The following is a 72089-nucleotide window of genomic DNA, read 5'->3' as shown; positions in this document are numbered from 1 at the left end:
GGGAGGGGCCAAGATTAGTTCTTTTTAAAGGGAGGCGTAGTAACATAAAGTTTGGAAACCACTGGTCTACACAGACCTGATATACGTAATATTTTTTTAATGTGTAACGCATCTCTTTATAAGTACCTAATAATAGTAAAGGTTAATTTATTAATACAATTAATTCGGAATCTGTATTATGAGGATAACCTTCGCTCGTTTTGTGACCGAAAATAAGTTGATGAAAGGGTCTAATTGACCTTTGTGCACTTGTAAATCTTTATAGAACAAAAGGCTGATTAATTAGCTCCGTTTTCACGCCACCGGAGATTGCTAAGCAATTTATTTCGCTGTAGTCTAAAAGAAATTAATTATATTTTGATAACATCTTTAGGTAATTTATTTTAACATTGATTCGTTTTACCAGATTTTTATGGGTCTAATAGTATTTACTATACAGTGAACTTATACCGTGGATTTATGTCTTAAGCGTAGGGTTTTCAACTAATGTGTGCTGCCCGTGCTCACGTATGGCTGCGAGACGTAGACCTTCAACACAAGAGATGTCCAAAGGCTAAGAGTCGCACAGCGAGGCATGGAAAGGTGTGTATGTTGGACATCACGCGAAAGAACAGTAAGAGAAACGAATGGGTTAGGAAGCAGACAGGAGTACGCGATGTAGGGGTAAAAGACGTTGCCAAACAGCTGAAATGGAGATGGGCGGGGCTCATTGCTCGTCGAAAGGACGGCCGCTGGACAAAAGCCGTCATCCAGTGGTACCCAAGGGGCACGAATCGGCCACAGGGTCGCCCTAAAGGCCGCTGGATTGACGAACTGATAAAGTTCGGCGGAAATATGTGGCAGCGAACGACACAGGACTGATAGAGTTGGAGAAAACTTGGGGAGGCCTTCATCTAGCAGTGTATTGACCGCGGCTGATGATGATACCGTGGATTAGTGATTAGTTCTTCACCTAAAATGATGGAGATGAAACTAAATTCTTCTCAATCGTTGATGCATTGATGACGATTGTCATCTTCGGAAGTAGCATCGGTTCTGCTAATAATAATTTTCATCCAATTATCTCTGGAATTGTCGACTCCAATGAAGATCCTGTCGCATTCTTGCAAACCAATACTTACCTACATTCTCAATATTTTTATATATTTTATCATAGCCTTTTTGCCGGCTGGAAAAAAGGTGTAAAATGTTGCAAGGTAAAAGTAAACAACTATACAGCAGTGGGGAAGGATGGAAGTGAGCTGTTAAGATCCGCCATAAATAGTGCACACTAAACTTTGTCAGTCATACGTATTTGTTTTCATTGAACCAAGACTACAATTTACAAATCGTGTTGGTTACTTTTTAAAATTCAATTAAAGCCTGCGGAGATCAAACTAAAGAACATAAATCATACATCATTTTGAATATTTTATAGATAGAATAATAGTTTTTATCTATTATAGTTTGGCTTAGGCAGGGCTTAATAGATTTTTAAAAAATAACCAACAACATGTACCTATTTCTAATTCAAACAATAAGTATGAATGAAAAAGTTTGCACAATTTTGTCGTATCGCCCAAAGTAGGTATACCACAACTATTATGGTTTGATTTAGGCAGGGTTTAATTGATTTTTAAAAACTAACCAACACCATCTGTAAATTATTGTAGGCTTAGTTCAATAAAAATAAACAAAGTTCATTGTCCTCAACCTATATCAGATCTTAACAGCCTACCTTCACCCTTCCTCATTGTAGTGACGTCCTTAGGCAAATTGCCACCCTTAATCAAGCTTCTTTCATGTTTAGTTTCAAATTGTCTGAAAATTCGTTAAGTTACTTAAGTATTTATAGATATTTATTTTCGAACTTCTTAAATAAACACACCAAAAATCTTTAAGTTAATAATTTACATCACCGTCTACTGAGATTTAGAGCACTTTCACGAAACCTACACACAAATAGTGGTGGTTTAGAGTAAGTGGAGGTCGTGGCGCTGACAGATTTCGAGCCACAACTGGTCTCAAAAGTTGTCATGTTCGCATTCGTCTCTTTATAATGTGCCGCCCCCATGCAACACCTGATCTGCCTACCCCATCGGGACATCAATTACAGTATATTATTATTATTAGATATTATTATGCTTGGTGTCAAACATCAGTATTTTTTAAATATATTTCCTCGAATATACGTTAGATTTTTAGAATTCAATCAACTATTCTCGAGTTCACAAGAATCAAATTATTGTAACTCTCGAGAATCGAAGAAAGTCGAGCTCGGTCACAAGTTGTATTCTGAACTAAACAACGGAAAGAAAAAAATGACGATACTTTACATGTGTTGATATTGAAGAATGAAAGAGTGAATTAAGTGTGTTCTGATTACTACTATACTGTAGGCACAATTTGATTATGCGTACCGAATCGGAAGGCCTGATTAGACCGGCAGACACCCAGACAAAGCCAGATTCAACGATCTTCTTGAGAAATCTTAGACTTTAAATAGCAATTAGGTAGGTACATGGAACGATTCAGCTACCAACTTAATCGTGTCGACGCTTGATCTTATTGGTTTGTAATACACGCTCAGATGCCAGTGTGAACAATTATAATTAAAGCAACAAATTAATACAATTTAGACAAGTAACGAATTGGTGATTGTATTTAGTAGGACATTATATTATTTGCTTTGTAATATTATTTATTGTATGTTAAAATTGTTGTTATGTCAAATGCAAGACTGTAGATGTTTATTCATTTAAGGGATCGCCATTTGTAGTTGCTCAATTACTAAGTTTAATTTTTGATATGTGCATACATAATTCATTGACAGACAGAACTGTTGGCTTATTGTATGCACTCACTATATTAAATTTTAAGGATGTAAGTATATATTAAGATAATTTTATTATGTTATCAATGTTAATTTAGTATTTAATAGTTTCATGTATGTAAGATTAAGACAAATAATAGACTATGCAGGGAATGACTAGTTAATTGAGATGTTAATTATAAACTGCTTGATTAGATGGTTTTGATATCGACTGAATGATTCGAGTGACGAGTAGATACTTAATTATAGTCTGAGATCGTTAGTTATACTTTCTGTTGGTAGAAGTTACAATGAGACAGGGCACGCCACATGCGGTTACACCTGGAAGCTCAAAGTTAATTCGAATATTTTCGCACCTTCTCGGTAATCTTCGGCACGATCGTGCTAAAAAATTTGAATTGTTCCAATTCGGCCTCGACTCAATGGAACGACTCAAAAGTGATCTTTCACGATCGGGCCAAACGGTTGACCTGATAATCTGCAAATGTAATTTGAACTTTAGTTGACATCATGGCCCCCACAAGGGGGGGCTGACAGGGCTCTAGCCTGGGGGCCCGGCGTGACAGACCGACCATACCGAGATAAACACAGATCACAAATTTGCTCTAATGGTAAAAAAAGTCGCCTACGGCGCTATTTTCCTTTGATAAAATTAATAATTTAGACTATTTGGTTGTACGATGCATTTTATTACTTTGTGCCGATACTTAACAACGCCATAATTCAAATGGATGTAAGTACGAGTACATATAAAAAATATTAAAAAATGCTAAAAATACATCATTAAATTTGGATAACGCTACTGCAGCGCGTCACACTGACTTTACCCTTATCGATAGGTAGGGGGGCCCGCCAAACATCCTAGCCTAGGGGGCCGCTTCAGGATGTGGGAGCCATGGTTGACATAGTTATATTAAGTACTGAATATAAACCAAACTAATTTTCATACATTATAAAACAAACCAGAAAATAAGGTTCACAGTATAATAAGAGCCAGAATTAAAACCATAAATCACAGCAACATTGTTAAGAGGCAGTATCGCTTTATTTTCTTTTTCTTTTCTTTTTAATACCTGCTAAAGAGGGCATCATCCATCAAAAGCTCTTTGCTCCAAGTGGTTTGATAAGAAATAAAAAATCACTCGGCGCATAATTTATGATAACGCTTTAATAAAAACAGTGCAGCATAAACGATACACTGTCTGGGGTGCACGATGCACTTCAGGGGTAATAAACATTTAATTCAAAACTATCCTTGTAATTATTAACTCATTTGTATTTTATAGTTAACTCTTGCGACTTTTTTAAAATTTATAGAAGCATGTCTTCAGCAGCGTTGCCCACTTAATATTTTTCTTGCCAGATCCAGTATTTTTTAATAGATATATATTTTGCATAATACATATATGGCGTGTGGTGTTAAATCTGGTTACATGCAAGTTGAACGTATGTAGTTCATCGTGGGACACTTATTCGTGCGCCGCAGTACGTGAAACACGAGTTCGTATAACATTTTATCAAATGATGAGTTCTACGTTGAACATTTCACCGTGGAAAACATTTGTACGTATCTTACAAAATGCGGTGATAGTTTGTAAATAGTACTGTTCCAATTAGATTAACCCTAACCTAACCTAGTAAAGACATCTACGCATGTTATAGCATACGTACAAATATAGGTACTACACGGTGAAATGTTCAACGAAGAACTTGTCATTTGATTAAATGTTACACGAATTCATGTTTCAAGTACTGCGGCGCACGAATAAGTGTCCTGCGGTGAACTGTTTACGTACAAATTTCCAGATATGGTTAAATCTAGCGTTTTTAAACAATGCAAATAACTTAAAATTTCTCATAAAAGCTAGAATATTAGGTACCTACACGAAATTTATTGAAAATCAATATGCTGGCATTTTCTACTTTGTAATATTTTACCAATAAATAAAATCTAAACTAAAATATTTAAATGATGACCAAATGTTGTACCTGAATATTTTTTGGTTGGTCGTATGAATGACATTTTTTGTTCTCACATTTATCAGTTAGCTTATTTTCTGATTCTATCTGGCATATTTTTTTTCAATGGCAGTTGATAATATACTGGTTTTCAGTTTTGACAGTGATGCCGAATCATTCTGTGATATTATCACTACATCTGACACAGCGTTCGGTATTCTAATGTACGGATTTGATTATAGTGATGGTCTTAGGAAGGATTTTGTACATATCCAGTATATGTCAGAGGAAAGGACGATTGAAGATTGTAAAAAACCTTCGCATCTCATCTAACCTCTTCACAAAGCAGCAAACCAATAAACTATTTAGCTCGTGCCTCTGCTGGAGAAGACTGAAACGTTGTGGATTTGTTCTGCACATGGCGTCCAGGTATGAAGATCGTGTCCGGAAATTTGTACGTTTGCAGTTCGCCGTATCATGAAATAATTTTTTGAAAATAGCCAATATACTGGATTATTTGTTAGGTTAGGTTAGGTTTTCATTCTTGAAGGAACGTTATTGTCTGCAATGCTCCATGAACAACGTATATTTTTTTCATCTCGGTGCTATATAAGAAAGACAAGAAAAAATTCCAGCTCACGGCGAACTGTGCTACAGTAAAATGTAGTACGTACAATTTACATGTAACCATGAAATCAGCCTGGTCTAGAGAACGTGTGCTAAAATCTCTCCAGCATCATCAGTAATTATTGCATACTGTGAACATGGACAGCGCTCCCTACTCGCTACTTTTCGACTTGTGAATGATGTATTGTGTTAAAAACGAAAATTTATAATATTTTAGCTAGTGTCATTTTCCTAAAGAAGGTTCAAATGGTAACCATGAAATCAGCCTGGTCCAGAGAACGTGTGCTAAAACCTCTCCAGTATCATCGGTAATTATTGCATACTGCGAACATCGAGAGCACTCCCTACTCGCTACTCGCTACTTTTCGACTTGTGAATGATATACTTATTGTGTTAAAAACGAAAATTTGTAATATTTTAACTTGTGTTATTTTCCTAAAGAAGTTTCAAATGGTAACAATGTTGACGACTTTGCAATGTTTGACGCTTCTGCCTTGTATAAAGCACCCACTGTGTTCACGCAATAATAAAAATCCGCCCGGTCAAGCCTAATGGCGAACAGCCATTATTTTATTTTATATCACCCGGCAGCTTGCACTAAGCTTGGTGACAAAGTATTATAATGTTAAAGTGAAAAATTTACACAAGGTAAGATATTGAGAATCTAGATGGAAAAAGGTATGGCTGTATTAAGATTTTATAGGCTTCTGGGCTACATACTCGTACAATGTGGTCATTGATCCCTTCCTTAATAATATCTTCAAAGGGGGAAAAATTCAAACGTTTCCTTTGCTTTAGTTTTTGCAAAGAAATTTGTACAAAGTGTCGGTGAATAATAAATTGTGAGTTTTCAAGTACATAATTATTAATAGCTATAAAGCCACAGATAATTTGTCATTATTATCAGAGACGGCTTTACCTTAAGGGTTTGTATGGATCATCCCCACATCGTTATCATGTCAAAAATACACGTCCGATATTTTTATCACTGTCATAATATACCTAAGTACTTAATTACATGATTAAAAATGAACTATTTAATTTATTTTATCCATCTAAGCCCGTCGCAATTTTATAGAGTTATTTATTAATATTATTATACAAATAAATAAAGCTATGATTGTAAATTATGTAATAATATAATGATGATTACGCCGTATGTACGTAATTAATCAAATTAAATACGCCCTATTTCACGGTGACACTTATGTACAAATAAAAAGCTATGGCGTCTATTTTTCGATGACCGGAGTGGCGTTACTCAGTCCCATCCCGTCGCCGCAGTACAAATCTCGTTCTACAAAGTATGTGATTGCATTAGCGTTGGTACACGCACACTGGGGAACGAATTAAATAACCCCATAGTGAGTAAAAATGCTCGCATGATGTCGTTGTTCACAACTGATAATGTTAAGTCTATAATAGTTATTATTATTAATTGTTAATATTTTAAACACGCTTTTTAGATGTGATTAAGTCACGACTCAAATGACCATATTATTTGTTGTGAAATTTTCTCATTTCCTCATTAATAAAATCATATTATTATAAGTAGCTTGGTACATAATGTATAATATGAGAAAGTAAGTAGCTATTTATATTTAATAATTAATGGCTCACATAAAACCGCACCACCTAGAAAGTCGTCGAGCCGCCACTGGTTCTTATGCTATTGTCGATCTGTGTAGGTACAGTGTTTAGAATATTTTAAATCTTGGAGAAACTCCTAGTTTTGGTAACATTAACATACCATTTACTTCTTCATTACTATTTCAATAATGAGGAGTAAATTATTTACCATAAGACTGATATAACAAGTAACAACCACTGGCATATATTTTATTGGTTATGCCCAAATTCAACAAATTGGACAACACAGCTGTTAAGCAAAACCTTATAAAAATATTACCGAGGCCCTCCAGCTGGCGGAGGCTCCCGAGTTGTAGTTTCTAATGCCATGTCATCAAACACCATTTAGGTTTGATAACTATACATTGTGTTGACTATGGCCCATATATCCTGAAGCGGGCCCCCAGTCTAGGATCTTTGGCGGGCCCCACTACCTATCGCTAAGGTTAAAGGTAGTGTGATCTCTACAGAAGCGTTTCCTAAACGATGATTCTTTTTAGCAATTTTTGGTATGTTTCAATACTTGTATCAACTTAAATTATGGAGTTGTCGAGTATTGAAAATAATAATATAATAATCAAAAAATTGCATCATATAACAACATATTATTAAATGATTATAGGCTTGAAAGGAAGCGACTTTTTTACTATTAGAGCAAATTTGTGATATGTGTTTATTTCACTTATCTGGTCAACCCACCACTACGAGCCCCATGCTATAGCCCTGTCAATCCCCCTGTATGGGGGCCATGGTGTTGACACACTGACGAGTCCTTTATAATATATATTAAGTATATAATATCAAAATATTTTTCTCAAAACTATAATTTAGCCCTGACGCCTAAATTCTATCCATATTCTCAACTAATCAGCAATAAATTGAATAAATTTAAAACTTCATTACAATAGTATTATTTAAAAAAGGTTTTGTTAATAATTCTACATTTTTTATTAGTTTAAAACGTTTTTCTTAGCTCGTATTCTTATTTGTCCAGTGGTTGTTTGTCCGGTACAAATCTTCCAATCAATTTTTAATTAACTTCCCGACTAGCTAGACATTTGAAACGTTTAGAATATACCAGAACACGATGCCAATGCATTTTTTAAATACTTTTAGCCATTTTTAAGTAGAATTAAATTTATTTTCAGTTAATTCTGTTTTGTATGAGAAGTTATTTCGGAAGAAATCCGTAATCCAATCCACTATTATCGGTTGCTAGGGTCCTAACAACTAAATTATTAATATATACGTGCGTTACTATGGTAATCAATATGAGTGTCAAAATGAAATTTCAGTATTATTTCTGCTAGTCAAGTCAAGTTTATATGATTCAACAGAAAATTTAAAAACATTGTATGTAAAAAGTTCTTTTTATCTTGTACTTATTATATCTTTCATTCACCTGCATAAATCTTTCTAACATCGGATTTTTTATTGCCTTTTAACTCCACTCAATAAATAATTAATAATGATAAGTCTGAGTAATAAATAAATAATTATTTCAATGATATTCTCTCTCAGCCGGCCGATTACAGTTACGGATTCACTAATGCGTAGTACCTAGTGCGCAACAGGATGTGCGCGGGGCAGAGCAAAGTGCGCGTTGTGCGCAGTGACGCAGGTCTACGCCACTTCCGGCCCGGCGTCACGCATCGCGCCATTTACAGGTAGCGCTGCATAATTATCTTCGATCGCTTTTCAAAATACCTGTCTGTCTGCCGCCGTATCGCAGGTGTCACACCAAAGCGATGCCATGCACTACGGTCAAAATTGAATTCGTGATGTAATGTCACGATAAAACGCCGATGACGGGCGATTGTTTATCGTACGAGTTGATCAACGTTCAAGCTTACAATTCTCCATAATCACTTCATCAATGTTGCGTATGGGAAAATGAATTTGAGATCTTTAACTTTAACTGTGGACATTTTGGTCATTCTTAATAATATAATAATAATTACGATGAATGTCTTCACTGAACTCTTAAAACCTCCGATCTGACAAAATTGAAACTTTAAAACTATTTCTTTTAATAGTGTTAAAACTTCTTCTTCGATGGCGCTACAGCTCAAGTCGAGCCCTGGCCTCCTCCACTGCCGTCCTCCAGCCGGAACGGTCCTCCGCACGTCTTTTCCAGTTCCTGATTTTTAGCAGCTAGTTGGCATCTTTTGTAATGTTATCACCCCATCGTGTGCGTGGCTTTCCCACTGGCCATTCCCCCCTGGGTTTCCGTCGAGGATCTTCTTCGGTATCCGTGACTCAGGCATGCGCTGGACATGTTGCCCAGTTTAGCCTCTGGAGTTTTATGAAGGTGGAGAGTTTTGAATCTTGGTATAAGCGGTATAGTTCCGTGTTGTACCTAATTCTCCACTCCCCACCATCACTCATGGGTCCGTTGGGATCTTTCTCTCAAAGCAGTCCACCATTTCAGCTGGTTTCATATTTAGCGTCCATGACTCGCACCCGTATGCAACGACTGTGCGTATGACGGTTTTATAGAGCCGGGTCTTAGTTTTTCTGTGGACATTTCTGGATTTGAATATGAGCAGCAATGAGAAGTACGATTTAATTGCAGTGTATATAGTGTTAATTATTGTCAATAATTCTTGGGTGAAAGACATCGTATTAATTTAAAAAAAATGCAGTATTATGTACTTATTAAGTATTTATTCCAGTGAATTATGAATTAATAATTTCAAAGGAGAGACAAAAAAGTGGTAAGAACAAAAATTACGGTTGACTTTTACATAAGCCTAATGTTTAGGGATATGGAGGCCCGACATACCGACAGATAATTTAAAGCCACCCCACAATAAAAAATAAATAAAAATTATTAACCACATCCTTTATCTAAAATAATAATTTTTGATGACGCATAATGATTAGCAAGTACTTGTTTGAGTGGTTATCATAAAACAGATTAATAAATAGAATTCCGATAGGCTACACCCCAAAACACTACATTTTGACACACGGTATTGAATGTGTGAGTTTCCTACGAAGATGAACCACACATTATATACGTGCAATAGTGTGTGTTGCAAATTTCAAATATACCAATATTGAATGAGCGTCAGTGCATAAACCGAGAGCAGTAGTTGTCAAAACAATGGAAAAGCTTAGAATGACGTATTATTTACACGTGTTTAAGTTTATCCCACATTCTTGCAAACTCGAGATCGGTAGCCTGTTACTCCATACTCGTTAAGTATTTCAGTTCCCATTAATTCTGTGTTCCCTGGTGGTTATATTAGGCCAGTAAGGTGTTTCCTTGATGATTTTTGCAGGGATTTTGTAATGATTTGGGTAATATTTTTTTACAAAATTTGTGAGAGATACGCATATTATTTTAAGTTTTGCTATATTATTTTAATTGTTTAATCATACATACTACGTCCATTCATTATCAGAAAAAAAATGTAGATTTTTAAGGATATTTCCACAAGACTTCCTGATTACGTTGGATGTGGGTTCTTTATCTTTATATGTATGTTTCTGATATTGTTCCAAATTGTGCAAGTATATTCGTCCGTGTTGATTTAATGGGCAATAGTTACTCTCAGTTTAATGTACTCGTAGTTAATTTTTTTACTAGTCGGTCGGTGTCTTTATTAGTCTCACAAACTTGATTTTTTATACATGCACATTGTGTATTATTCAAGAAATAGCTTTATATATAGATTTTTGGCTTGAATAAAACAATGCTTATGTGATTAGATGGATATAATGCCGGGTCCACACTGGCAACATGTCGCCGGCAACCTCGTTAAATTTTACGATACGTATGATAATTATCGTAAAATTTAATGAGGTTGCCGGCGACATGTTGCCAGTGTGGACCCGGCATAATGTAGGATACAAGGAACATTGTCCGTTGAAATATCACCGCATTGACGGCCATAGTAAATTTATCTGTCATCTAATATGGGAGTGACGAGGATTATAAAGAATTGCCCCATTTAATCTATGTCAAACATTTATTTGTCCAATGGTATTTGACATTCATAAACTATTTGGTGATATCATTATAAATATTAGCGGTCACCTCTGCATAATTATAAATGATAGTCAAACCACAAAACCAATATCAGACATTTAGTTTAAATAACATGTTGTAATTGGTCAGATTTTAAGTGCATATACGTTATGCGTTCCTGATAGAAAATCCGCTTCTAAAACCGTGGGTAATGGGTTAAAATTTACTAGACTGCTATGTAAAATCTTTTATACGCCCGTCATAGTTAATATGCACCTTTTTAACAACATTATAGTACCACGGATGGACAATGCAACTAAAAAGAGATACATACAATCAGTGATGTCTCCAGACAAAATGCCGCCCCTAGGCAGCGAAAGAAGTCATCCCCATTTTTTATACACTATTTTTCATTATCGTTTCATGACTAAAATATCTAAGAAATGTGTTTTATATATAAATTACCGACAAAATACATACTACTAAATCTAATTGAAATGCTATCCCTGCTTCAATAGAAATATTGTGAGTCCTAAGTTTCAGATACATTTAAAAATACACCTGGCAAATTCCAAAATTCATGACTGACAAAAATATTTGGAAAAATTTAAAATTAGGCAAGTATATACCTACCTATAATTAAAAAATCTGCACGTGTCATTGCTGGTCATCAAGGATGTGACCTCCAAGGACAACGGAAGTACACTAAACATCGCGAACCCGACAAAAAATACAGTCTTGTTAAACCTTGTAGGTATGTTAATTACTTAATACATTTTGTTTCCAACCAGTGAGCTGATTTTTAAATGGAAAGATATTTCCGTTTTTACTTAATAAGTTTAGGCAGCTATTTATTTATATATACCTAATGATTCTCCTCCATTTACCGCCCTTCAAGTAACTGCCGCCCCCAAGCGACGCTTAATCTGTCTACCCCCACGGGACGTCACTGCATATAATATAATTTGAAATCACTTACTGGAAAAAATCTTTGAAAAAATACGACGCTCAGGACTCAAACCATTGAATTTCAGCGAGTATGCTTTTCCAATTGAGTTTAATTCCGATGAAATGATCTAGTAGAATTTATACGTCTGAAGCGTTTCACGAATTTTATGATACGGTAATTGGTTTTTATGATTTGAATTAAGGGTACTGTTCAGATATCAGGAATACAGCGGAAAACACATTTTGAAAATAGCCGATAAACTGGATTATTTGTTGGGTTAACCTAACCAAACCCAACATAACCTAACCTAAACTAACCCAAACTAACAAATAATCCAGTATATCGGGTATTTTCAAAATGTGTTTTCCGCTGTATTCCTGATAACCGAACAGTACCAAATTAAGTTATCACTAATAGGTAGGTACCAGTGACGAAGGGTGGAGATAGACTGCTAAGATTCGACATAAACAATGTACACTGAATTTTGTCAGTCATAGGTACTTATTTGCTTTCATTAAACTATGTAAGAATACAATTTATATTTAATAATATAATTTTAATTATTAGAAAAATTATAAACAGTAAAATCAATCCCAATTACGAACGAGAAACCAATGACAACGATTTTGTTAAAACGTGGAACTATATTTTGATCGCGATTCGCAGGTTTGCGAGTAAATTTAGACGATTACCAGATATTGTATTGATTGTCAAAAGATAACTAAATCAAAGTTTACACAAGTATGTCATTTTCCACTAAGTCTTGGGATTATAAATTTAATCTCCATTCCGTGGAGGCCCACATGCTTCACTTAAGAGCATGGGCCCCGCATCCTGAAGCCGGCCCCCAGGCCACGATATTTGACAGGCACCCAACGTATCGCTAAGGTTAAGGGTAGTGTAATGTTCTATAGTAGTGTTGATATTCCGCGGAATTCCGTGTATTTTTTAATGTGAAAATGAAAATAAAGGGTATGTCGTGTATTTTTATAGATTTTTGGTATTTTAAATAAATCAGCTTGAATATTGTCGGCACTCAGCAATGGCGGCTGGTCTATTAGGTCATTTGGTCAATGACCCTCCAAAAATAAACATCTTACAATCTATGTAGGTTATAATCTAAGATGTAGGTACAATGTATTATAATATTTATCAGCTAACACGTCAAGGCGAGACGCACACGGACGGACGAACTGTGTGTATAAAATTCAAACAAACAGAATCCGCTTGGTCGCTATATTTTGGGTCATTTTGGAATACGCCGGGATAAAATATTTCTAATATTTCTCTTTCTCTCTCATTTTCCATATGTGAAACGGAGAAAGCACACATTTTGCCAGTCTTTTTTTTAATTTGTTTTTACGCAGCATAGGCAAGATTTTCGTCATTGTCCGAGAAAGAGATAACAATACATTTTTCAGTGTGTTAAAGGAAACAGGTATAAAACGTTGTTCTGTTATTAATTATTATTGCCTCGCGATTTCATCGAGCATGTTTTGTTTTACCTACCAAACATGCGATTTCATTGAGCATGTTTTGTTTTACCTACCAATTGTTTCAACCGTATTATTTTTATCTGGTTAACCTTTTTATATTTTTATTATTTCAAACTTCCTATTGTTGTCTGAAAGTTTCATATGCAATGTTATTGTTTGTTTTGTAATATTATAGTACTCTACCAAAAATAGCTTTTTAGTTTAGTTTAAATATAACCTTTGACTAAAACGCATCGACTGCATTCATTGTGTTAAACAGTTAAACCATTGTATAAATGTTACCCTTTAAAATGTAATCTGCTATAGGTATCAATCATAAAAGTAACCTTCTAATAAAATCAGTGGAAATATAAAAAGTGTTTATATATAAATGATCCCGCCATTTCATAACAGTACACAACACTTTTTCTGATAGTGACAGTTTAATGAAAAATGAAGCTAAAAAGCTACGGAGTTTTTATTAAATATTTTTGATTGTTTGATGTGAAAATATACATTTTTTTGAAGGGTAAGTAGGTACCTATCTTTTCTATCTAACTATCTAACAATTTATAGCACTTCTTTTATAATGTTTAAAAAGCCAGTTTGCTATACGTCTTTTAAGTGTACAACGAAAAGGCAAATTAAAATAATATAAAATTATTTAAAACTGACCTCCCATATTATCTAGCAAAGAGCCGCCAATGGCACTCAGTATCATATTATGTAGCACTGATCGCGACCCTTTTTTGTGATAGCCAAGTTACATGTGACCCTTCGCCAGGTTGGATAAATAATCATTTTTATTAGCCAGGAAACACACTAAATATAATTATAAAATAAAATCTTATTTGGCTTTTTTTTTACTATTAGAGCTTATAAATTTACGATGTGTTTATCTCACTTAACTGGTTGACCTGCTACGCCGGGCCCCTACTAAGCCCGGGCCCCCAGGCTAAAGCCCTGTCAGCCTCCCCGTTGTGGGGACCATGCAAGAGAGACTGTTCACGGTTTCTCACCACGATATTTCTGCTACTAAAGTACATTTAAATAATATATATATATATATATAATTATGATTTCGGTAGGTATGTAATATATAGTAAACGTATAATAATGATAATTTTTAATGTTAATGAATTGTATTTGTAATGGCAGTGTTGTACTCATTTTAAGTAACCTAAACGTCATTATTATTTTGCCTATCAATTTATTATTATGACGCCCTCTTGTTTCAGTTGAAATGCGTCACTTACCTGTCTGAATATTAACTAGCCGACTTCACGTGTGGGCAATGAAAAAAATGCATCGCCACCTGCATGCACATCGCAGCACGTAGGCACGATTGCACTTTGCCATAATGCTAAAACTTTCGATGGCCATGCTCGTAATATTAATTGATTTTATCAAAAATACTGTATATTCAAAGATCAGTTAAATTCTGCTTTGATCATAATAATCACTTCCTAATTGCATTATATCACCAATTTACGGATTTCTGTCGTTCGCCAGTAAGTTGTAACCCAGTCGCACATAGAAACTCGTCTCGACCGCACCACGTCGAATTGTTATGGGAGTTTCAAACCGTGTGCCATACTAAGTTTATCTTTTCTGCTCATGGAAATATATTTTCACAAAGTATATTACAAGCATCTGATCGTATCCGTTTATACCATACACTTACACTTACAAATTTAGTGAAAATATATTTTCATGAACAAAAATCATAAGTTAAGTATGGCACACGGATCTAAACCGCATACGGTTTCAGTCCATGGATGGCCTCTTACTCTTAGTGCTTGGCTGTAGTGGTTTAGCGGGCGCGGCGCGGCGGCGTCTTGCGAAACTCAAACGTATAACCGTGTGTGAAATGTTCGTAGAGTGTCATTTTTGGGGCATAATACACACGGTTATACGTTTGAGTTTCGCAAGACGCCGCCGCGCCGCGCCCGCCAAATCACTACGGCTGAGCACTTAATAATACTGCCGCACGCACATAGCGTCAGTGAGATATTTTTGATAGAAAACAAATCTGCTTGTCGCGTGTAACAAATTTCACTTGAAATGGGGCGCAGATAGAATATCGAAATATTATTTATCTTCGGTGCATATGCAGATGCTGTATTTTCATTCGTTTCGGCTATCCGCGTGACGATACTGCCCTAGCATGGTCTCACATATGCATGTGGAAAAAAGTTGCAATATTGGCGGCGGATTTCATTGATTGAGACTATTTTCTATCTGCGACCGGACGAACATCACCAAATGGTTATTGCATTGCCCAACAATCAAGCCGAACATATTTAAGTCTTCCAGAATTCTCTCATATTGAGTCCGGTAAATTGTACGTACACATAATGGCCGTAAGCATGTATTCAAATAACAGATGACAGAATCACATTGAGATTGCACGACGCATTCTTCGTTTATTTGAGATGCGACGCATATTTTGTAGATATTAATGTTCCAATCCAATCATATTGCACAGCTTAAGGGGACGTTCTACAGAATTGGCCTTGAAAATTGTAAATATGATTTTTTAACATGTGGTCCATAATATCTGGTCTACTAGTTAATATAAAAAGGTCGTGTCAAAGTTGTTTGTGTCAATAAATTTGCTCTATGACTCGATCCGACTCATATTTCATCAGGGTTGTCGAAGACATAAATCATAAATATTTATAATTTTAAATTTTTATTTATAATATATATTATTTAAGTTTTGTGCATCTAATGCCGGGTACACGCTGGCAACAAGTTAAGTTGCTGGCAACCTCGTTAGATTTTATGATGAGTATCGTAAAATTTCTTAAGCAATTATGGTAAGTATCGTAAAATTTAATGAGGTTTCCAGCAACTTGTTGCCAGTGTGGAAATGGCTAATATCCACTGTGGTTCACGTAGTGGCATGGACCTGGGGTTAACTAATTCAGGAAGTCAACACTCATGATAGAATTTTTTCCAGTTTTGGTTGCATTATATTCCAAAACTTCATACGTCGTTTCCGATTTTATAAATGGAAATTTCTCGGTGTACATAGTAAACAAACCTACGAATAAAAAAAGACAAGAAGGAACATACTGATTCATCGCAGTAAAATCTGGCAATCAAATTCGCCATTTTGAAAAGCGACGATTTTGCGTAAACAAATATCACGTGGTCTGTACGTGTGCGGCAAACTTCGAATGTGTTTGTAATTTTGTGTATTTTATGTTTGTGTATCACGCATTGTCGGCCATATTTGCCGACCTTTATGATTGCCGTGATTTGTACACATCTTCCTTCCTGTCTTTTTTTATTCGTAGAAACAAACAGTATTTTTTATTAGTTATATGAAGTTGGCCTTGAATCTGTAATAAAATAATTGAAATAGAAAAAAACACATTTCCAAGCTTTCAGCCGTGCTCACTCATGAATGTCATTCGTCATTTAGATAAGTATATATACATTTTGATGTTATTTTGCAAAGTGCGAATGTAATGTTTTCAAATAATTGATATGGATTAATTATACCATCGTATTATTTTCTCGAAATCATAAACATACTATAATAGTATTTGAGTATCAACCTATGTTCAATTTGAATTGGGTTATAATAATAATATACCCGTACATAAATCCATAGTATGTTTGCTACAAAATCCACCCAAGTTATCAGTACGTACTTGCACAGGTTTGATTAAAAACTATGATGAAATTAACATTTTAAAAATATTAATTCATAATATTATTTTGACAGCCCTGTTTTCTGATCGGCGTATATAATAATGTTTCTTGAAATAAAATCTCCGATGATTAGTGATTTTTGCGAAAAGATCAATTTAAATTAACGTACTTACGACGCCGAGGTCCTTTTTATACTAAATTATATTTGAATGTCGCGCTCTTCAGCCCCCTCTTAAGGAATAATAAATTAGAATTTATTTCAGAATTAGAAATTAACAAATAGTCGCGCGAGTGAAGCGTTGCTCAAATTTCGTTAATATTGGTCACATGCTGTTGTAGTTTAAATCAAGGTACAGATAAAAGGTTATTTACTCCTAGCTTTATTCATAGCCAGCATCAGGATATCTCAAATTTTTAGATTTAACGTACTTGCACTTCCTAGCAAACTATTTTGTTTTATTCAATGAATACTTGAGGCTGTTAGTTTCAAAGTCGATAATCTCCATATTCCGTTATTTAGAGATAATCGAAAAAAACCGCCAAGCTCATTTAGAACTGTAAAATTAATATTATGTCCTTGTCACAAACATACTAGCAAACAGACGATATCATAACGATGTGCGAAAGGAAGGAGACGTCTAAAACCACCAGTTTTCAGGAGAGCCAAAGAAGATTGATTTTTGGACCAACTCCAATGTTTATGTGTTAAATTTAGTAATTCAGAGGTGTTAAATTCGACTCATCCATAGACTATAGATACATCTAGACGCCACCCGTTGCATTGCTAAATGAAGCCGCGTGCCGTGCGTTTGGTTTGTGGGCGAGCGAACGCATTCGTCTACAAATGTTCGAGACCATAGACCATTTCGCTAGTGCTCGCCCAAAGTGCTCGCACTAGACGCTCAGAATTAAAATATAATTTTCATTTTTTTACGTTATCTGGTATTTTTAAGTGGTTAAAATGCAACCATTAGGTAAAGATATCCATAATTTAAGTTTTTTTTAAAAGAAACACTAGGTCACTGATATTAAAATATATAATATACAAATAAATTATCACGAACATGTATCAACTTACCTATGAAACGTAATACAATTTTCTTGCTTATCAGTACGGCTACCACATTTTAATACAACACATAGAACCATCTTTTCTACTTAATTAACTAAAAATATTTACCACTGACTTTATGTTTAACACAAAAATAGCAATTTTAGCAACACGCTTATCGACGCTTAGTTATACAATAAGTTAAGATTTGCCAGCTACACCGTAGCAAATCATCTCCCAGATCTGTAAACCTTTTATTTTACTCTAGCGCGTGTCGCAGAGATTATACGGGTACCGAATACTTTCTCACTCGCACTTATGCATCGTTTTTGTTCAGGCCTTGGACTCATCGTTTTTCTCATTTGTGCATAATATAGGTATGCAATATGCTTCATTATGGATATTTAACTAATTTTTTGATTTTTAAGAATAATCGCCATCTACCTTTAGCTCACGGCTTAATTATATTTAACTCACAAATGGAGTTGGATTTGATATTCCATGAAAACTATATAAAAATACTTAAGAGCGTACATAAGTGAAACGGCAAATAATTTTCAACTGTATGTGGAACGAAATTTCAGCTGCGTTGCCATTCGGAGAGCGATAGTCGACCTGTTTGCAAGTCAATTTGTTTTGTGATGGCGGCGGAGGAATATATTCTTAAATCGTGTAAAGATAACTAAAAAACGTTCCGCATGTACTTGAAAAAGAAAACATGGCAATGAATATACTATTATTATTACGAATATAATAATAACCATAACATAAAAAAGGACGCATGTTGAATTTTTATGACAAATTATATTCCGTTCGGCTCGCGTCATTTGCACAATCCGCGCATCGCCTAGTCACGATCTTTTTAGACCATGCCTCAGATCAGGTGCCTTAGGAGTATCAGGAACTAGAATATTATTATAAACAAGTAAATACGGAGGTTACTGTTTTTTAAACTAATTCTATTCACGAAATAAGAATGTATTATTTCATATTATACTTATGTGTTTTCAATAAAGAATGTTTCATTCTTAATATTGAAAAACAAAAATTAAATACCTAAAATAAATTTAAAAAAATGTTTTATTGTATTTTATTTAAAAGGTAATCGTTTTGGAACCGCTTCCAGTAGGTACCTAATGCAAGTGTCGTGCGAATATTCAGGAAATGCAAACTGGAGTGGGTATGGACGCAGTATAGGAAGGCGGATGTCCACGTCGCGACCGCAAAGTACCTACGTATATTTTCACAGTAGGGCGTAAAATTATGCTGATTGTGATGGATGCAATAACATACAAATAACATAACTCAGTAGTAACTGGTGATAGACAATTTTTTAAAGTTCACCACCCACATAACAGATTAATAGATATAATTCCGATGGGCTATATTCAATACACTACATTTTGATGCAGGGTTTTAAAGTTTTGAGTGTCATACGAAAATGAACCACGCATTATGGACGTGCAATAGTGTGTGTAAGACACCAATAAAATGAGCATCAATGCATAAATCGAGAGCAGTTGTCAGTATTCGACTTATGGCGTATTCTTGGCACGTGTTTACATTTATCCCGTATTCTTCCACACTCGAGATCGGTTGCCTGCTACTCCTTACCCTTTAGGTATTTCAGTTCCCATTATTTCTGAGTTCCCTGACAGTAACACCATCCCACTCCATAAATAAATTTCTAAAACATTCACTGCTGACCAGATAATTAGGTACTAATTAATTACCACATTCAAATATCATGCTAGTTATAGTTAATGGTTACGCGCCTAGTGCGTCTTTAGCACTGAAAGATCTAAATAAGGTATTTTAGTACTTACTATATTAATATTTTTTTTTTATTTTGACATATAGGTAATACGCCTTTCACATCGGTTCCATACAAACAGTCCAACGCAGCAGGGGTTTTCATCGCAATCGATTCATCAGAAGATTTAAAGAGGGGCATTGAAACAGTTCAAACCGGTTATAGAACAATTATTAAATTATACCAAAACCTAAAATGATGAACCTAGAATGAATTTTATTTATGTTATAATCCTAAACATTTATACACATCAAAAATCATTACTTAGATAAAATTACTTTTAATTTTTAAAACAATCTAATTAGGTAGATACTTATGTGTATTTATATGTGATTAAATGCCATATAAATTATTTTTTCAATTCATCTAATTATAATTATTTTGGACAAAACTGCAGTGATACACTATTATATTATGTGCAAAGGTTTTAAGCTTGGCGTACGGAGCCTACCACATTGCATACAATGTGATTGACAGAATGATGTCACGTGATCATGTCACACGATGATTTCACAAGTCCATACAAAAAACAACATCATTCATCTACAAATAATTCGATAAATACGTTTAAGGCAGATGGCGCGCTGTGGCATTTTTCAAAAACCTTTGACAGATTGTTCTGTAATTCCTAGTTATACGATAGACGTCGTTGGTAAATTAATGTATTTTTATCGAAAATAAAATCATCAAGTGATTATATAAATACTTCAATATGCAATTAAAAATTATTTTTCTTAAGAAGCTGGGCTTTAAATAATCGCATAGTACGGAGTCTAGTTGGGGTGTTTTGAAATTAATTAATAAGTATACGTCAGCAACTAATCAGAATCTAAATACCTTTATAAGGTCACAGGTGGTAGAAAGAATAATTTTGGCAACAGCTAGACTGATCCTTTAGTGTTAACTCAGTGTATTATTATTATAATCTTTGTATCGCGTTGAATATCTCATCACGGTCTTGAGTTAAATAAATGAATATCTTAAGTGATGCAGATGTGCCTTTTAGTTGTTGTATCTTGGCAGAGTTAAATTATACAGTTGTCAAGATGCGAACAGTGAACACCTGATTACGAAAGCAGGCGTGGGTGGGGGTGTTGTGAATTATCAGACGTGAAACAATCGTAATTGACAGTTATCGCTCCCTGCGCATTGCCAAGAAAGTGGTTTAATATCCAGATGAATTCAATATTGTAAAACAGTCAATAAAGAAAAATTCGCTTATAGCGAACCCGGCTATTGCAATCTATCGGTTATAACGAACCATAGCCATACTATACATGGGCCGGGGTGCTGGATAACGCAGCATTCCGGTGGTGGTGCCGTCTATTTCGAGAGAGTTTTCATTGGTAACATCGAATCCAACACGGTATTCGGTTCTTCAAATATTATTTTCGTTTTTGGTATTAAGAAGTATTTATTTTCATAAAAAAATACATTTTGTAGAAAATTAGACTTAAAATATATGTAATTCACTATAACAAGCATTTATTTGTTGAAGAAAAAAACTGTAGGTAAATAGGTGCGACGACTGAATACTGGGTTGCATTTGCAGTTATAATGAAATTTCCTGCGAAATAGACGGCACTACCATGGAAATCCGTTATTCGGCACTCCAGTCAGTATATATAATATTATATAGTATTGTTAAGTATCCAACCGATTTGAAAAGATCGAATCAAAGTTGCATGAGAACTGTGTACATATTTTGTGTTCGTTTATAACGAACTCAGTTAAAGAAAAGTTTCGGATATAGTGAACCAAAAATAAATGTTTTTGGATGATGATGAGTTTGTATATTATTTTGTAAGTACCTAGGCCCTAGAGTGATGGGGCGTTCGTTATTTTATTCAGTCACGGATTACTACACAGAGAGTTTTCAATAAACTAGCTGAAGTGGAATTATATTAAATCAACGATTTTTTTGGAACAAAAACATGACTTTTTTAAATAGATAACACCAATATTCGTATATAAAAATATTGGGGTATTAATAAAATGTAAGTTTTCTGTGTTTTGTAGATAACTGAGTTATTTTGTCAAGTATGTTTATTAAAAGTAAAATAAAAAATGGTTTAACAGAAAATTAATAGATTTTTTTGTCACTGATCATTTATTACGAACTTCGGATACAACGAAGCATTTTTGTCTGTAGATTGGAATTGATTATAACCGAACACTAATTGAAGTTTTGTCAGTTTCCATTTGACACATTTTATCATCAAAATTGTCACGTAAAAATACATGCTGAGTGAATTTAAATATAAATTATTGAATATATTTTATACAACTTAGTCATTAGAATAGCAAATACATAAATTATTATTTTCGATTAGCGAAGAGTAGAGTGAGTGATCCAGAACTATGTCTAAAACAAATCTTTCTTCTTTGAAATAGATCTTATATATCATTGAATAAATACAAATTTTACGATAGGAACGCAATGCAAGATATTTTAACTTAGTACAGCCCTGAAAAATAAATCGGAGAGCACAAAGTGTGATATTTGTTTTAAATGAATCTTAACTGCAAAATTGCTTGTGGCTAATTTAATTATTAGCCTTAGTAACATTTTTCAGCTTGACAGCAGGTATATAAGGCTTCCGTCTTTATATGACAAGGTTTTATTCAACATTCATTATATATTTATATTGTAAACCTTGGATTTATTCAACCATAACGTTTTATTCATTTGATCCCTGCTTTAAAGGCTGCTTTGCATTGCATAGAAAGTCATAAGTACACCCTGTCAAGAAAGTGGTAATAACCTCTTGTTCACTCTTGTACTGTTTAATAACCATAAAAAGGTGCAAAATGACAACATAAACGAGTCGCGAGACTGACGCCTATCAGAGCCATTATTTACTAGTCACCCTGTACTTAAATATTACATACATTGCATGTTATAATAACAATATGTACTATGTTTACACGTCTGGAGCAGTGAAGTGAACTGAGTTATTGGGAAATTGGAGCTTGATAAAATAATCCTAATATTAGACGGAATTTTACTTAAAAATACTTACCATGGTAAGTTGGCCAGTTTTGCCCCTTTATTGCCAGACCTAGTATTTTTTAATTGTTAAGTTTGGAAAATACATATCTGGTGTATGACTTTAACAATAGCATTTTTAACAGTATAAAAACCTTATATTTTATCATAAAAGCGCTAGACCAACTTACACCAATTTTATTGTTTTCTTCAACTCAACTCAAATCAACAAATTGGCATGATTTTTAAGGTGAATACTGTGCCTGCCGGGGGCACCTAGCGGTATATAAAGAATGAACTTTGAGACATTGATAATTTACATCAATTAAAATAAGACAATTATATAATATTATATTCTACCTATTCCAAATAGTTTCATAATAATCAGGAACGGTTTTAGCTTCAATAGGACATTTTCAACCGACATCTGAATAGAATAGACAATCAAAATAAAATAAAAAACGGTTTAAGCTTAATTTTACATTTTTTTAATGAATGTACAATACATTGAAACTATGAATTTATCTATAATATATTTTCACTTTCAAAGATATCTTAATGAACAAAATTATAAACATAAAGTACATGATTTGAAAAGATTTCATGCATAGAAGAAAAAATAGGTTTTTTCTACAAAATGTTTTTTTCTAGTGTGTATATTATGCATGAGATCTTTTAAAAGTATGTATGTTCAATATATTATAGAATGTTCTCAAACTCTTGTACATTATCAAATCTTGTGTCTTGTTCGGCGAATAAAAAAAATAGTTTATTAAACATAACCAAACATAATAAACCATAAAATAGTATGTAATAATTAGATGGGATCCTTAAACCAATTTTAATGATTTAACACCTTAATTAAACGATAGTTAGTACCAAATTTATAAAAAAATTTTAGATACCAGCATCTACAATTTTCATCTAAAAATCCGAAACAGTGAATTTATCTCGAACGTTATCGTAAAAAGTAAAAATGGATGACTTATTTTGATCTTTTTTATTCGGTGAAAATCTAACATATTTTTTTGATAATTTTGTATCACTACAACTAGCTAGAAAAATACTAGTGGTATCCAAGGGGAATTAAATATAGGGGAAAGCTGTACAAAATGGCATAGTGGGAAAAAACGAACTATCTCTCTACTGCCGAAATGGTGCAGTCGAACATGATAACTATGTTCAACGAAATTGCTTCGGGTGTTGATATATTCCACCTACGTGAGGATGAGTATAGGTGGACGTTGTTTTATAAATTCTTAAAATAGGGTCTGCTTAAGACTTACTATCTATCTCTATTTATACTGATCTATCTCTTTTTTTATGTAATACTGTTTTATATTTCTTTGTTTCTAAATGTCATGTTGTAAATGTCTTAAGCTTATAATTTTTAATGTCCACAATATGTTAAAAATAAATAAATTGAATTGAATTGAATGATTCAGCTTGTTCAGAAACAATCCATGACACGTCCTTCAAATATTCAGCTATATTTAGTTCACTCAAAACAGTCATACAAGGAGGCCATGCAGTGGAAAGATTTTTAAGCCATACTGATATTTTTTAAGCTTGTCATCAAAAGGTAATATTACACATATTTTATATATTAAATATGAATATAAAAAAGTAGCTAATGTAGCTGTTAATAGTGTTCATGTTCGATATGAATTTATTACAATTACTTTACATATACACATGCTGTCTTTTCTACTTTCTTGTTATATCAGTTGTTATTTTAATTGAGATAATTTTATAATGTTGTATTTATTATGTATTATGGCGCATTGGCCAATCGCTGTAATGCCATAATACTCTTTTTCTAAATAAATAAAATAAGTAAATACTGAAGTGTAAAGTTCCCTTTTTTAATGAATTTCTAAAATCCGCTGATTGAGGGTAAAATGTGCATACACTATGGTAGGGTAAATCGGCATAGTGTGTCGTTCACAGAAAAATGTTTCTGAAAAACATAAACAAAGTGTCACAAAAATATTAGTGATCAATTCGGATAATGAAGACATTCTACTGTCAGAAGTAGATGATTGTGCCTGAGTTTATTGTAATGAGATGTACACGAGATCTAAACCTGGAGAAACTTGGCTAAGATTCATGAAATGTGGAAAATGGGCTCATGCTGATTGTGCTGGTTTAGATTAAGAAGCAAAAATATTTTTCTGCGAAGTTTGTTCTCCGTAAAACATGTCATTTTTATTTGAAATTATAAATATTATCTATTTTTTATACATATTTATGTTTTATGCCATTTTGTACACCAGCGGGTCTATTCTATACACAAGGCTACTTTCGACCTTTACGGCAGCTAAATAGGGTAGGAAAATATCGAATTATTAATACTTATTGTAACAATTACAATTGTCTGAACTGTCAAAACTATCTATTATCACAACCAAGAGAAGTGCTGTTAAAACATAGCACTTATTTTAACAATTATAACTAAATTGGACGTATATATGCAGAAAAGATCCAAAGCTCATTGGATCTTTTTTAAATTTATTCAATAATCCGATTGAGGATATCTCATATACGTATATGCAAAAAAGATCCAGCCCGTAAAGTTATTCCTTTCGCGTCAATCCATTTCTAAAATAATGCCAAAATGCAAATCTTCAATTTTACATTTTGCGAAAAGAGTCCAGTGATAATTGGTCTTGATTTCAATGACATACATTTTTGTATAAAAGATCCAATTGACTTTGGATCATTCTTGAAACTAACTTTCGCAATGGCAACATTTTGTCTATGGCATTGGATAACTAATAACCAGGGAAAATTGTATAAAAAAGACCAACCCTTTTATATTTTCATAAAAATGGACGGTTCCGAAGCAGAAGTTTGCTTAAAGCGAATGGTGAAGGGCAGGCCGGTAAAAATCCATTTTGAGCATTTGATTCCACTGTGGCACAGGGAAAACTTATATTGTCTGCCAAACTTAACGATATTAAGTCAATAATGTATCTGATACCTGCAGATGCTAAATAATTTTATGATAATTTAAATTGCGAAGAAACTATAATGATGGCATCGGAGGGTATGGTGGTCCATTAGACTTTGTCCTAGAAGATGAAGCATTATGATATTTTTTAAATAAAACATTTTCATAGTTTGTTTACCAAATAAGTTTCATATAAATAAACCTCTTTTATTTTTAAAGTTATACTTCTTTTGGGGCGTTTGGTAAAGAGTGAAATTGAGAGCTGCGCGCGCACACCGTTACGAAAGTGCGCGACAGCATGAAATTAGCTGCGAATCAGTCAGCTCTATACAAACGCAAGTTAGCAAGTAGAATTGTTCCGTTGCCTAGGCAACGAATTTATTATTGTCGGCCAGTTGCAATTCCTTACGTAAGCAAACGTTACTTGAACGACAGATGTTACTTGAAAAATAAAAACAAAGAGAAATAATTATATAATTTAGTAATATAAGTTAAAGTGTATAGAAATAAACCAACGGCGTTCCAATAAGCGGCCCTTTTTCTTGAGTGTGTAATTTAACAAGATAATTAAGAGCTAGTCGAAGAATCTAGGTTATCACAAGTTTTGTTTGGTTACGCCAAAAAATACAACTTCTAACGCGCGTACATAGTAGAAGTACACACACTGATTTTTTGTATTTTAATAATTGTTTTATTAAAAAATATCCTGTTAAAAAATTGTTGGATAACAACAAAACAAAATTTTTACATAATAATAAATAAAATTATCGAGAGTTTCTGTTGTTAGGTACTACATACAACAAAATATAGGTTATAGATTGGATCTTTCACGCGTGTTTCCAAGCATAATATTATAAATTCATAAAAGATCCAATTCTCATTGGATTCTTTTTCATTTTAAATTCTAAAAACACATTTAAGCAATAATGATCCAACCCCATAAATCACTATATAACTCATTAATTAAACGTAAATTTCAAATAAACTGTACATTATTAGCAAGATAGATATTCATTCCATTATTTACGATAACTTTTGAAAGCTGGAAGTTTACTGTGATTTTTTATTTATCCAATCTTCTATTTCTTCAATTATCTCAAAACTAGTAGGTTGTGGATTGGGATTGGATTGGGATTGCATATGAATGTCCAATTATTGTAATTGTTACAATAAGCGTGAATAATTCGCTACTTTCCTACCCTATTTAGCTGCCGTAGCGGACCGAAAGCAGCCTTGTGTATAGAATAGACCCGCAGGAGGGGTAAAATGGTTTTTATCTATAGATTTTTATTTCTTTTTTTTTCACTTTTGTAACATTTTGTTAATATAAATATGCAAATATATTAAAAAATAGTGTTACTTTACAGTCACGCTCCATTTTTACAGTCACGCTCCATTTTTATAATAAATTACATGTTTTGATATTCTTTTTCTTAATAAACAAAACCCCATGCCATTTTGTACACCCTTCCCCTACTGTTTATCTCCGGTGAAAATATCCAGGGGTGTAAAATGAGACAGAGAAGGCTTTAACCCAGAAATGGGGTAACAATACTGGACATGGGCGGCTCTACCTTAAGGGTTCATAGGGACCATCCCCACATCGTTATCATGTCGAAAATGCGTAAAAAACGTCCGATATTTTTATCATTGTCAACATTTTACCTACTTAATTAAATGATTAAATGAATTATTTAATTTATTTCATCTATCTAAATCTGTCGCAATTTTAGAGAGATATTTATTATTATTATACAAATAAAAAAGGAATAATTGTAAATTATGTGATAACATTATGATGATTACGCGGTATTAAAATAACTTATTCAATTAAATACGACCTATTTCACGGTGACACATATGTACACATTAAGAAAGCTATGGCGTCTATTTTTTGCTGATCGGGGTCACTCAGTCCCATCCCGTCGCCGATATACAAATCTCTTTCTACAAAGTATGTGAATGCATTAGCGTTATTATACGCATACTAGGGACCGAATCAAATGACCCCATAGGTTAGTAAAAACGCTCGTTGTATGTTGTTGTTCAAAACTGATAATGGTAAATCTATAATAATTATTATTAATTAAGTTAATATTTTTAAGCAAGGTTTTTCGATGTGATTAAGTAACTCACATAATCATATTATTTATTCTGAAAAATTATACTCATTTCCTCATTAATAAAATTATATTGTTATAAGTTAATGTATAATAATATGAGAATGTAGATAGGTATGTATATTGATAATAATTAATGGCTAAACCACACCACCTAGAAAGTCGTCGAGCCGCCACTGACACTGGATGATGATTATAAATGTATGATAATTATTTCAGTAAGCCCAATACCACAGGCAGAACTTATCAATTTATCTTACGTTTATAAAGTAACTTCTAATGCTGATTAAAAATGTATTATTGGTAGGTAAATAATAAAAAAAAAACATTTTCACCTTTGCGCGTTGGTTAACCTAAATGTCATCGCAGACAGTAAACATTGTAAACCTTTTACGAAGTTTTCTTTATCGGTCACAAATAAAATTGTTTAAATAAATAAAATTGTGGTTTTGAAAGAACAACGTTAGTCATCAAATACAGACAGACAAAGCTATCAGTTTAATTGAAATAACATCGTATGTGCAATGTCTACTCAAACAATGATTCAATTACAAAGATACCATCGGCTAGGTATTCTAAGTGTTTTTTTAATGGAGTAAATAAAATAAACATTAAACGTCTGATGTTGAGTTTAAACACATTGAATAATATAGGAATTGCAAAAAATAAAATGGTATTTAAACATCGTTAACTTAGGTATAGGTATCGATCGGTACTAATACCGAAAGATTTAATATAACTACAGTATCAAACTACTTATCATGTAGAAAGAAAAGTATCGATACCTACTTGTAAATATTGTATTGCAAGAATTTGTCAACGAGATCTCTTATTAGTAGGGAGCGGATTTATATGCAACAAAAAAACATGATTATATGCATGCATGTATGCACTTAAAATCAATAAAATATTGCACTAAAACCGAAGAAATATGCAGCTAAAATTTACATTTTTTATGGGAAAAAAATGTAAATACCCACTTTACCCAATATTACTGACAAAAAATCGAATACTTGATAATATTTTTTCAACATAATACGATAGCAGAACAAAGAAAACACAAACAGTGAATATAAAGTTAATCAATTATTACAATTTTCAAAATAGATGGTATTAAAAATGCAAGTGCATCTAAACTATCTACCTTCCTAACTTAGTTAGGTATATTTAGATAAAATAATTAAAAAAATTAGGAATTCAAAAGCTCTAAAATATGCATTTATTTATGAAATATGCACTAATGTCTCAAATATGTATTTAAATGCACAATAAAATTTTATTTTTCGATTCTATGTCTTTCAAAACAGATTTTTGTGCAACTCTCACAGCTGTGCATACACCCTAACAAAACATGCACTAGCATTTAAATCCGGGCCCTACTTATTAGTGTGATAGCTCTGCACAGATTTGCACATAATATCTTTATATTCTTATCAAGTATTAATAAGCAGCATAATATACGTCTGGAAATGCATTTGATAAGGTATTATTTATCACCCATTTTTTCAAGCCTTGTTTTATAAAGAATACTCTTCTTATCATAATAAACGTCTGAGTATAGAATAGCGCCGGTACACATGCATGGATTTAATCTATCGCGATAATAACTGCTTATACGTAAAACTACTGACTGTCTCGCCAATCTCATTCTTCAAGAGTAAGCGAGACGCGATGTTATCATTGTTTGCTACTATTTGTCAGGTTGTGAAAATCTGATTGGTCGTTGGTTTTCTGTGGTAAATCATTAATGTTTTTAAATTTTAGTTTGTTCTCCAAAAACATGTAATTTATCTGATTTACCTCAGAAAGCCAAACGTACAAATAGCTGCCCTGAGAGTTGATGTTTTTAGACTTATCAACATTATTTTCACGCCATATATAGAATTATAGATATAAATGGCTTGGGTATGTTTTTCGAATACTCTCTTGACCGACGCTGGAGCATGACAGGGAGTAGCAAGTGAGTAAGAAAAGTATTGATAAATTCTTAAAACAAAACTTCCACGACGTCAAATTATCCTAATTCAACACTTATAAGACACAAAGATGTAATTTGTAATCAGATCATAATCGTGCCTATATATTGATTCAATCAACAGTTATTACTCTACTGTTAGTTAAATAATATCTTGCCAGTTTCTGATATGTTTTGCCCTTTTTTGAAGTCAGTAAGTAGACCATAAAGATTTCTAACATTTTTTTGACCACGTCCGATCCTAAGAAGATTATATAGTCGAGATTTATAGAGTTTTTTTTAGGAGAAATGGATGTTAGCCATTTGCTTAACCTATTAGGTCCATAATCTGACTGCAAACAGACATTGAAAAACAATATGACGTGTATTTAAACACGTATTGAAAAATAATGTGTATTTTCCAGACCCATGATTCGAACCTGCGACCCACGACGCGTTAGCCACTCCACCACAGTGGGCGTTAATTAATCAATTAATTAATTACATGTATGTTACCAAAATAATAAAAGTTCTAAGTATATTTTTTACATTACCTTTTTATTCTATCTTCTTTTTTCTTTTGACCATGTCCGGTCCTAATAGGATCATATGGGCCTCCACAGAGTGGAGGTTTGTATTAACAGATTTTATTTTTACGAGAAATGGATGTCAGCCACTTGCTCAACCTATTAGGACCATACTCTGACTCATGCACAAATTGAAAAACAATATGTGAACTTGCCAGACCCAGGATTCGAACCTGGGACCCTCGACAATATAGACCGGCGCTTAATCCACGCGGCCATCGTTTTATTCTTTACTGGTTTATTACCTATTTATTTTTAGTATTTACATATTTATAATATCATTTAACTATGTTTGTATTTATATTAATAAATAATAGTATATACCTATGTTAAACCAATTTGCTTCGGGTGTTGATATATTCCACTTGCGTAAAGGTGAGTTAGGTGGACGCTATTTTATAAATTCTTAAAATAGGGTCTCCTTAGCAAACTCGGTGTACTTCTTTGAACTACTATTTATGTATAATTGTATTTTCACCGCGTTTGTATGTTTATATTATGTTCTCTTTTTATATTGTCATTTTTATCCCTTTTATTTTCCGTTCTTCTTTAAAATACTGTTTCATGTCATGCTGCGAACGTCTTAAACTTATAATTTGTAATGTTTACAATATGTAAAATTAATAAATTGAATTGAATTGAATTGAGTTGAAATTGTTTGTAATATAAATATGAAACTAACTATTCATGAATGAACAGGTAGGTAGGTACATGTTTTTCGAGGAAATTGGTGATAGTCAATATAATAATAATGAACGCATGTTGAATTTATATGACAAATTATATTTCGTTCGGCACGCGTCATTTGCACAATCTGCGCATCGCTTAGCCACGATCTTTTTAGACTATGCCTCAACTGAGGTATAGCCTTAATATAATATCTGATCAGACGGTTCTTTGGTGTTAGATTAAGGATTGAGTGATAAAGGTAAACCTTGTCTGACCTGTGCGCATTTTTTGAGAGTCACGTCGGATGCATTTGAAGTGTACGCCGGGAACGGCCAGACAATAATTCAACGCTTATAAAGAGATTAACCTTCGGACGCGGGTCGTCTGGTCATGTGGTCGGTGGCAGCCGTCGCCGGTCATCCAGCAATCGCCCGATTCGCGTTGCACCCTGCGATAAGGGCTGTCAATAGGTTTCAATGTAATAATAAATACAAAATCAGTGAAGGTATCGAAGAATAACCTTCTCATTCAAATTCAAATTTTCGAACTTATACCTACTTCATTTGGCGCGTTTGGGAAATCAGATCAGAGTGTATTTTTGGCGCGTGACATGTAACACATAATTTATTTTTTCACACGAAAAACTACGCACTCGATTTTGGATTCAAACCACCGATTATTTGTTTATCAGCCGAACGCACTACCTTTACGCCACAGTATGATACTGCAATCGTGACGATTATACAGTATAATATTATAGTTTAGAATTATTCCGTTGCCTAGGTAGTAAAATTATTATTGTCAGCCATTTGCAATTCCTTACGTAAACAAACTATTAAACGCCAGAGTGACATTTGGTACTTTAAAAATAAAAACAACGAGAAACCATTATATAATTTAGTAATTATAAGTACGGCGTTGTAATAAGCGGTCCTTTTTCTTGAGTGTGTAATTTAACAAGATAATTAAGAGCTAGTCGAAGAATCTAGGTTATCATAAGTTTTGTTTTTGTTTTGTTACGCCAAATAAGTATAACTTCTAACGCGCGTACATAAGTACACACACCGATTTTTGTTTATTTTTTTACATATAGGTGTTGAACATTACAAATTATTAATTTAAGACGTTCACAACATGACATTAGAAACAAAGAAATATTACTAAAACGGTATTATATAAAAAAAGAAATAGATCAGTATTAAGGGGGATGCTTATACTATCAGAGGCGAAAAGAGGCACCTAACGGAAAAATACGAAGCTTGCAATTTGAGATTTTTTTTGACAATTTACAATTTCAACTGTAGTAATTAATAAATATGTATCTGAAAACACTTAAAAGATTTTTTATTTTTTTTTTAATTTAAAGATAAACTGGCAATTGTAAAAAATGTAATAAAATGTGAATTCGTTGCAGGGTTAAATCTTATTATTACATTATATTTTATGGCCATATTTATCATTAAAATTTAGTTTATTAAGTTTTAGATTTTTTGTCGTTTAGATTTTTGACTAATTCATCGTTTTAATATTTTTTATATATTTTTTTTAAAAACATCGATTTTTATAAAAATATAAATGTGTATAACTTGAAATCCTTTTTATTTATATCAAAGTTTATTTTAGGCATGGTCACAATATTGAAGCTCGAGTTGGTATACATAAAAAGGATTTCAAGTTATACACATTTATATTTTTATAAAAATCGATGTTTTTAAAAATAAATATAAAAAACATTAAAACGATGAATTAGTCAAAAATCTAAACGACAGAAAATCTAAAACTTAATAAACTAAATTTCAATGATAATTATCACCATAAAATATAATGCAGTAATAAGATTTGACCTTGCGACGAATTCACATTTTATTACATTTTTTTACAATTGTAAGTTTATCTTTAAGTTTAAAAAAAAATAAAAATCTTTTTAATGTTTTCGGATAAATATTTATTAATTAATACAGTTGAAATTGTAAATTATCAAAAAAAAAAATCTCAAATTGCAAGCTTCGTATATTTCCGCTAGGTTCTCTGCTGGCATGTGTCTCCCCCTTAAGTGATTAAACAGTAGAAAAGTATAAATACAAAATAATATAAATTAGATAGGTACAAGAAAGTACACCAAATGAGCTAAGCAGAACCTATTTTAAGAACTTTTAAAACAACGTCCACCTATGCTCATCCTCACGTAGGTGGAATATATCAACATCCGAAGTGATTTGGTTGAACAGAGTTATTGCCCTCCCCATTGGCATTACCAATGGCAGGATAGTTCTGCTCCTTCGGAGAACAAACAACTGATGCTCCCGATTTCTAAGATAGTTATCAGGGCCACACAAGTCAATACTACCAAGAATGGCAGAGTTCTCATTTATACCACGTGTAAGTCGAAAAAAATACGTGGCCAAATATTGATATCTTCTAGCATTTAAATTACAGTATGTAAGATTAAGCCTGAATATATTATGAAAGTGGCTGAAAATATGAAATAACAACAAGGAAATAGCTGTGAAAATAATTACAAGATAAAAAGAACTTTTTATATACAACGTTTTAAAAATTTCTGTTGAATTATTATGCTCAATATGCTCAAACTTGTACTTGATATTAAGTAAATAAAAAAACAAACAAATATAGAATACCTACATACTGAAATGTCATTTTGTCATTTCATTTTGATTTCCATAGTAACACACGTATATATTAATAATTTAGTTGCTAGGACCACCCGCTTAGCAACCAATAATAGTCTTTTACTTTTTACCGATTTTTCTGAAATAACTTTCCATACAAAACAGAATTAACTGAAAATGTATTCAATCCTGCTTAAAGAAGGCTAAAAGTATTAAAAGAATGCATTGGCATCGTGTTCTGATATATTATAAAAGTTTCAAATATCTAGCTAGTTGGGAAGTTAGTTAAAAATCGATTGCAAGATTTGTACTGGACAAACAACCACCGGACAAACAAAGAATACGAGCTTATAAAAACGTTGTAATATAGAGGAACATAACTATCAATTGATGTTGTCATATGAGTATGTAAGTAGAGCTCGTGATTGAGAATTGTCGAGAAATAATAAGAGAAGTTTATTCTCGTATCTAGAATTTTTCTAAGAGATTTTCAATCAATGATGAGATCAATGCGGGAGAGTCTGAATTTTCATGAAATTATTACTATTTATTTCACTACTCCGTTGTTGTGTGAAACAGACACGTAACAACGACTTTTTCCAGAGATCACATTATGAGCGTGTTACGTGTATGGATGTTTAAGAAAATACATAATTTAAACACATCGCTCATTTTTATATCGACAGTGAGCTATTGAAATTTTATCCATTTAGTGTGTCAACATTAGTCGTAATATCGGATCATCTTCTTATTTCTCGTATAGTACACCTGACAAGTGTGCTTTTTCCACAGCCTACCTCTTTCCAAAAGTCACCCTTCGCCACTGGTATCGTACGATATTTACTAAGAGTATACAGCCGAGATACAATATGCACTGTTTAGTTACATAAATGAACATATTATTATATTGACGGATATTGAGTTATGTAATTAATACTAACATAATAATATTAATACTATCGACAGAAGGTACTTCATGGAATTTGAATTTAAATCCATTAGAATCTAACATAATAAATACAATATATAATATCATGTAGTGTTGCCAGCCCTGCGTCAAATCTTTTTACTTCTGAAGAAGCTCCACACAACAGACACTACTGACGACTGTCATTATATTCAGATTAAAGAGATTGAAATCTACTCTCCAAAACGACTCCCTAAAAAGTCAACACGAAAACTTTGTCTATGTTTTGATTCGTCACGCATAAAGATCATTAGTGGTAAAGTACGTCTTATAAATAGTCACTGCACATAGAGATAATACATAAATAAAGTGGTGATACACTCATAGTTAACTTTGTAATAAATTAAATTTTCGTTCCGAAGCAGTGCATGTGTTCATCCACATGAGGAGGTTATAATTATTATGAATATACGTTTTTTGAATAATGAATGTTAGCGATTCGTCTAATTAATTGGGTTTTTACTTTGAATCAAGCACACATTGAAAAACAAAATCCGATATTGTCAGACGCAGGATCTGAATGAGAAAACCACAGTTTCAGATGCGGACATTCTGTTAATACTACAATCTTAAAACAAAGAACAGTTTTATTAGGCGATTAAGATATATATGAATTTAAAGCTTTTACGTGAATATGTAAAAATATATATGCAAATGAAAACAATGATAACATTGAATGTAATTAAACTTTTATTGATTAAAATTTAACATATAATAAATATGAAAGCAGCTGAAATGGTGGACAGCTTTGAGATAAAGATCCTGAGGCGGATATACGGGCCCATGAATGATGGTGGGGAGTGGAGAATTAGATACAACACGGAACTATACCGCTTAATACCAAGATTCAAAACTCTCCACCTTCATAAAACTCCATAGGGTAAACTGGGGAGGCCATGTCCAGCGCATGCCTGAGTCACGGATACCGAAGAAGATCCTCGAAGGAAACCCAGGGGGGGAAGGCCAGTGGGAAAGGCACGCACACGATGGGGTGATAACATTACAAAAGATGCCAACCAGCTGCTAAAAATCAGATACTGGAAAAGACGTGCGGAGGAGGTCAAGGCTCGACTTGAGCTGTAGCGCCATTGAAGAAGAAGAATATATAATGTAGGTAGTAATTCATAATTAATATGTAATTTAATAATGATTAAAACCGTTTTCAATATCACCTTAAAAAGTGCATGATATTATCTAATAGGTATTGTTGATATTCAGTATTGTAAGATCATTATGAACGTTTATTTTTAGGGTTTTTTTTAACATCTCACTGACTCACACGTGGATGCAATAATTAAAATGAAAGACAGCCAATTTTTGTAATGTTTCATTTTACCGCGTTTTTCTTAGCTCGTACTCTTGTTTGTCCGGCGGTTGCTTATCCAGTACAAATCTTGCAATCGATTTTTAACTAACTTCCCGACTAGCTAGACATTTGAAACTTTTAGAATATATCAGAACACGATGCCAATGCATTCTTTTAATACTTTTAGCCATCTTTAAGTAGAATTGAATTCATTTTCAGTTAATTCTGTTTTGTATGAAAAGTTATTTCGGAAGATATCCGTAAAAAGTAAAATACTATTATTGGTTGCTAATGAGGTGGTCCTAGCAACTAAACTATTAATATATACATGCGTTACTATGGAAATCGAAATGACATTTCAGTATTCTATATTATTTGTTGTTTTTTATTTACTTCATATCAAGTACAAGTTTAACCATATTGAGCATAATAATTCAACAGAAAATTTATTAAAAAAAACGTTGTATATAAAAAGTTCTTTTTATCTTGTAATTATTATGTTGATTTGGTGCAGGCAATTAGTCAAGTCAAGTCATATAACACCTTTCCCCAATGGCAATCAGTATTTTTCAAAACTTCTCAGAATACTTCTTCAAAAATGTCATCAAGATATCTCTTGTATCTGAAAGCGTCTCTGCCCAGCCGCGACTTAGCACCATGCGTAGCTTACGTTTAACGGGCTTAGCATTAATTATCGGAGAGTTTATTTTTCAAATACCATTTCGATGGCTTAATTTTGTTTTTTTTTCATAAAGCTTTATATCTCACATCTATACATAGAGCACATTCAGTTTCAACAAGTTAAAATGCGGTCAACTTGAGAATTATTATTGTCAAACAAGAACTTTTTGTCCACGTGTTAATACTGTGAACTAACAATCCTCTCCAGTCAGTGACATCCCGTGGGGGTAGGCAGATTGAGCATCGTTTGGGGGCGGCATTTACTCTAAGGGCGGCAAATCGAAGGGAATCATTTGTAAGTATGTACCTCAACTTAGTACTTAATAACGAAAATATCTTTCCATTAAAAAATTTCAGCTCACTGGTTGGAAACAAAATGTATTAGGTAATTAACATAAAAGGTTTAACAATACTGTCGGGATCGCGATGTCTAGTTTACTTCCGTTACCTTTCGACATCCTTGGTGACACTAAAGATGCACCTACCGCTCCTGGTTAACGATTTTCGAAGAGTGTGCCGTCATTATATCGATTACCGATTTAATAATTCCTACACCTTTGCGATCTTAGGGTAAAATTATTATTGCAAATGTTTTGTGAAGAAGAAAAGCGACACGAATCACTCTTAATTCCTCAAAACAGAGCAAATAATGTATCGCTAAAATGACGAAAAGAAGCTACATACTGTATTACCAAAGTTAAAAAATCCCCAAATTTAGGGAAAAAATATTTATAAATTTGATTTTGATGTTTTTGTGGTATATATTTTGTTAGTTTTGTATCCATACAGCACATTTCTTAGATATTGGAGTCATGAAAGGATGATAAAAAATACTGTATAAAAAAATGGGGCGGCATTATGGCACTGCCTAGGGGCGGCATTTTGTCTGAGGACGTCACTGCCTTCAATATAGTTAATCACACTTCCGTTTTCAAATGAGTAACGTCCTCAAATTTATTATTTTATTTTACGCTCCCGCGGTGTACGGATCTATCAATTTACGTAACTTGAAGGTTTTTATAATAAACATATGTCTAAAACGATCAGGTGTGATCTTAGAATTATTATTATTAAACTTTTGGTTTTTTGCGAAGAAGGAAAAGAGTCACGTCCAAATACTAGTAAGTATTTTGGAACAAGTTTCGATACTAAGTATTTTTTTTATACTGGTAGTAAGTATACTTAGTCTTCAACATTGACGTCCCGTGGGGGTAGGCAGATTGAGCGTCGCTTGGGGACGGCAGTTACTCGAAGGGCGGCAAATTGAGAAGAATCATTAAGTATATATAGAAATAGGTACCTAAACTTAATAATCACTGAAATATTTCTCCAATAAAAAATCAGCTCACTGGTTGGAAACAAAATGTACTAATAATTGACATAGAATGTTTAACCGGAGTGTTTCTTTGTCGGGTTTGCGATGTCTAGTTTACTTTCGTTGTCCTTGGACGTCACATCCTTGATGACCAGCAATGACACGTGCAGATTTGAGAATTATATTTGAATTATCGGTACGTACATACTTACTTAATTAATTTAACCAAACATTTTTGCCAGTCACTCGCGAGTTTTGAAAGTTGACAGGTGTATATTTAAATGTATCTGAAAACCGTGGGCTCGCAATATTGTCTATTAAAGTAGAGATGGCATTTAAATTAGATTTAGTGGTATATATTTTGTTAGTAATGTATCCATACAAGACATTTATTAGATATTGGTGTTATGGAAGGATGATAAAAAATACTGTATAAAAAATGGGGTGGCATTTTGGCGCTGCCTATGGGCGGCATTTTGGCTAGGGACGTCACTACTAAAATTGACCAGTTTTTGAACAGTCTACTATAATTTATTTTAAGTTGTTCCTCTCGCTATTATTTTCTCTATGGTGCTGCAGTCATAATTCAGGTTAGGATCCTACTAATTATAGAGCAAAAAATTGACGGCGGAATACAATACAAAAACATTTTTTTCTGTCATTGTTATCGCTGTGCACGGTATGTATAAAATTTGTATGTAATTCATAGCAGAGTAATAATTGCACTGGTGATGGATATGGAACTGACTCATGATTCAAGAATAAAGTAGGGACGCATCAACAATTATTCGGTGTTACATGAAGTAATAAAATAATTATATTTTTCTGATTTTTGTGCCATATCGATCAGTATATCAATCTTTTCGCTGTCCTCGTTTACTCTGTCTAGATCAGTATGTATTTGAATTTTTTTAAGAGCATACATCAGTAAAACGGCAAATAATTTTCAACAATAGTTGGAACGAAATTTCGCACTCGTTGCAAATCGGAGAGCGATAGTCGAGCTGTGATTACATCAATTTGTTTTGTGATGGCGTTGGAGGAATATATTCTTAAATCGTCTAAAGATGACTAAAAAACGTTACGCATTTACTCGAAAAAGAAAACATGTCAATGAATACATTATTATTATTACTAATATAACAATAAACATAAAATTAAATGGACGCATGTTGAATTTTATGACAAATTATGTTTTGTTCTGCACGCGTCGTTTGCACAATCTGCGCGTCGCGTAGTCACGATCTTTTTAGACCATGCTTCAGCTGAAGTATACTCTTGCCAAAACGTTCTTCTTTTGGTGGGGGCCGCTTTGTCGTTCTCAAAATTGTCAAATGAATAATAAGTTGTATAATATTAAGCTCATGGCCCCCACATCCTGAAACGGGCACCCAGGCTAGCATCTTTGGCGGGCCCACCTACCTATCGCTAAGACTACGGGTAGTGTGATGCGCTATAGTAGTGTTTCCAAAATTCATTAATTTATCATTTAAGTATATAATCATCATATCACCTCAAATTGCAACGCACAGCAACACATATTATAAAATATTTAACTGCTCTGAAGCCAACAGCTTAATTTTGTGATATGTGTCAAGCTCACTTAGCTGGTCGACCCGCCTCGCTGGGCCTCTCCTACGCCCGGGCTCCCAGGCTAGAGCCCTGTCAGCCCCCCCCCTTTGTGTAGGCCGTGATTACGAAACATTTTTGGATGTCATTGCAATTATTATTTTCAAAGTAGGTATCCTAGAATATATGTTTCTTTGACCCTTTTTACCTCAATTTTCGTAATTCTGTTTACTGAGTATGCATCTGTACACTCATGTTTTATAAGCTTGAAGTTTTTTTGAGTATTATGTTTGTGGAACTATACCACTCTACCCCTTACAGGACGACCGAAAAGATAACTTAACATCATCGTAATTATATTCAACGAATAATTCACAAGATTTAAAGAATGAAATATTCTAATTATTGAACATACATAATTTTGAAAACACTTCTGAGAAAATATATTATAACAATAGAAAAAACCTTTTTGAAAAAAGTAAGACTAAGCAGGAATCTTATACTGACCCGTGACGTCGGTTAGTAATTAAAGTAATACCTACTTTGATTTAAAAATACAAAAACCGATCGCCAATAGTAACTCAATTTGGAAAGCGCTTCAGAGAGTATTAAGAGCCATTAGTTAATCTTCGGTGATTGAGGTTATCACGAAGAGACGCTTTACGTGGCTGGGACACGTGTTCCAGATGCCGTTAAAGAGTACGACACTTCGTACCCTTGTATCACACCCTCAAGGGTTCCATCGCCATAGCCGGCCCTCCCTCACCCTGCAGCGGTGCTACAAAATCGACCTACGTGCTTCAGGTCTGACATGGCTGGAGACGCAAAAGTTGGCAATGGACAGAGGGAAGTGGCGCGAACTTGTGCTTGCTCTATGCCCCATATGCTGGGTCGTGACAGGGTGGAAGAAAAAGAAGAAGTTAAAATTGGTCGCCATTAAATATGATACCTTTAGCATAGTGGACTATGTGCGTGGGCGCGATACCCGAGAGATGCAGGGTCGATTCCTGCGGGGTGTCTCACAAAAAAAAAAAACAATTTTTCTATTGGTTATAATATATTTTTTTATAAGTTTTTTTTTAAATATGTATGTTCAGTAAATAGATTATGTGTTAGTATAAGTCGCGTAGACTCAACATTTCTTTGAAACTGTGTGGTCCCAGCTGCATTTCAGAGTGCAACCTAAGCATATTATAATAATATTATTACAGTGTATTTATAGTCTAAGGCAGTGGTCGGCAAACTCATTACTCAATAGAGCCAAATATCAACAGTACAACGATTGAGATTTTTTAAAAGCCAAATTTCTTAAACTTAAATTATATATTATGTAGGTACACTATTTATTAACAATAAACTTTAGTTCAAGTTTTAAGTCTTAATTAAACTATAGGTACACTAAACAAAACTTGATAGCATACGTACCTAATAATGATCTTACGTATTGATAAAAAGATAAATTGTAAGTAAGGTATCCATAAAATTAAATCATGACAATGACTGACAAACACTAAATATGAATAATTGTCTTGCATCTACTTGGAAAGTTTGTGTAGGGTCAGGTTTGTTTGTTGTCGTATTTAATTTTAAGCACGATTCCAGGTTCTCACCAATAAGACGACTTCTCAATTTACTCTTGATTTCCTCTCTAGAAATCTCTTTACTAATCACAAAACTTGCTATATTAACATTATTGGAAGATTGTCTTCTTTTCTTCTTTCGACCATGTCCGATCCTAGTAGGATCATATGGGCCTCCACAGAGTGGAGGTTTGTATTAACAGATTTTTATTTTTACGAGAAATGGATGTCAGCCACTTGCTCAACCTATTAGGTCCATACGCTGACTCATACACAAATTGAAAAACAATATGTGTACTTGTCAGACCCAGGATTCGAACCTGGGACTCTCGGCCATCGTGGGTGATTGTATGCAGTAATTAAATACAGAACTAGATTATTCTTGACTTTTCTAAAGTTCCTCAACTTTACTGCTTTCTTCGTTGCATCACCGACGGGATATTTAGTGCGAAATGACGCGTGTTTAGTTGTAGTGTCTCTCTACATTTTAATGCGCCAATTTTTCCAGAAAATTAATAATACAGGTCGTTAGGCCATTTAAGTTTTGAATAAACGCGAAAGTCTCGGTCCATTCAATTTAAAAATTTACGGTTTTCGTCATCCGTTTTTCTTTGCATTTTCTTTATAACCATGTAAAATAGGGCAGTGGCCATTTGTGGCAGAGCCGCACTCAAGGAGCCAAAGAGCTGTATGTGGCTCGCGAGCCGCGGTTTGCCGACCACTGGTCTAAGGTGTATTTCAAATACCATTCAATTCAATCAAATACAATTCCATTTACTTAGCACTGAGTGATAACAGAATTCTCTAAAAAAAAGGAATAATAGACATATCAAGTCTCCTTTATTGTGGTAAGTTCAAAGAGCGATGAACTGAAAGTGGTTTGTATAGAAAGCTCTTGAAAAAAATTGTAAAGCCTTCATGCAATAAAGAGACTATCCAGATATTATAATACACATATTATGACCCATTTATAATTCGCACAAAGCTGGTTCCCGGCCATATTGGAATATAGTGAGAATATAGCGTGGATTTACGTAACCATAAGCGTGCACGTATTTGTTAATTTATCGTTCTTTTTTTTTATGAACATAATAGATTATATAAAATCAATAGATAATTATTCTGTCCTACACAGCAGCATTTATTCAGTTATCAGCGCCCGTACCGAAATACTAAATAATAAGTATATACTTGCTAATTTTGATTTGATTAATATAACCATTTCTAGAATAGGTCTCGTGAATAATATGTCAATTGATTCAGTTCGACTGCCAACTTGCTGCTTATATTGATTTTCCTTTTCAGGTTCACGTGGAACATAGTGTAGCTATTTAAAAACTCTCAACACACTTAACACATATAACACGTTTGACAAGTATAACATATATAACACGTATAACACATATAATACATAACATACAACATTGAATACACATAATTTGAAAACATCTCATGCAAATACACACTAAAAAAATAATGAAATAAAAAAAATATGACACCCGACCAGCGCTCGAAATGGAAAAGTTTACGAACCGGAGCGCTCGACAGTTTTCTAAAGATATTTACATAGTTATCAAATTTTATGTGTATTTCATAAAAATACGAATGTTAGATTTTCTATTAAATGGCCTATCTAGCTCAGACGGTCAAATTATTTTTTCCACGAGACGGATCGATAACTTTACCGATTTCACGAACAGGAACGGCGCTCCGGTGCGCTCCGGTCCATTTCGAGTCCTGCACCCGACGGGACATGAACCTGTATCTGCTGCCATGCATCTAATTTAGATTCTAAATAATATGGCGCGAATCCAGTTCCGTTCTCTAGTAGAAAGATATTATGTATGAATAGGCTTAATAAAAATTTATACATATTTTTCTTTTTTACAATTATTATTGTCCACTCTACAAAAACACATATCACAATGTGCAGTATTATTTTGTCCACATTTGAAGTTAACTGTTTCCATGGGGAAAAAAGTTTGGAAACCTTTGTTAAGTAGAATGTAGATGAAAAACTCTTTTGGCGAGCTACAAAATAACAATCTCCCATAATATTATTTAAATATTATATGTAATTCTTCGGCACTGGAGATTGCTTTTGGTTGGGGTTAATAAAAGGCTTTGATTTAGTATTATTTTTAATTTAATATTTTTTTTTTATTCCGATTCTTAATTTTATCACGCACGTCATTGCCAAAGGTCGTTCACCTTCCGGACATAATGGAGCTGCTGAAAAAATCTTATACCAGTTGACCTCATTTTCACCCTTCTTCTCCTTATTAGCATTGTATCAAAATCAAACGCTAGTAAATCCAATGTGCCTCACTCCATCATGTTGTGTTATATTATACGAGTAGAGGTTTTGCATTGTAACTGACCAGCAATTGAGAACATCCCCCCTAAGAAAAAAAACCTTATTTTATAGTTGAATATATTAGCTAAATTTCCCATCAAATAGCATGATATACTTAATTGTACTAATTCTATACCCGATAATATACATGTGACAAGAATTTAATACCTACCTAATATAAGTAAGGGGTCGTCCATATATGATGTCACACTCTAGGAGGGGAAGGAGATCTGATATAATGTGATGATTTTTGACGAAGGGGGGAGGGGGTCAGAGAAAATGTGACGTCACAAAGTAAACAATATGTATATCGTCGATCGGAGATTTAAGGATAACCTTTTTTCTATTTTTAACGTTTAGGGGGGGGGTGTCAAAAATTCGACGTAATATAGTAAGTAGGTGGTAAAAGGTTCTGTGATGAAATGTGACGATGAAGGAGGGTTAAAAATAGCCAAAATTGTATGACCTGATATATGGACGGCCCCTAAGTAATCTGATAAGTATTTTTTGACAGTTCTCTGTGTCTAGAACAGAACTCTTTGAACATGATAACAATAGTTCAATCACATAACAGATTAATGAATAGAATTCCTATGGCTATATTCCAATACACCACACTTTGAAGCAAGGTTTTGAATGTGTGAGTGTCCTACAAAAATGAACCATGCATTATGGACGTGCAATAGTGTGTTTTGCAACCTTCAATACACCGATATTAAATTAGCGCCAATGCATAAACTGAGAGCAGTTGTCAGTACATATTCGACGTATGACGTATTACTGGCACGTGTTCAAGTTTATCCCGTATTCTTCCACATTCGAGATCGGTTACCTGCTTCTCTACACCTGTTAGATATTTCAGTTCCCATTATTTTTGAGTTCCTTGGTTTCTATATTTTATTTAGCTAAGTATATTATATACCTACCTAATTCTGTACACTACACGAAATTTCGTGTAAACCACAGAACCGATTTGAGTGGTTAATAGCTTGAATGAAAGTCCTGAATTCTAAGTATAAAAATAATTACAAGATAAAAAGAACTTTTTATATACAACGTTTTTAAATTTTCTGTTGAATCATATAAACTTGACTTGACTAGCTTAAACGATCAAAAAAAAATTGTACTTGATAGAAATAATACTGAAATGTCATATTGATTTACATAGTAAAGCACGTAGGTATATATTAATAATTTAGTTGCTAGGGCCCACTTAGCAACCAATAATAGTTTTACTTTTTACGGATTTCTTCCGAAATAACTGTTCATACAAAACAGAATTAACTGAAAATGAAATCAATTTTACTTAAAGATGGCTAAAAGTATTAAAAAAATGCATTGGCATCGTGTTCTAATATATTCTAAAAGTTTAAAATGTCTAGCTAGTGGGAAGTTAGTTAAAAATCGATTGCAAGATTTGTACCGGACAAACAACCACGGGACAAATAAGAATACGAGCTAAGAAAAACGTTGTAATAATAATAATAAAATAGGTACATTACAAAAAATTCTAATATTTAAAAAGAGAATTGGTGTGTTTAGGGCGTAGCAGGGGCAAGACAGGTGACAGACGAATTATTATCACTTATTTTGAACACGCACCTTTGTCAATTCCAATATTCATGCATAATAATATTATTACGTACCTACCTATGTATTTATCTTATTATTATTCATAATCTCTACGCTTTAAGAATTATTAATATATATATTATATTCAAACCCTTTTTTATCTTCACCTGTTGCCATAATTATTCACTTCTCTTCCGGAGACACACACCAATTTGGAGCTAAAATAACAAGTCACTATTATTACTAGAAATATTATGGTGATGTCCTTACTCAGCCTTTCGACAAGAGGCACCTAGCGGAGAAATATGAAGCTTGATAATTTACAATTTCAACTGTATTAATTAATAAATATATATCTGAAAACATTAAAAAGATTTTTTTTTATTTAAGTCAAAGATAAACCTACAATTTCAGAAAATTGTTATAAAATGTGAATTTTGTTTACGTCCGTCCCCATCTTATTATAATATATATTTTATGGTCATATTTATTATTAAAATTTAGTTTATTAAGTTTTCTAAGCATTGTTTAAGAGATATTAAGAGATATAACCTTAATATTCCTAGTAATAATAGTGACTTGTTATATTAGCTCCAAATTGGTGGAATTAATGGAACAGGTTAACAATATGTAGAATAAATACTAATGGTTTTAGGTTTAAGTTTTGTACTATTCTGGTTATTTTTTTGCGACCCGGGTTTCGTCTTTCGGCATCTTCAGGCAGTGTGTACAGTCAGTCACCAATGGTAAATACACACTGGTAACGAATACAGATAAATCTCGATTATGCAATAAATTAACACAATAAAGTACATAGGTAAAAACCTTATTAGGTACCTACCTTCTTAGTTAAGAAACAATTTTATCTTTTATGCTGAGTGTTTATTATTTTAGTGATTCTTATTAAAAACGAAGAACTAATATAAAAATAATTAAACACCTTTAAATTTTTCAGAAAAACGCTTACTTAGTATATTTTTTGAAAATTAAATACCAGAACGAAGAAGAAAGAACAATTTTTTTTTCTCAAAATTCTATTTTCCTAAAAGTCTTCGTTCATATTTATTTTGTATTTTTGCCGAAAAAGGGATCAGATCAGATCGGTGCAAAAGTATAAGCAGTAAACCACAACTAGACTGAGTATAGTATAAAATGTAAAGCACTTGGAGATTAATGGCTTCGCATAATCTGCGAAACGGTCCTTAATTCAAAACAGTAACTATATTCCAGACATTTGGTAATTTTACCTAGAAAGTTTTGCGAGAGTTCTAATAATACTTTGTATTTCTATGTATTTTGGGGTGCCCTTTTCGAATTTTCGCTTTGCCATCTCTGATGTTTTCAGCACGTGCCGTTATTGGCTAAAAAGGTCGGCAAATAAATACTTATAATGTTCATCCGATTATAACTCTTTTATGGTAAACTTTATGATAAAAATAATTACTTACTTAGAAAAATAAAATAGAAAAAATCTATAATCCATATGCTTAGGTATAATATATTTTTCGTTAGGTTAGGTCAGGTCTACTCTATTGAGGGTAAAGGTTGGTTTTTAATGTGTAAAGATGTGGTAAAAAATGGCCTATGCAATCAGTAAGGCATACTTTAGTTAGAAGAAAGACATACTTTAATACTTTCTAATTGACAATATCTGTCAGTAGGTAGGTACATCTACATTATCTTATAGTCCGACAAAAAGAAATCGGCGATAACAGGAAGTCGCTGTAATCGCATAGGTATAGAAGACTACTCAGTGATGTACATGTCATGGCGGCAACGCGCGCACGGCATGCGTGTTTAAATAATGTATCGGCTCTCTTTTAAGATGCGACTCTTTTTCTTCTTCGAAATAAACCAAAAGTTTACTAATAATAATTCTAACATCACTCCTGATCGTTTTAGACTTATTTTTCATGACACCGCGAGAGGGTAAAATGAAATGATAAATTTGGGAGCGTTCCTTATTTGAAAACGGAAATGCGAGCTCCACTGGATGTGATTGTTAGTTCAAAGTTCTTGTTCGACAATTAATAGCTAGGCGTAACAGGTCAATAGCTGAAACATAAAGCCACTTATAGATGTTGCGTATCAAATATAATCTACGTTTGCTGCTCTCAACCTTTCTCTGGTGTTATAGAACGGCGGGATCAACTCCATTTTATAATATGTAAAGTGGTCTTATTATAATGCAATATATAGGTATATAACAGATTATGTTATGTACAATAACTTGTTAACAGTCTGGTTTAATACAGTGATTGAATGCAGTCGAGGCTTCCTCCTTTAAGGTTTGGCAGTGGCGAGGGGTAGAGGTAGGCTGTAAAGATTCGACATAAATAGTGCACACTATACTTTATCAGTCATACTTATTCATTTTCATTGAACTAAGAATGCAATTATCAGATGCTGCTAGTTAGTTCTTCAAATTCAATTAAACCGTGCCTAACCAAACCATAATAGTTTGGGTATGGTATGGTCGATCCGACAAAATAGTACCTACACACTTTTTCATACATTCAGTAATACTTATTTGTTTTCGTAGAATTATTAATACACATTACACAATATAGTGTAAGTTTTTTTTTAAATTCATTTAGTCCTGCCTTAACCAAACCATAATCTAAAAAAAATATTCTTCTATCTATAAATATTCAAAATTATGTGTAGCTTATTAATGGCATAATTTGAGATATTTTATAGAAAAAAGAATATTTTTTGAATATTGTCTACTATGGCTTGGATTAGGCAGGGTTTAATTGAAACTAACAAGCACTATCTATACATTGTTATCTTTATTCAATGAAAATAAATACGTTTGACTGACAAAGTTTAGAATGTAGTATTTATGTCTGATCTTAACAGCCTGCCTCCATCCTTCGCCACTGAGGTTTAGTTACCTAATATTAATTTGAAAAAGTACTTTGATTCTATATACAATGAACTTTATTAATATTACGCATGGCATTCTTAGACGTTTAGTTTAATAAGAATAATTACAAAATAAAATGAACTTTTTATATACCACGTTTTTAAATTTTCTGTTGAATCATATAAACTTGACAATTAATTATATGTATTAATAATTTAGGACAAATAAGGCAATTGTCAACAAATCATTTGTTTGCTATTTTGCAACAAACAAACAAATATAGAATACTAAAATGTCATTTTGATTTCCATAGTAACGCACGCATATATTAATAATTAAGTTGCTAGGACCACCTCCTTAGCAACCAATAATAGTGGATTGGATTACGGATTTTTTCCGAAACAACTTTTCATACAAAACAGAATTAACTGAAAATGAATTCAATTCTACTTAAAGATGGCTAAAAGTATTAAGAGAATGCATTGGCATCGTGTTATGATATATTCTAAAAGTTTCAAATGTCTAGCTAGTCAGAAAGTTAGTTAAAAATCGATTGCATGATTTGTACTGGATAAACAACCACCAGACAAACAAGAATACGAGCTAAGAAAAACGTGGTAAAAATGGATATAAGTACATAAAACAATATAGGTATGTTAGAAAGAAGGATTGAAATAATAATAAAGCGAGAAAGATGCATGGCATTTCAGACGTTTGGATTGATAAAAACATTGTGCGATAAAGCAAATCTTTATCAAATGCATTCCAAGACATTCATTATACATTAATACGTGATTAGAATATGTTCAAAACTGCGGAGCTATAACAGTGGAAAGTAAAAATTCAAAAAGTACCCCAAAATACATAAACATTCAAAGTATCAAAACTCCCCCAAAACTTTATAGGTAAACCCTCTTTGAAACGTTATTCATGGACAATCATTTTACAGATGAACAAACAGTTTCATGTTTGTACATTTTTTTTAAATTGAAATCAAACGCTTAATTAACTGATTACATTAATTTTGATGATGTCGTTCGGTCTTTTATTCAATAATGAAAGCCATCCAGACTCATATTATCTCCACTTTCTTTTATGTATCTGATTTAACCCCTTTGATATCCAAATAACCACTTGAACATACACAAATTGAAGCAATGATGGTAATAATAAAAAGACGACGTCGTCTGGCCACGTCACGATGCCCGTGGGAGGGGGTTGCATCGGCGGCGGCGGGGAGGAGGGCTTCCAGACAGACGTGACGTCAGCAGACACCCCCACCCTGTCGCGTTATTGCATCGGGTCTTGTTGCATCTACCAGACATGCACCCGTGATGTAGGTCTGCAACGATCAAGCCAACTGCATCTTCTCTTCTATATACTAAACTGAGTTGCATTATGATGATATGATAATATTACAGATGACATTAATAACTTTGAATAAAAGTAGTTATCATTGTTTTTTATTGACTACAATTCGGTATAGGTACCTAATGTGTCCAGACGTCCCGTTTTCAGGCGGCGTGTCCCGGTGTCCCTGAACAACGCTTCGGGACGACAAAATGTCCCGTTTTCGAAAAGAAAGAAACTTGTGACCAAGATACAGAAATATTTGATGAGTATTCACTTTTTTCTAATTACATTACACCGCAAAAAGTGTCTGAATGGAACACTGGGAATGTTTCAACTGAAAGTCGTTGGGTGGAGTTGTTCAAACATTTTCGCGCGAATAATTTGGATAACAAAAAATTTCGTATAATTATTGAATATTATATTTTATGTCTGCCGGCACTAATGCACCAGTAGAAAGGGTCTTCTCTCTTATGAATAAGTTGTAGACGAGGGAAACAGTGAACAATTGAAATTCGTTTTTGAAATCAACACTATAATATATACTAAATTTGTTCTTCGGAAAAATATAACAGATCAATTTTCATGTATTCAACCTTTCTGTACTTTTCATTAATAAATAAAATGTACTATTAAAAAAATATGTAGGAACTCAAGCGTTGTATGCGCCTACTCAAACATACCTACCGATAATCTTCAAATAAATAAATAAAATAGGTAACCTAATATAAGATGAAAAAACATTTCTATCTCGTCAATTATTGTATTGTATGGCGCCTAAAATAGATATACCTTTATAATACCGACCTTTATTTAGTTGTCCCGGTTTGGGGGGGGGGGGGGAAATAAATGGCCACGTTATGCCGGGTCCACACTGGCAACATGTCGCGCGACAACCTCGTTAAATTTTACGATAATTATCATAATTGCTTAAGAAATTTTAATAAATATTATATACTTATCGTAAAATTTAACGAGGTTGTCGCGCGACATGTTGCCATTGTGGACCCGGCAATGGGTATACCTATAGATATTGGCTGCATCGCCGCAGTTTGTTTCACGAGAAATAGTTGTAGAATTTTAAATAAACTTATACTTTGATTTTTTAATCCAAGTAGTCTAGTAGGAATGCAATTCTCAAACTCAGTCACGACCAGAGATGGAAATAGGACAGGGACCGAACTCGAGAATCCTGATTTTAATTCGTGTTCAACCATAGCTGGAAGCCGTTAGCGTTACCGTTTTTTTTTTTAATTGCATATTATTTTTATTCACTCGTTCATTATTCATTTGTGTTCACCGTTCACTCATGCTGGAACCAGTTATTCTACAAAAATATTAATTAATTAATAATAAATATAGAGGGTTTTAGGTTCGATTACAAATGACGTCACAATGGGTTTATGTGATATTTTTAAACCATGTGTATTTATATTATGATTGTCACTTCTACTACTACAACACTGTTTCACAACACTACTGTCAAAGTACCACATGATCTGTTGTAGAATAAAAAAAGAAGAATAATATTAATTTAGTAATTTATTATGGTTTTAATGAATATTCATTAAGAAGCTACAAGGGCCGATGTATCAGTCGTTAGATTAGATGTATTAGTGATAGACAGTGACGTCCCGTGGGGGTAGGCAGATTGAGCATCGCTTGGGGGCGGCAAATCGAGGAAAATCATTTGGAATATATAGAAATAGCTACCTAAACTTATTATGTAATAACAAAAATATATTGACATTAAAAAAATTAACTCACTGGTTTTGTCGGGTCCGCGATATCTAGTTTACTTCCGTTGCCCTTTGACGTCCTTGGTGACCAGAAACGACACATGCAGATTTGCGAATAATTAGTCTGATATTTTGTTAGTAATATCTCCATAAATCTCTAAAAAATAAGTCTAAATCATAAGTCTCCAAAAATAATGTATAAAACAATGAGGCGGCATTTTGGCACTGGCTAGGGGCGGCATTTTATCTAGGGACGTTACTGGTGATAGAATACCTACAACTTGCTCCCACTGTTAGGGATATCTTCAAATAATAGTTTTGAAATTATAATAAAGCAAGTATTCATAATTAGTTAAGTATACTTAATTTTTTAACTAACCGGAGTTGTACCCCAGAACAAGGGTTAAATTTTGTGATTAGATCAAACTAAACACCGCAAGTAAACTGTATATAATTTTTTTATTAAAACCAAACATAGAAGTGAAACATTAAAAAAATTAAGGTTCTAACAACCTTTGTTACGATAGTCAGTATTACTTTGTGTCTAGGGGGTTGCAATCCAGGGATCCCCTCTTGTTCCCCTATTCTTGATGCTGAAATCCGGGATTAAAAGAATATCTAATACGTAATCCTGAAATCAAAAATTCGTCTAATATTTCAAACCATAGTAGCTTCCTCAATCTAGTTTACCAGTAAATAAATATCTGAGCTATTGAATGATTGGTAAGTGGATCAGCACCTGACGACTTTACGGTGATGAATTATTGCGCTATTTTCGAGAAGTTATTTCGGATCCTTATAATATGACATCATACTTTACAACAATGTAATATATTTAGGTAGGTACTGTTTTTGAGTTATAATATAATAAACAGCTAGACATATTACGACATTTTTAAAAAGCTACATATTGTGCTCAGGTGTCATTCAAAAAGGTAAACGTGTATTTTGTAATTACATTTAAACAATTAAATTTTATTGTAGCTATTAGAATAGCTTTATAAAAATACACCCTGCCGCCATACGATTGAATGAATTTGCGTAGAGGCAGAATTAAGCTGTACCACCTTTTGCATATATATTTTAAATCAGGCGCATATTTGTAACTGTGTGAAAGCCTACTATGTATATTAGAGACCAATTCTGTTTTGTGAATGACACATTCATTTTAAAATTCTTAATAAGGGTGGCTATAAAATAACTGTTGAATTCCGATTAGGTATTGTTAAGGACACTATGAATGAATTTATCAATAAATGCTTACGATAAACTTAAAACCTAAATAGTTTGTACATACAAATCTTAGAAGCAATAGGAATCACTATGTTCACTAATTTTTCTAGGATTTTTCCAATAAGTAAGTAGTATCTTTCTTAGGCTTTTCCAAGTAATGTATTCAGTGACGTCCCTAGGCAAAATGCCGCCTCTAGGCAGCGCCAAAAAGCCGCCTCATTTTTTATACAGTATTTTTATCACCCTTTCATGACTCCAGTATCTAAGAAATGTATTGTATTGATACATTACTAACAAAATATATAAGTACCAATAAAGCATACAAAATTAAAATTAATTAATTAAATATAATTAAGTTAGACACTTACCCAAATCATCAAAGTCTCAAAGTCGTATTTGGTTGATATTTCTGACAGGTAGGTACAACATGTAAACAAAATATTTTTAGCTATTTCTATAAGTACCTATACCAAATCTCGATTTGCCGCCTTTCGAGTAACTGCCGCCCCCAAGCGACGCTCAATCTGCCTACCCCCACGGGACATCACTGAATGTATTTTCAATTAAAATAATTCGTCTCTGTTCTGGCAGAACATACTAACTGAAGAATACTAGTTTTGAGTAATTTGACTTTGAAGTTGTTAAAATGTTTGAAATGGTCTATCATTCGAGTTTATTAAGTAATCATAAAAAGGATGACTTTATAATAAAGACTGTTTATTTATTAAGAAGGTTTCCAGACGCTAAAAGAATTCAAGAAATTTCATTTTAAACCAAAGTCAAGGGATTTTTTTACGTTTTTCGAGCAATTTTTTTTCAAGTTTTCCAAATCTTCTTATATTGCGAAATTATAGTACTTTACACCAATTTATTTAACGAAAATATCGAAATTTTAGTAAGTACCTACTTTTTACATATTTTTTCCGATATGCAAAATTATAGTATTTTGGGCATACTATAACTTTTTTATATCGTACATAGTACGCGGACCAAAATTATAGTATAAATACTATAATTATAATACGGTTGGCAACACTGACTGGGTAGTAGGCACATTAGATATCGGATGATGCAGGTAGGTGCAAATTCTTTATTTATTGATCATAACTACCTGCCATAATATTATTTATTTGTTTTTTATTGATATGTCTCATTACATAATTTGAAAACATCTCAGATAATATTCCTGCTAGAAAAAAATACAACGCCCGACAGGACTTGATTTGTCTTTGATTCTGTCTCCATTAGATTCACTTTAATGTGGTTTAACAATGAAGCTACGGACATCCTACGTAATTACTCAACTAGTAGTTCTTACATGAAATGCATATAAAATTGCGTTAATATTGGTTATCGGTTTTTGTGTTTAGCAAGTGCAAGTAAAAAACTAAATATTTTGAGTGATCCGTGATGTTGGTTAGTAATTAAGACATTTTAATTGACTACCTTGATTTAATATACACAAACCGATAGTCAACATTATTAACGCAATTTGATAAGTTCAAAAGTATTATACTATACATCTTGAATAAAACTACATTCAATAATAATTATTTTTTGGCGCCAAAAAGTCACATGACGTGTTCTACTGAAAAATCCAGCCTCGAAATAATATTACCCGTATCATATTATATTATATATATGTAACAGCGTGGATTCAAATTATTAAAATATCTATGACTACGCAAAAATCAACAAACCAGAATTCGCTTTGCAGATTTCAGCGCCATGAAGTACCTACCTACCCATCATCAGAGTAAGCAAAGTGAAATCAAAACATCGAATGCTAGGTACTCTGATGCTGTGACCATCCGTTCATGGCGATGTATGTATTAATTTCTGGATAAGACATAATATCTCAGAATATATTATTACGTTTGGTATACTTAATATTATTGATATTGTTTTCAAACACATAATATTAGTTATACTAGTGTTGAGAGATAGCCGTCTAATAGAATAATATAACAATATAATTAATAATATAAGAATAAAGAAGTACGTGTCGAGACCTAGAACTCGCTGCGCCGATGCTAGATATAGATTATTGTTTGTAAGAGGGAGACAGATTCTTCTTCCCACTCTTACGCCGCAACTGTGTGTGTCGGCGTGATACTAGTTAGTTCTCTTCGGTTAATTGTAACGCGCACATATAAAATGTAATCTTTCTGTATAATAATATTCATGCAGTTGAATATAAATAAAGTTAATCGTATATTAAAACTACGTTGCTTATTTCCGATCCTCAAAACAGTCCACTATTCCCAACAACAAGAAATGGTGTTTTTAATGTCGGCGGTAACATATACCTATGATTATAATGACGTGAGTCCCGTGTTCGAAGCTCGGATCTGGCAAAAAAATACACGTTGTTTTTTTTCAACCTGTATTTGGATCCATAGTAATTATGTGTATGAACCTAATACTTAGATCAAGTGGCTAAGATCCATTTCACATAAAAACAAAAATCTGTTAATACAACCTTCACTCTGTTGAGGCCAATACGATCTTCTTAGGATCGAACATGTTAAAAAATCATACATAATTATAAAAAAACTTTTTGAAAAAAAATCGACGCCCAGCGGGACTCGAGGCGACTTCCACTGGATTCTCACTAATATGCTTCACCAATTAAGCCATGTGCGTCTAAACTGCCGCATCTCAAGACGAAATTTTCGTCCTATATCTCGCCCTAAGAAGCAGGTCTTTCTGGAAACGCGTTAAAAAAGATCACGTCATATCCCGGAATAATTAACTGTCTGAATACAACGTAATATCATATTTATCACTTTTTACCACGTTTTTATTAGCTCGTATTCTTGTTTGTCCAGTACAATTTTTTTCTTGTTTGTCCAATAGAAATCTTGTTAACCAACTTCCCGACTAGCTAGACATTTGAAACTTTTAGAATATATCAGAACACGATGACAATGTATTCTTTTAGCCATCTTTAAGCAGAATTGAATTAATTTCAGTTAATTCTTACTTGTATGGAAAGTTATTTCGGAAAAAAATCGTAGAAACTAAGACACTATTATTGGTTGCTAAGGGGTTCTAGCTACTAAATTATTAATATATACGTGCGCTACTATGGAAATACTACCCGGCTTCGCACAGGGTCGCTTCGTGGTTGTATTTATCTTAGATATTTAAAAAATAATAAGAGGTAATTATTTTTTTAATATTAAAATATCTGTGTTATACAATATGGCAATATGAAAATAATTTTAATAGGAGTAAAGGTCAATCAAAAGACCACTAAATTAAAATCGAATCCAAAATATGCAAACGTTATTAATGTTATTAATATGCAGTAAAAAAAAATCAAAATTGCATGGAACAAACAAACAACAAACGTTGTATTTTATATAATACTAATTTAGAAACCTTCGCAGGTGTGCGCACAACAACTGAGAAAAGTTTCATCGCAATCGGATGAATGGTATAGGGACCATACAACTAAAAGAAGATATAATGATGAAGAAGAAGAAGAAGAAGAAGAAGATGGTTTACTAATTCAGAAACCTTCGCTGGTGTTGGCACAACCACTAACGATAGTTTCATGGCAATCTGATGAATGGTATAGCGACCATACAAATAAAAGAAGATAGAATGATGAAGAAGAAGAAGAAGAAGAAGAAGATGGTTGTACTAATTCAAAAACCTTTGCGGGTGTTATCACAACAACTGACGAAGGTTTAATCGCAATCAAATGAATGGTATAGGAACCATACAAATAAAAGAAGATATAATGAAGAAGAAGTAGAAGAAGCGGGTTATATCAATTTAGAAATCTTTGCGGGTGTACGTACAATAACTGACGAAAGTTTTGACGCAATCGGATGAATGGTATAGGAACCATACGAATAAAAGAAAATAGAATGATGAAGAAGAAGAAGATGATGATTTTTCTAATTCAGAAACCTTTGCGGGTGTGCATACAACCACTTACCAAAATTTCATTGCAATCGGATGAATGGTATAGGAACGCATACGGGACAGACAGAAAGACAGACAGACAGACAGACAGGCATACAGACAGACAGACATTCCTTTTTATATATAAGATATAGCCTATACTCTTCGCGGAAGTGCAAACAATAAGTTAACAAAGTTTTATCGCAATCGGATGAACGGTATGGCAGCGCATACAATACGAACAAACAAACAAATATTATTTTTTTATATATTAGATAGATTTCTATCAAGTACAAAAAAAGTATTTATTAAAACATAGAATTGTCAAGTTTATATGATTCAACAGAAAATTTAAAAACGTGGTATATAAAAAGTTCTTTTTATCTTGTAATTATTGTTATTGATTTTGGAGGTAAGTGATACGTTAGAATAGCCCTGCTGGAAAGAGTAAAGTTGTTGCAATATTCTAATATTCACCATGGATTGCCATTTTTATGATGATGACTAATTTTAACTGATTACATTTCATGTCACATCCAGACTTTTTCATTTACATGTAACACTCTTTAAAAAACAAAAACTGGGACTTTAAAAACGAGACAAAGTGAGGAGATCTGGAGGCGGGTCCTGGATTCCGGTCCCGTCTCTTCGTCACCTTCGCGCTCCCTCCTGGCTGTTCCTCATATAGCCGTACTCTTTCCACATATAGTTTTCTTGATTAGGAAATACTCCGACTCGCTCGCAAGGGCGTCCACCCCGCTGTCCAATGACGGAGAAAATGAAAGCTTTTAATATAAGTAAGAAACTAAATTTAAATTATAGTTTTTGTTTATCTTACTCTTTATTTATTTATATATTGTGTCTACATACCGTAGTATACCTACAATAATTAACAATATTTCGCTAAAACATATCTACAAGTACCTATAACAAAAAATGTAAGGTAAAACAAAATTAACCATTACAAAAAATCGGCAATGGAACAACAGGACGCCAAGACAAATGGGCGCCGCACTGCCGAATGAAATAACGTTCGTTACGATTTTATACAGAAATTAGACGAGGAAGATTCTATCTACTACTTGGAAGTTTCATGCATCTCAAATCTTAAAATTCGATTTTCTCAAAACATACAAAAAAAAACTGGACATACAATATTTTTGCACTAAACCCATTGACTTTGCATCAAACTTTTGTTCATCGTTTCAAGATAGGCAGAATTGCACAAAAGTAGTTTAAATGTTATAGCTTATAGCGTTTGTATTAAAGTATGTAAACATAGAGGCCGTCCATATATGACATCACGCTCTAGGGGGAAGGAGGTCTGATATAATTTGATGATTTGTGACGAAGGGGGTAGTCCCCCGCCGTAGGAAATGTGACGTAATATAGCCAGGGTGGTTACCATAGGGGGGGGGGGGTTGGAAAATAGTCAAAATCGTGGGTCCTATACCTGAAAAAGGGTCAGAAAAAGTCATAGAGATTGCATAGAGCCTTAACGATATACTTCAGTTGTGGCATGGTCTGAAAAGATCGTGGCTAGGCGATGCGCGGATTGTGGTTTTTAAGTACATACGTAAAGTTTTTTTAGTCATCTTTACACGATTTAAGAATATTTTCATCCGACGCCATGACAAAACAAATCGACATGCGGACACCTCGACTATCAGTCTGCGATTGGCGACGAGTGCGAAATTTCGTTCCACATACTGTTGAAAATTATTTGCCGTTTTACTTATGTATGCTCTTAAAGAAGAATGAAGAGTTTTTAATACCGTATCTAATATACGATAAGACTCTTATAGTGCCTGACATGTAAACACTAGCTACTTGCAAATCTTTCCATAGATGTGATGTATATAATATATTATACTAAATATATAGTGGATGCTGTGAAAGAAAATAGGATTCGTTTTGATTTGTCAATTTCAATGAGTACCGCACTGTCCGAGTTGCATACGGCGATGCGTTTTTTGCCGTCCTGTCTGGCCGCCCAGAGTTGCACTCTACTACCGCCCTTCCTCGCTCCCTCTCTGTGCTCACTGTTCCCACCCCCCGTCCTCACCCCATCCAGGGCGATTTCACATCCCCTGGGAAAGGCAATAAAACTTTTAAATAACTGCTCGTGCAGGTACATATTTGTGCAAAGTGAATTTGAACAACCCCTTTGTATAGAAGTCTTTGCATTCTACAGTCAGCGGTAAATTCATCATCATTAGCCGGGGTCGATTCACTGTTGGATGAAGGCCTCCTCTAGCTCCATCCACTCTTATCAGTCCCAAGTTTAGTTTAGTATTTCAAAAAAATACTACTTTATTCTTAGGTCAATACTTATTATAAAGCAAACATTATTCGTAGGATGTTTATCACATTTCAATGGTCAAAGACATAGCTTATAATCAATGTCTTTAGAATTATCTTCAAATGTGTTAATCGTGCCCATTTTTGAATAATAAAATGCCTAATTCTTGTCAAATTTGGGATCACAAAGATTATAAAACATAATTTTTTATCGTAAATATGTCACTATATGATGTTAACATTAATTTTACTAATGGTTTTGTAAATGCGTTTAAAAATTAATAAATATAAAAAATATTAACACCACACCACATGGATGTACTGAAATATGACTATATTCTAAAACATTAGAGCGAGAGGTTTAAAAGAATACTATTTTATGCAATAAAAATACTTTATGCAGTCATCAAATATTTAAAATAAATATAAAGGATAATAAGGCTTTATAATTATATAAATAGATTATCAAGAGCGATTAAGGAATGTCCAGGGTTATGGTCTGAAAATTCCATAATTATTGTTTATAAAGAATAATGACCTATTATTAGGTTTGACGATTTATTATAATAATATGATATCCAGTGTATCGTTATTAATAAGATAGGGTTTTTACTAATTAGGTTTTTTACTGACACTTCAACTATTCATAATTTGTTTATTGTATTTTTTTATAACCTCTGACTAGATAGGTAGGTAATGGAGTTTTTACCTACTTTATTGTATTGATTTACTATATAAGGTAGAGTTAAGAGTGTTCGTTGTCAGTGTGTGTTTGCCTTTGGTGAGTGTACACGACGCCTGAAGATGCCGAAAGGCGAAGCCCGGGTCGCGAGAAACGACTTAAATGGAATAGTACAGAGCTTGAATCCATTAGAATTTAAATTCAAATTCCATCAAGTACCTTCGGTCGAAAGTATTAATATTAATAATATAGACGTAGTTGTTGATTCGTACGGTTTCGGTGCCATTAATAAGGATTTCTTATCGTTCAGAAAAGCAGTTTATCATGACTAATTTAATACCTACCCAGTACCCATATATATGGACCTAATAGGTAGAGTAAGTGGCTTACATCCATTTCTCGTAAAAGCAAAAATCTGTTAATTCAAACCTCTACTCAGGCCCATATGATCTTATTAGGATCGGACATGGTAAAAAAAAAACATTCTGCACATATTTAGATATATAGATACTGTAACCGTTTTTTTCAAAACCGACTAGATGAAAAACTATGGCATGAATTGGGAACGATGGTAATGTTACTTATTGATTAATAATCAATGATTATATTCGAATACAATGCGGTAACCTGTTTGCACTAAATGAAGATTTTAGATTGTATATATTTTGAAAACATCTCATGCATATGTTACGCCGAATGTGCGAAATTGACAATTACATGAAATGGGCTAAATTTTGCCTAAATCATGAAAAATGCAAGCCCGTTGTCTTATTCATGAATTAGACAAAATATCTGGCGAGTGCGTGAATTCGGCAGTAATTTTTCTGCCTAGTTCATGCATTGGACAAATTAGATAGTAGCGCTACGGTGGTATTTTTTGAAACTAAACTAAATGTGTCAAATGCTCATGCATTGGTCAAAATGTACGTATATTATCTATGGTCAAAATATATGGTCGCGCTCCGGTGGTGTTTTTTGCAACTAATCAAATGTGTCAAATGTCATTGATTATAATATAAAAATATACCAATCAATAACTACAATGACGTTCATATCCATTTACTATGCGCAAAAAAATCTAGAACTATAATAATATGATAACGGAAGAATTTTATTAAAAGGTATTTTCGCGATTTGATTCGTGCAATGGTCGATTGTATGTTTGTGATAGTTTGTTGACAGTTGTTAGCTAACCTCAAATTCAGAATTACAAAACCTAACCTAACCTAACTTAACCTAATAATAATAATAATGATATATTATGTCCAATTATAACTAATAAAACCATCCGTATTAAACTTACTTTTTCTACTGTCATGTTGACAGTTTAAGAATTCGATACCCTGGCGAATTCACGTACTCGGCAGAAAATTTACCTAATTCATGAATAAGGCAACAGGTTTGACTATTACATGAATTAGCCAAAATTTTTCCCATTTCATGTAATAGTCAATTTCGCACATTCGGCGTAACACATACACCCACTATAAAACACGACACCCGGGGCAACGGGACTTGATCCTGTAACCGCTGGATTCGTGTGCTTTTCCAATTAAGCTACAGGCATCCTACTTAATTACAACGATTTTAACTAGCAGTTCTTACATGAAATGTTAAGTATCAAACTGCGTTGATAATGTTGGTTATCGGTTTTTGTATATTAAATCAAAGTATTACTAACCGACGTCACGGATTACCACACGTATTAAGTTTTATAACGCATAAATGTAATTGTATATTTCTTTTAAATTATTACACATTTATTTCGATATGCAACAATTATCATTTTCTACAAAGTTTATAGTTTGTATCACGACTTGAGGTCGCTGCAATTTGTCTTTAATTTGGAAATCGTACTTTTCGTGAACGCAGGAAGGAAATAATTTACGGACGACCTTAAGAAAAGGTTGATTTGTTTTCCTATGTGCGACCCAAGAAAATTTCTGGTTAGTCAATGTGTGCATTACTACACGTATGCATTACTATAAGCATATCTAATGCGTCGGGTTTTGATTTTGGTCGATCGCACTGTGGCCTCATAGGAATTGAGTCGTGGCAATATAAAAAGTGTGTACCTACATTCAGTTGTAAAATAAAAATATTACGATTTCGTTGGAGATTTTCAAAAGGAAGTATTAACTACTCATATCTAAATAATGTTTATTGTTTGAGGCTTTCACGGTTGTTTTTTTTTATCATTTTTATCATTTCAGGCATTTTTAAGGCATTGCTCAGGGATTTCAGGCATATCATCTTTTGATAATGGCCTCTGCAACGAGCACGAAACGTCGAGGAGAGAAGGAAGAAGTATACACGGTGGAAACCCAAAAATCTATTACGATATTCATAATATGTGTATTTCCCTTATAAAGTCGTTTTCAAATTAACAATAAGGAACCCTCGTTGAATTACTTTTTTCCCAATTGTATCACTCACGGCTTGCCACGTGAATAAGAGAAAGAGAGTTGTATTGGTCCAGTCAAATTGGACCGAAAAATACGTTATGGTTGCAAAAGGTGGGGTAGAAGATTATTTCCTACTTGTGTATATGGTAAAGAGTGAGAAAAAAACGAGTTTACCAATTCGGCTGACATCAGCACAACTTTTGGCGGGCAAACAACCGCAACATTTTGGGATCTCTTCTATTTTCTTCTGATTTCTCGCTCTTTAAACTGAGGGATGGTTTTCTCTTAGCCAGACTCCACGAGTTTGGCTTGATAGTAGATGGGCCGGGTTGTACCTGCGGGCATGACTACGAAGATGTTGAATACATCCTCTGGGATTGCCCGCTTATGGAACTCGAACGAGCGGAGCTGTTTGCCAGGGTTCGTCCTCACACGGGCCCAATTGGACATGGAAATCTGGTAACAACCGATGCCAACTTTGTGGCATTTGAGAAATTTACAGCGTCGTATGGGAAGTGGGATAGTCCCGACTCCTCTGTAGACTCATCCATTTCAATTCGTGATCTAAGTATGCGGGTACACAGGACGCTTAACGTCAGCGGACAGCAGAGCCAGTCCAAAAACAAAAAAAAATCTTTCTAAACTTTATTTTTTAAGCACTACGGTGCATGGTTGCAGCATCAGTCCCGTGCGGCTCCGTCTCGGGACGGAATGAGCTCTTAAAATCACTTCTTTCAGACACGTTTAAAGCGTCAAAGAAAGCGGCCGTGCATATCCACGGCTGTGCATATATTATGACGGGTGGTGGTGGGAACTTTAACGTCGCGCGCTAGGCTAATAGTAAATGTACCAGGAAAATAGTTTGACTGCAATGAGTACCCAAAAAAAAGACTGATGAAAAATTGAGTATTGTAAATTGTGAAAGACAATAATATTATGTTGTTTAATTTGTAACTTGTCAGTGTAATAAGCTAAATTTCATCTAAAATCCAAACGTTTGTTTAAAGTAACAATAGCAATGATATTATAACACTTGTTGGCACCTACTGGATAAGTAGTTAACAGCTTTATTGATGTTGGATATGCCTGCACCAATACATTCAGAATGTATGCACTATGTAGAGATTTTTTAGACAGGTAAAACTCCATAACTGTACTTTTGCACTCCACATGATAACAAAGAGCATAAAAAATATGACAGACATCATGCAAAAAAGCAAACTAGATAGCAACGATCTGCAGACATTTTTTCGTAACTAGCCTTAGGTACATCACTGTAAATACTTTGTTCGTTTGCATTCATACAATATTCGCTTTGCGCCCGTTTATGCATTAAATCTGTCTATTGCATTTTCTAGACATTCCATAAAAAACATGTGGCGTTTCAAAAAAAAAGAAATTATATACTTTATTATTTTTATAATGTTGGTACCTACCCACATATTTTCTTTGGCAGCTGGATATCTATAACAGCTGGAAATTGAGTCGGGTCTGAACTCCGGAATCCTGAGAAGCTTCTAACTATCTTAGAAGCGGAACCCTTGCTCGAGAACCGTGAATCCTGTAAACATCTGGGAGTTCCGGAGGCTCCACTGATTAAAAAAAATAGAGGTACAAATCGGTTTATAGCAGTGGTTTCCAAACTTTATGTTACTACGCCTCCCTTTTAAAAAAATCTAATCTTGGCGCCTCCCCCCATTTATTTCATTAAATAATACAGACACCTTTTTAAATAGTCAAAAATGTACCAATACAAAAATGAAAAAAAAATAATTATAAAAATAAACAAGGTTTTACTACATACGTGTATTATTTTCATTTTTAAATTAATTTGTTTTTCATTGATTTATTCACTCATTTTTTTAAGTTCAACCAAACAGACAAGTTTAACAACAAAATTATCGTTCCTAAATAAATTTGCCTCAAATTTCAAAATTATGATTTGACCCTTTTATTTCATTTTTTCACGAGATAGCTAGCGCGCTTCACAATATTATAGGCATTATAAAATTAGTCTCTATATTTTCAGACAAGTTTGCAAACAATCTTTTATAGGACTGTTTTTATGTAGTTTATAACTAGCGGCCGTTTTATAAACTATGCATTTCCAAAATGCAAACTGTGGCTACATTAATTGTGTTAAACTTTTCGCGCCTCCCTTTGCAACACTCCGCGCCTCCCAGTTTGGAGATCACTGGTTTACAGGAAGACAGGCTTTGGCAAAATTAACAAACGATCCAGTATATCGGTTATTTTCAAAATTTGTTTGCCGCTGGCTTCCTGTAAACCGACAAGAACCAGAATATATTCTGTAATATACTCGTAGTTATTAGATTTCGATCGTTCGCAGTTAATTTCGTCACAATTATATAGTACGCTTTAAGATAGGATGAGATTCTTTAATCTATGGGACGCACATAACTTAGTTGGTAGAGCACATGAGCGTGAATCCCGGGGGAGCGGGCTCGTACCTCCTGTTCATCGTATTTTTTACAAAAACATTTTTTCTAGAGCGTATCTATATTCGCTCTGAGGTGTTTTCAAATTATATAATATGTTCAATAAAAGAATGCTAAATCTTCGTTGAAAAGAGTTGAAACGAAAATTTCAAACCCCACAGAAGACAGTAATAAAATTCTTCATTTTTAATATTTTTTATTACAATGAAATCAAAAAATTAAATTAGGTATGACAAATAATGAAAACAATAAATTGAATAAATGAATGGAAACCCACAAAATTGAACGAAATCGTTTGTTTATTATTTTTGTTTTAATTGGAACAAGATATTCTAATTTAAAAAATCCAGCAGTCGGATTAATGATTATTGTATTTGGTTATTTTAATTTTCTGTGCGTACCTAATTACAATTTTACTATGATTAATTTCAATAAAAAATAGTTTATAATTTAACCATCATTGACAGATAGGTATACATATAGGTACATAAGAGAACACAAATTTGTAACTGCATATTTCTGTTGGTTCTTTTTCTGAAAATATGACAGTAGGTCAAATAAGTTTGGGAATCTCTGCTCTAAATAATCGACTATTAAGGAGTCTCCACCACTGCTATCTAAATTATAATATAGAGACGATATTCAGAATTTTAGAATTTCAGAAAATGTAAAATAATTTAAAATCCCTATAACTGTCTCTGAGCTGTGAATATTTATTTTAATCTGCTATTCAGTATTCTAAACACTCCGCTGACTCAACTATCTAATGAAAGTGTCTACCTATGTACCTACTTATGTATTTACGTTTAATGACTGGTTGGCAAATTATTGTTTATGTTGCACCGTCTGCGATCTGTCTGGAAACATTGTTGCAAGGGCACATCAAACTAGAAATTTCCAGTAATTTATTGACTAAAGCAATCATCTGCATAATATTCATCATATTACAAGCAATAATATATGCACAAACAGTCGAGAAACAATAAAGAATTGATATAAGTTTGTATACAATGCATTTAAATATAACTCAATTGACTTAGGACTTGTTACTATAAACATGAATGTGCACAATAAAACTGTGCTATTATGAAATAATTATTAATGAGATGATATATTATTATTCTTTTCGTCCACTATTCTCACTGTTTCCACATCAGTGTTTCCAACTGTCGTTGACAAAACCCAGTTAGACTGGGTACGAAAACAAGCTATTTGGCAAGAAAAAACGCTAGATTTTATGAAAATACCACTTGTTTGCCAATCGGAAAAAATGATGAAAATTTTAAAAAAAAAATCGGTATACGGGTAAAAATCACGCAAAATTTTTCTCAAATTCTTTTCAAAATTGATAAAAAATAATTTATTTATCTAACAACCCACGATAAGTAATAATTAGGTAAGTAATACCTACCAGAGGGTGGTATCCCCATTATATCCGATGCCACATGCCTAGGCACACATTAAATTATAATATCTGATACCTACCATTAATATAACTATAACGCCAAGAATGCTCCTGTTGTTTCATTGTGTTGTTTTATTTCTCGAGTACCTAGACCTATCTGATGGTCAGATATTTGATGTAGGTACAAGAAAATAAATAAACTAAATATTTAGCTTATTTTTAGCACATTTAAAGCTGTTGAAGTCATCGAAAAAGGCTAAAAAAACGCCATAAGCTAGATGTCTATCGAAAAATGCTAGACCTGTCAATAAAAACGCTAAGTTGGCAATGCTGCTCCACATCCTTTCAGACATATTAATTATCGTGACGCAATGAACGAGAAGCGTCCTTTCGCAATATTCGCCTTATAAGCCGTCGCAAATTTACTAAAAGCTAAATAAATATCGCTAGTGAAAACCAATGCGCAATATCCGATTGGCGCAGCTTAATGGTCGGACAATGTTGAGTACCTACTTAGCTATTTTCTTTCAACTGGCATATTATAAGGACAGCCTCCGAGCATTTAATTAACATCCTTTAATTTGTCACATAAACATGACTAGGGACGTTGTAAAAAAAATATATATAAGTAAGTATGCGTATTGCCAATTATTTTCCACTTCTTATCTAAACTAATTTAAGCTTAGTATGTGGTATTGCTGAGTAGTAATTCAGGGATAATTTAACATTATTTACTTATAAGTATTCAATATTGAAATTATCTTATTAAGTTCGTTTATCCGGTAGGCTTTAGGGCAGGGGTAGTCAACCCGGTCCCTACCGCCCACTAGTGGGCGTTCCAACTTCCATGGTGGGCGGTAGGGGTTTTAAAAACTACTTAAAACTACTTTAAAAGTTACTTCTCTACTTTATAAAAACAACATTATTGTGGAACCGGTGGGCGGTTAGAAAATTTTACTACTAACAGAGATACAAAAGTGGGCGGTAGGTATAAAAAGGTTTACTACCTCTGCTTTAGGACAACACTGTGGTTGTTTAGTGCCCCTTGGTTACCACTGTATGACGGTATTTGTCCAGCGGTTATCTACACGTCGAGCGACATGTCCAATTCATTGACCTTTATCATATTGCGTACTCTTGTCTGGTTCCTTATACATTGGTATATTTTGTGACCTTTATACATTATACCCAACATGCACCCTTTAATGCCACGTTACACTACTCGTAATGCCTGATTTCTCTTGTTTCACATGTATATGTGAACAATGGTAGCAAACATTGATGCCCAAATGCGCTAAATTTTCTATAAATATACCTATACGATGTAATTGTATTTCTATCTATCCCTTAAATTCCGGTGATTTTTATTACCTAAGTACGTGTTTTATTTAGACATCTATGTAATCTTAATGCTACATAGCTATTTGTTTCCGATACGGCATCTCACTATGAACTGTATCATCTACATTATTTTTGTACAACACGGATTTATTGACACCTGCCGAAGTAGATTTATTATAGAAATAAGTACACTTTGTTTCAACTACTAATAATATTTGTTGCAGAAATTGATAATATATAGTAATGTTCTTTGTTCCTCAATAGAAGAAAGTATTATTTCAATAAAATTATAATATTACGATATTTTAATCCCAATGTTAAACATACAGTAAAATACAAGTGTAGGTAAAGTGTACGTGATTACTCGCACGCGGAACTGTTCTGCGTGCAACATTTTGTTTCACGGTGTCCGGTTTTTTTTTTTTTTTTGCATGCATCAAGAGAAAATAATCAGAAACGACGTGAGAGATTCGGCAGATGTCTGCCAACCTCATGTTGTGCGTAGTGCCGCCAGAATTTGAAAGTATTCGTTGCTAATCCGGTAGGTTCGCGATCGTCCAGCCATAAATCAAAACGCACCAGTAGCTCGATCGTTGAGATATGAAATTTATGCTGTTTTTATAATGATAAAAAATTCCGCTGTATAAGACATACGAATATACGTAGGTACACGCTTTATACTGGTTATGTACGACAACCAGTAATATGCAGTGACGTCCGTAGACAAAATGCCGCCCCTAGGCAGTACCAAAATGCCGCCACATTTTTTTATACTTACAGTACTTTTATCATCCTTTCATGACTCCAATATCTAAGAAATGTGTTGAATGGATATATTACTAACATGATAAGTATATACCAGTGGCGAAGACTCCATACTAGGCAATTATTTAAAGCCTACCTTCTTAAAAAAATATTTTTTAATTGCATATTAACATATTTATATACTTCATTATTTTATGTTATATAAAAATAATTTATTTTGCCAACGAGAGATGTCGTATATGTAGGAATGTATTACAGTATTACACAGTTTACAAAACAACTGCAAATGTATTAAAAAATATACCACAGCGCGCCATAAATAAATAATAAACGCCGCGACGTCTCGACGTAAATAAATCTCCGATTATGTGTGAAATAATTCTGAATTTTTTTCGTATGGACTTCACGTCTCGTAACCTCAGCAAGTCTGCTGATTTGTACGAAATAAGGTAAGCTCCTATCACAGAACCTAAAACATTCGCGCATAATAATGTTGTCACGACTGCGCACTTTGTCCAAAATCATTAATAATTAGATAATTAAAAAAATTATTTCAACGGCTTTTAATCGAATATTAATAAAAAAGTAAGTATAGATTGTTTTTATAAATAAAAATAAATTTTATCTAATGATTTTTGACGGGTATACATGTTTTGAAAAATTTAAACACATCGCTCATTTTTATGTCGTCAATGAGTTTTTGAAGTTTCATTGAATTAGTGTGTCATTGTCATTTACTAGAGTGTACCTATTCATTAGTAGTAAATATAGTACTATTCTCGTAAGTATACCTGACAAGTGTGCTCTTTTTATCAGATCTCCACAGCCTACCGCTTTCCAAAAGTCACCCTTCGCCACTAGTATATACCACTAAATCTAATTTAAATGCCATATCTGCTTCAATAGACAATGATTTCAGATAGGTACCTACATTTAAAAATACGCTTGACAACTTCCAAAACTTTCGAGTAACTAGCAAACATGTTTGGTTAAATTTTAAATTATGTAAGTATGTACCTACCTATACATAATTCAAATATTATTTGCAAATCTACACGTGTTGTTGCTGTTCAGCAAAAAAAATTTAATGGAAAGATATTTCCGTCATTACTAAGTTAAGGTAGCTATTTCTATATGTTACGCCGAATGTGCGAAATTGAATATTACATGAAATGGGCAAAATTTTGCCTAAATCATGAAAAATGCAAGCCCGTTGCCTTATTCATGAATTAGACAAAATATCTGGAGAGTGCGTGAATTCGGCAGTAATTTTTCTGCCTAGTTCATGTATTGGACAAATTAGATAGTAGCGCTACGGTGGTATTTTTTGCAACTAAACTAAATGTATCAAATGCTCATGCATTGGTCAAAATGTACATATATTATCTATGGCATGGTTTACTCAAACTATGGGTCGCGAACCACCAGTGGGTCGCGAGCGAATATTGAGTGGGCCCCGCCACTGTGTACGTGAATTAAAAAAAATAGGTAGTGATAAATTTGATATTTCATTCAGCTATTTATCAGTGGCGAAGGCTCCATACTAAGCGATTATTTAAAGCTTACCTTCTATTTTCAAGTATTTAATTTAATTTAAATAAATAAATATCTATATTGTAGGTTATAATAAAAATATTGATTGTCATCTATCGTCGTTATTTATAAGTTAAGCGTTTAATTTAGTCAAGTTTCGAATCAAAAATAAATGACGGAACGTCACAACGTGAGTGCTATTTTTAGAATTATTTCAACGATAATCCAAGCCGAATTTTCTACCGCAATTCAGTTGCCAACTTCATGCATGTCTGCGTTTTTGTTCCCGACTCGGAAGCGTAAACAGACAAGCTTATGCTCTATGTTGATTTGTTTATTGTCTATGCGTATCTTTAAAAGCAAATAATAAATAATAAGGATGATTAAAAAAAATAATAACTATTGTGTTCGATCACATATAATTTATAAATTGTTGTTAAAAATAAATTTTGTATTAATTCGCGATTATTATTTAGGTTACTTCAGTCATAGACAAACATAACATGCTATTCACAGTTCATGTCATTTTGACATTTCAAAGCGGTGATAAAGGTTTATTTTATAATACGAAATTCAATGTGTTACTGTGTTTTGAATGTAGATAAATTATGTCATATTGTACCGAAATCATTCGCCAGTGCTTTAAATATATAAGTATTTATTAAATTGTATAGTGTCCCGATATAAAATGTGCGAATGATTGCATTTACAAATTATCAAAGCTTGACCTTCCAAGGGTTCATTTAGATTTGAATACAGCAAAAAAACTTATATTACACATTTTCACAACAATTTATATGATAAATATTTGTTTTTAACTGGCAGTTATACATTAAACAAACTTTTTTGTTGGCGATGCGTATTGTTTGGTAAATAAAAGTATGCGTGGAATTCTACTGCCATAAGTGATTTAAATAATTTGACAAATTCAGCGGTGAAACCTATGACCAGTGTGTCGTTGTCATTAGTGTGCACCTATTCATCAGTGGTAATATCGTAAGTATTATCTTCTTATTTCCCGTAAGTTACCTGACAAGTGTGCTCTTTTTCTCTGATCTCCACAGCTTACCTCTTTCCAAAAGTCACCCTTCGCCACTGCTATTTATAATTCCTAAAAATTGAAATAAACTTAAGTCATGAAAAAGCTTATGTTGTGGAAAAGTTGTATTGAGAATGGCAAGTATGATTGTTTTGAAACACTTGAAACTTTTATTATTGAAAACTAAGTGCAGCCTAAGATGAACGTACTGTCTGAAATTTCCAGTCATTTATCACTGTTAATAAATAACTTTGACGACTATTTTGGGGAAGAGATGAAAAAGTTTGATTCGTTGCGTTGGATTTGTAACCCATTTCAAGACGACTTACCAACTAGTATGTCAACAAAAGCAAGTGAAGAACTCATTGACTTATCATACGTCACTGAAAAATAGTTTCAATCGTAAACAGTTAACGAAATTCTGGCTCTCAGTTGCTGATAATTATCCTTGCCTTTTCGATGAAGCTATGAAAGTCCTCCTCCTTATATCTATGTGAGGTCGGATTTTCGGCTATGGTTAACATTAAAACTAAATACCGAAATAAATTGGATATATCAAACTCACTGCGATTAAAAGTAACTAAAGTTGAAGTTGATGCTAAAACTGTAATGATGAAAAATAAGAAACAAATACATCCTTCCCATTGAAATAACTTTGTAAAAAAAACCTTGCAGGTGTAGGTATTTAAGTAATATTTTTTTTTATTTAAGTTGTGTTTCTTATTTCAACAGTCTTTCATTCATATTGGTAACACTTATAAAAAATATTTTTTTTATTTCAATTAGAACAAAATTTGTTCTAAAATAAGACAGCATTAAGTAGTTCCACGACTCGCCACTAGGGAATCTGAGCATTAGCAATATTTATGCCCTCTTTTCTCTAAGATAGCTAAGATGTGGGTCCCAAGATTGGAAATTTTCGTTAGATGGGTCGGAGCCCAGTCAACTTTGGGAACCACTGATATATGGTCAAAATAGATGATCGCGCTCCGGTGGTGTTTTTTGCAACTAATCAAACTAAACAAATGTGTCAAATGTCATTGATTATAATATAAAAATATACCAATCAATAACTACAATGACGTTCATATCCATTTATTATGCGCAAAAAAAAATCTAGAACTATAATATGATAACGGAAGAATTTTATTGAAAAGTATTTTCAAAGTATCAATCGTGCAATGGTCGATTGAATGTTTGTGATAGTTTGTTGACACTTGATAGCTAACCTCGAAATGGACATTCAGTTGAATAATTTAATTCAGAATTACAAAACCTAACCTAACCTAACCTAATAATAATATTATAACTAATAAAACCATCCGTATTAAATTTACTTTTTCTTCTGTCATGTTGACAGTTCAAGAATTCCATACCCTGGCGAATTCATGTACTCAGCAGAAAATTTACCTAATTCATGAATAAGGCAACAGGCTTGACTATTACATGAATTAGCCAAAATTTTGCCCATTTTATGTAATAGTCAATTTCGCACATTCGGTGAAACATATATAAATAATGATTCTCCTCGATTTTCCGACCTTCGGATAACTGCCGCCCCCAAGCGACGCTCAATCTGCCTACCCCCACGGGACGTCACTGGTAATATGCTTTGGTTCTGATTTCATAATGTCTTAATATTTATAGGGATTACCTACACGACAATTTATACATTATAATTGAAAAGAGAAATGTAATTAAAAGTAGGTAATAGTATGTTAAAAGTGAGATAATAAGTATATAGGGAACACAAAATTAGCAGGAGCTGGCTTACCCTACCTGCACATCTATTCTATACACAGGACTCAATAATGACACCCACTTTTTTGTCGGGTCTGCCGAATG

This window comes from Rhyacophila brunnea, unplaced genomic scaffold, assembly GCF_057557595.1.
Source record: "Rhyacophila brunnea isolate RB1 unplaced genomic scaffold, BYU_Rbru_1.0 scaffold_9, whole genome shotgun sequence".
Taxonomy (NCBI): Eukaryota; Metazoa; Arthropoda; class Insecta; order Trichoptera; family Rhyacophilidae; genus Rhyacophila; species Rhyacophila brunnea.
Note: the sequence above shows the minus strand (reverse complement) of the source record.